The 71,777-nt window shown below is 34.0% G+C and overlaps 6 protein-coding genes across 13 annotated transcripts; 4 read left to right on the top strand and 2 right to left on the bottom strand.

Moving 5' to 3' along the window:
• The first annotated feature begins 11,905 nt into the window (after positions 1-11,905).
• LOC129901424 (protein BOBBER 1-like) lies at positions 11,906-16,041 on the top strand. The gene is made up of 6 exons (XM_055976594.1): positions 11,906-12,459; positions 13,666-13,838; positions 13,968-14,016; positions 14,257-14,423; positions 15,586-15,669; positions 15,757-16,041. Exons 1-6 carry the CDS (start codon positions 12,069-12,071, stop codon positions 15,793-15,795), a joined length of 903 nt encoding a protein of 300 aa, XP_055832569.1. The 5' UTR covers positions 11,906-12,068; the 3' UTR covers positions 15,796-16,041.
• Positions 16,042-33,543: 17,502 nt separating this feature from the next.
• On the top strand, positions 33,544-37,212 carry LOC129901597 (protein BOBBER 1-like). Its single transcript, XM_055976836.1, has 6 exons — positions 33,544-33,827; positions 34,964-35,136; positions 35,257-35,305; positions 35,529-35,695; positions 36,777-36,860; positions 36,947-37,212. Exons 1-6 carry the CDS (start codon positions 33,683-33,685, stop codon positions 36,983-36,985), a joined length of 657 nt encoding a protein of 218 aa, XP_055832811.1. The 5' UTR covers positions 33,544-33,682; the 3' UTR covers positions 36,986-37,212.
• Positions 37,213-40,432: 3,220 nt separating this feature from the next.
• LOC129901034 (protein phosphatase 2C 51-like) lies at positions 40,433-42,824 on the top strand. Its single transcript, XM_055976141.1, has 3 exons — positions 40,433-41,366; positions 41,758-41,863; positions 42,343-42,824. The coding sequence occupies exons 1-3, from the start codon at positions 40,509-40,511 to the stop codon at positions 42,762-42,764; spliced, it is 1,386 nt and encodes a 461-aa protein (XP_055832116.1). The 5' UTR covers positions 40,433-40,508; the 3' UTR covers positions 42,765-42,824.
• Positions 42,825-43,377: 553 nt separating this feature from the next.
• Positions 43,378-49,254, top strand: LOC129899335 (plastidial pyruvate kinase 4, chloroplastic). Of its 3 annotated transcripts, none has more exons than XM_055974272.1 (5): positions 43,378-43,546; positions 43,957-44,064; positions 44,297-44,724; positions 45,122-46,768; positions 48,887-49,254. In XM_055974272.1, the coding sequence occupies exons 2-5, from the start codon at positions 44,005-44,007 to the stop codon at positions 49,020-49,022; spliced, it is 2,271 nt and encodes a 756-aa protein (XP_055830247.1). In that variant the 5' UTR covers positions 43,378-43,546; positions 43,957-44,004; the 3' UTR covers positions 49,023-49,254. The 3 variants fall into 3 exon arrangements, with proteins under 3 accessions (XP_055830247.1, XP_055830248.1, XP_055830246.1); XM_055974273.1 differs by lacking the exon at positions 43,378-43,546 and adding an exon at positions 43,585-43,819; XM_055974271.1 differs by lacking the exon at positions 43,378-43,546 and having other exon boundaries at positions 43,863-44,064.
• Positions 49,255-49,909: 655 nt separating this feature from the next.
• On the bottom strand, positions 49,910-55,165 carry LOC129899336 (cyclic nucleotide-gated ion channel 1-like). Its single transcript, XM_055974274.1, has 8 exons — positions 55,045-55,165; positions 54,526-54,667; positions 53,583-54,135; positions 53,122-53,334; positions 52,525-52,808; positions 51,328-51,439; positions 50,827-51,063; positions 49,910-50,715 (listed from the first exon to the last, which is right to left on the bottom strand). Exons 2-8 carry the CDS (start codon positions 54,552-54,554, stop codon positions 50,017-50,019), a joined length of 2,127 nt encoding a protein of 708 aa, XP_055830249.1. The 5' UTR covers positions 54,555-54,667; positions 55,045-55,165; the 3' UTR covers positions 49,910-50,016.
• A 4,970-nt stretch (positions 55,166-60,135) lies between these two features.
• LOC129899229 (polypyrimidine tract-binding protein homolog 2-like) lies at positions 60,136-66,766 on the bottom strand. 6 transcript variants are annotated; one of them, XM_055974109.1, is made up of 11 exons: positions 66,553-66,766; positions 65,285-65,511; positions 64,979-65,188; positions 63,401-63,463; positions 63,236-63,309; positions 62,609-62,701; positions 62,289-62,346; positions 61,698-61,802; positions 61,518-61,599; positions 61,098-61,163; positions 60,136-60,891 (listed from the first exon to the last, which is right to left on the bottom strand). In XM_055974109.1, the coding sequence occupies exons 1-11, from the start codon at positions 66,683-66,685 to the stop codon at positions 60,884-60,886; spliced, it is 1,119 nt and encodes a 372-aa protein (XP_055830084.1). In that variant the 5' UTR covers positions 66,686-66,766; the 3' UTR covers positions 60,136-60,883. The 6 variants fall into 6 exon arrangements, with proteins under 6 accessions (XP_055830084.1, XP_055830081.1, XP_055830082.1 ...); XM_055974106.1 differs by having other exon boundaries at positions 61,051-61,163; positions 66,553-66,762; XM_055974107.1 differs by having other exon boundaries at positions 61,051-61,163; positions 61,548-61,599; positions 66,553-66,762.
• Between the last annotated feature and the right edge of the window lie 5,011 nt (positions 66,767-71,777).

The raw sequence follows: 71,777 nt of genomic DNA, 5'->3' as shown, positions 1-71,777 counted from the left end.
TCTACATAGTTTTTTTTACAGTAAAGGGTTGTATTTGATACATATATCAATTAATCGGAATAATAATTGAATATCAATAATTGATATATGGACGGTTGGTAATTATTTTTATTGTAATTTACTTGGTATTATTGATATAGTAATTTTGAATTTGATACATGAGAATAGCGGATACATAACCATTCGACGTATTAAGGGTTGATACTTTGAATGTTGTTGTATTAGTTTTCAACTGAATTGTGGTTGATACATAACATGTTGTATTGAAATTAAATGTAGATATATCAGAATTATTAAATCTTGATACATTATAATTTGATACATGAATATAGATGTATCAGGAGCTGTAAAGCTAGATAAATGATATTCTGATACATAAATATAGATGTATCAGAATTATTAAATCTTGGTACATTAGAATCTGATACATAAACAAGATATATCATAAGTTATAAAGCTTTATATATGAGATTCTAATACATAACTATAGATGTATCAGAATCATTAAATCTTGATACATTATAATCTGATACATAAAATAGATGTATCAGGAGCTATAAAGCTTGATATATGAGATTTTGATAAATACATATAGATGTATCAGAATTATTAAATCTTAATACATTATAATCTTATATATAAAATAGATGTATCAAAAGCTGTAAAACTTGATATATAAGATTCTGATACATAAATATAGATGTATCAGAATCATTAAATCTTGATACATTATAATCTGATACATAAATAATATGTCTCAGAAGCATTCAACTATGATACATCAGAATATGATACATAAATATGAGAAAAGCTTAAAAGTCTGGTAAGTTGTTGAATAGAGAAAAAAAATATTTACTATTGGGGTAAAAACATAATTGTACACTTTATTACTATAAAATGAAAAAAAAACTACTCAACGTCCATCGGTTCTCCATGACTAGGAGAGATAAAATTACTCTTGTGTTGATATAAGTTCTAAATATAATACTTACTTGTTGTCATTCGATTTTAATAGTCCTTTATCTATCCATTGGGAGTATTCTCATATAAGCTCGGTTGGGAGATGGTAGCATATGTCAAAATCTTTAAAAGGGTGTGTTTGATGCCTAACTGATGTCATTTTTTTCTTACCCTTTTCACTCGACCTAAATTTTGTTAGATACGGCGATTGTAAGATCTTAGAAGGTAGCTTACTTCTTGGAAGAAGTGTCTTCGCATCATCTGGCAATAGATTGGATTTTGATGGAAGAGTGATGGGTAGTTGTCTATCACGTAGTAGACATTCATCCTGAACTATCTGTTCATGACTAACAGCATTCAATGACATGGCAGGTAATGGAAGTCTGTATATAGAGTATCTATCATATCTAAAGTTTCGGGCGATATCGATGTTGAAGTATTGGATTCCTAATTTTGAATAATTATAAAAATATAATGACTTTAGTATACTAAAATCTATTTAATTTAATGAATCAGATATAATTGATTCATATTATCGATGCACTTGGTTTGATTTTTTCTTTATCAATCTACTCAACATGCTCTTCAACTTTATCAGTATTACCAACAGACTCTCTTGCATCTTTCGTGGCATTATTCTAAATGAAATGTATAACGTTAGTACTAAACTTATTAATGTTAAATTTATCACAATCATTTATCTTATACATTACTTTTAATGTATCAGAATCAACAAACACAAGAAAAGGATCTGCTCTATCTAGTTCCACTTGGTGTGCTGATACATCCTTTAATTGTGATAGAATAATGGATGTTTCTGGTTCCTACAAATGTAATAATAACTATTATTTAAGAAAATGACTGTTGAAATGATACATTACCTTTAATAACTTTGGTTCTAGTACATTACCTTTAATGTATCAGTTGACATATGTTGTTGAAAAGATTCTACAGCATCTGATATAATATTATGTTCTGATACATCATTCACCTGTTGTATCGTGTTGGATGGTTTAGCTTCCTGCAAACATAATAACATTTACTTATGATATCTGAGCATGGAATGTATCAATAACTATATATCATCACAGGTTTAGCAAATATAAGATATATGTAGTAAATACAATGTTGTGTTCTGATACATTACCTTTAATGTATCAGTAGAAACATGTTGTTCAAATTGTTCTGTTCATCTGATAAAATATTTTATTCTGATACATCATCCACCAGTTGTATCATGTTGGATGGTTTATCTTCCTGCAAACATAATAACATTTACTTATGATATATGACAATTATAAATAAAATTAAATATCTGATATATGAAAATGAGATCTATCCAATAGTTTAAAAGTATATCAAAATATAAATATCAATAATTACATGATGTATCTACCTTAATATCTTCTTGGACATGAGATTGATTATTTTAAAGGGGGTCAGATTTATTTGGATTATTGTGCTCCTCCAATACAATAGGTGCTTCATATTGTTCCACCATATGGAATGGTTAAAAAATCATCTTTTTTAATTTTAGATGATGTGCCAGTCATGTGGTGCACTATATTGTCGATGGATTTCAAAAGATCAATATGATTTGACTCAATTTTATTCTCTAATCGCTTGAACTTCCGATCAATCTTAATACAATAATATGAAAAATCAGAATGTATCAACTTATTAAATGTATATTGTGTGAGATACATCTTATAGTAATAACTGACGTATTTCTTTAGAGACTTCTTTATGGACTTCTTTAATGCTTTGAATTGCAAATGAACAATTTGTTCCGAATGACCGGAAGATTCACCGCCTATCATTGACTTTATCGCTGATTCTATATCAATAAAAATAGATTTTTCTGATGGATTTAGTGGTATGGCATCCTTATGCATGTTATCTGTTTCTACTTGAATTGGTTCTTCAGCACGGGTAGTCTTCATTCTTTTAGGAGGAGGTGGAGAAGATGTATCAACAATATGACTGGATCTTCCTAATAATTTTGTGGGTGGTTTTATTGAAAAGTCCTCAAATCCGGGGACTTCTTGAGGTTCTGTAAAATTGACCTTGGCAGCTGATGTAGCAGCTTCAGATTGATGTTCAGTGACAGGAATGACAATAGATTCCATTTCATATTGAGATGGCACAATGTTGGAGCATGGATACTGCAAAAAAGATTTGTTGCTAATCAGAAAACAAATCAATAAATACTATTGTATCAAGGTCAAGAATATATAATGTATCTTAGATGTTATGTATAATGAATCAGTGCATAAACGAATAATTTTCAGTACATATATCTCACTGAATATGGTAGACATGAAGGTCTCAAATTTTGGCTTGACGGCAACAACACGCCAATTAAGAAATCTGGAAATTTTATTACACATTCTTACTGCAATTTCAAAAGGCACCTGAGATGCACATTCGTAGATCCATGCATTCAGAGCGTATGGTATGCCGCCCAATCGATACATTTTTTTGGCATTTGAAAACTCCTACCTCATTCCTTTTATCAATTTGGAAAATACTATTTTCCTCCATGGGTATTGCTCATACCTATCATCCTCTACCATCTTAAAATCATCAACAGAAATAAGTGAATCACCTAGTTGAGAAAAAACAAAAGTGTGGATGAAGTAAAGAATGGTCATCTGAATAGCGTCTTCATTTGTTTCCTATCCTCCAACTAGAAAACGCTAAACGAAACGTGCTTTTTTGACTTTATTTTTTGCACCAGAAAAATATCTAGACAATAATCTACTTGTTGGTGCATCTGGGTACCTAAAATCATTGATATTACTGGCACATCGCAAACCAGTAATAATAGAAAATTTATTTATTGTGAATCAGAGTATATTATCCTACACGTGACGAATGTGCAATTTCTCTTTGCTTTTTTGCTCTACCTCAAAAAGTAAGAGGCATTTGATGATTTGCCCTTGAAAATTGCACTATGGCATATCTAGGTAGTGACCAAATATGGTTTGCCTAAAGAACTGTATAGCTTCATCACCTATTGATGATTTGAAATCATCAATAAAATTAGCCGTATATGTAGTGCTGAATCTCAAGGAGTGGGAAGGGATCTTCTTGATGATGTACTTCATTCCTTGTATTGACATAAAAACTAATTAAATACAACTTAATCTTGATACATAAATAGGATGTATCAGAAGCATTATAGCTTGATACATGAGAATCCGATACATAAACAAGATGTATCAGGAGCAGTAAAGCTTGACACATAAGAATTCGATATAAAAATATGATGTATCAAAATTATTTAAACTTGATACATAATAATCTGATACATAAACTAGATGTATCAGAAGCAGTAAATCTTCAGAAAAATGACATTTTAAAAAAACAATATAAACACAATGTATCAGAAGCATTAAAGCTTGATACATGAGAATCTGATACATAAACAAGATGTATCAAAAGCAGTAAATCCTGATACATGAGAATTTGATACAAAAACATAATGTATCAGAAGCATTAAAGGTTGATACATACAAACCTGATACATAAAATTATATGTATCAGAAGCAGTAAATCTTCAGAAAGAACGACATTTAAAAAAAATATCTTATATGAACTTATACCTTTCGGAGATTAAGGCGTGTTGTAACCCCTTTAATCTTCTTGTCGGCTTCTTTGGGTGCATGTTGAACTTGAGATTTTGACTTCAATTTCTCACTTAGTTTATCCATCACTGATGGATCATTACGATGTTTGGATCTAACCTCGTCCGATAAAACAAGAATTTTTTGATTTTTATTCAACTGAGTGAAACCAACACTAGAAGATGGAGCGGATTCCATGTGTATCAATGAATAATATGAGTAAAAAAATAAAAAAATTATAGAAGAAAACAGAAGAAATCGAAGAAGGTGAGAATGAAGTGAGATACCAGTTAAGAAAAAACTTGAATATACCTTACTTAGAAACTTGAAATTGAGTAATAGATGGACTGAAATTGGAAAAACAATTGCCAACGACGAGGCTGAAAAATAGACGTGAATTTAGGATAACTGATATAAGGTAAAAGTGATGTATCAGTGAAAGAGTGAGAGAGTTAAAAAAAGAGGGATTTTTGATATTTTTTCAACTGGTAGGGAGTATTAGTAAATATGGTAATATAACATGTATAAATGGGTAATTTTCCCTTAATAATATTGATTAAGAGGCATGCAAATTTAAAGTGGACAAACAAAAATAAATAAAGAGAATAAAAAATGGAAAAATTATCCTTTTACACATATTCTAATACCATATTTACTTGTATTCCCTATTATACCAAAAAAAATTCAAAATCACTCTTTTTCCTCTAACTCTCTCTCCCTCACTGATAAATCACTCTTCCTCCTTAAATCCTTGCCCTAATTCGCTCCTCTTCATCAGTTTTTGAGATTTTGAAGTTATGAGTACATCTGTTACTCAATTTCAAGGTTCTAACTAAGGTATATTTTAATTTTTTTCTTATATGGAATCTCACTTCATCCTCATTCAATCTGATTTCTCCTAAAATTTGTATGGTTTGATTTCTTTTATAAAACTTTGAAAAATCTTCTAAAATTGATATTATTTGCTTTCTTCTGTAAATCTTTCTGTTTTTGTAACTCATATCTTCAATGATACATATGGAATTCGTTCATTGTCTCAAATAGACGAATAAAAATCAAGGAATTCTTGTTTCACCTGGTTCTGATTCATCTTGGGAAGGTTATGATGATGTTAGATCCAAATATCGTAACGATCCAGCAACGGTGGATAAGCTACGTGAGAAATTGAAGTCGAAAGCTCCAGTTAAACATGCACCCAAAGAACTAGACAACAAGATTGAAGGGGTTACAACATGCCCTAATCTCCCAAAGGTATGAGTTCAATTAAGGTTTTTTTTTATGAAATTTTTATGAAGGTTTTTTTATTCTGATACATATGTTTATGTATCAGCTTATCATGTATCAAGCGCTAACTCTTCTGATACATAGTGTTTTTTTAAATGCCATTTTTTGGAGATTTACTACTTCTGATACATCATGTTTAAGTGTCAGTTTCTATTGTATCAAGTTTTAATAATTCTGATACATCTACATTTATGTATCAGATTATAATTTATAAAGCCTTACTGCTTTTGATACATCTTTTGTATGTATCAGAATCTCATGTATCAAATATTTTAATGCATATGATACATCGCATTTATGTATAAAGTTCAAGTTGTATTTAACCATTTTTCATGTCAATGCAGGGAATGAAATACGTCATCAAGAAGATTCCGTCCCACCCATTGAGATTCGGCACGACATATAGGGCAAATTTTCTTGATGATTTTGAATCATCAAGAGGTGAAGAAGGTATAAAGTTATTTAGGCAATCCATATTTGATCACTACTTAGATATACCAAACTGCAATTTTCAAGGACGATGATTCCATCACTTTTGTATTGTTCATAACTAACATCGGATTGCCAAACTCTAGAATGTCTCAGTAGTATCGGGATATTCATATCGATTAATTGATGAAACGCAAAGTTTGTTTTGAATTGATGCTCTGTTGTTTTTCTTGGAGTCGATGCTCTATTTTTTGGCTTAAAACTTCATGTACATAATTGTCGCATTCTTTAACCAATTAATCTCATTAATTAGATCAGTAATTAATTTAAAGAATCAATCATACCTTATCTCAATCTACTATCCACAAATAGCTGATGTGCATTAACTATTCTATAGCTAAAGTTAATGTATCAGATACATAACTTATGTATCAGCAAAACTAAAAAAATAATTGAAATCAACTTCGGTTTGAATTGATGCTCTGTTTTTTCCATTTGAGACGATGCTCTATTTTTTAGCTTGAATCTTCATGAACATAACAGTTGCTTTTTTTTAACAAATTAATCTCATTAATTAGATCAGTAATTCAATTAAACAACCAATCATACCTTACATTAAAATATTAACCATAAATAGCTGATATGCATTAAATATTCTACAACTAAAGTTGATGTATCAGATACATAACTTATGTATCAGCAAAACTGGAAAAAAAATGAAATCGATTTTGGTTTGAATTTATGCTCTGTTTTTGGGCTTGAATCTTCATGTACACAACCGTTATTTTTTTAAATTAAATTAATTCCATTAATTAGATCAGTAATTGATTTAAAGAACTAATCATACCTTATATTAAGATACTATCCATAAATAGATGATCTTCATTAATTATTCTATAGCTAAATTGATGTATCAGATACATAACTAATGTATCAGAAAAATTGAAAAAAAAGGGAAATCGGGTAATTTTGATACAATGAGGGATGTATAGTGATTAGACTTTTTCATTATGTGATTTAGGTAAAGTTTACATAAAAAAATATAGATGAAGCCCACAAAAAAAATTCATAGGCCCAGATAAATGTAGCAGGCATGTTGACGACCTTGTTTCTACTTAAGATCATTCACATTTATAAAACGGAAAAGGACTTAAAATGCTCTCGAATTATTGGAAATGATATAAAAATATCTTTCATTTATCTATTGGGCCTAAAATGCCCTTGACATCCACCTTTATGTCCAAAAATAACTTTTTTTTAATGAAAAGGGGCATGAGGGCATTTCTATGTCATTTCCAATAGTTCAAGGACATTTTAGGCCCTTTTCCGTAATTAAAATTTTCTTAAATAAATTTTGATTTGGTTTTTATTTATAAACTTTGAAATAGGCTACCTGCATGTGACGTTAATTCAATTGTATCATTATTCCTGATCACCCACTCAATCCAGGAAAACGACGACATTCTCACAATTGGGTTTTAGTATTAGCTCCTGTTGGTATCATAGACATCATTAGGATAAGTGCATGTCTACAAAAACATCGTAGCTAGCTAGCTAGATGCACTATATATACTTTGCTATCATTAGTCCATGTCTTAGAATAATCCATTCATAATCCATGTGCAATATACATGGGATGATAGAGACTTTAGGGACCAAACATAATGCCTCCATTACATTTCTTTGACCTATTAATGCTAATGACAAGAACTGTTTTTAGTTTTCTTTAATTTATTTTCTTAAATGAAATAATATCTATCACTATCAGAAAATAAGAAATTAGTGATGGATAAAGTTTTATAGATGAACAATAAAAATTCCATACTTATCTCATTTAGCTACAAACAAGCGACGGAATATTATAAGAAAATCCATTTAGGTAGAAGCTATTTAATTTAGCAACAGATTAACTAGAGATTATCGATAATTATGTAGCTAATTTCATGTTTTCTAATAGTGCCTACACTAGATCTTATGAGATAATCTTCATTATCGATCACATAAATTACATAAAAAGAAATAGAAAAATTATTAGGAAAAATACTTTTTAATAAATAATTACTGATTTTAGTGATACTTTTTATATATTACGATTTATAGCAATATTATGATATATCTACTATGTATTAAAAGTGAATTATGCATGCAATATAAATGTATTATAAGTGTTTTAAAATATATTATACTTGTTTGGTAAGAAATTGACACAATATATTATAAGTGTATTAAAGTATGTGATAAATAAATTATCCATGAATAAAACTTGTATTATATGAGTTTTATAAATTATTCTCGCTAATATGTATTAAAATTGTATTATAAGTGTTCAGTGAAAAAAAATATTGTTGTTATAAATGATAAATATTTTCTTAATGTAGTACATTTATGTAAATATCCCCCAAAAAATAAAGAAACCTTTCATCAAAAGGTGTCAAGTGGGTTGGGCCGAGTCAGACCGGCCCGTTAACATTAAGGCCAATCGGTCTACCAAACCAGGCTGGATCGGGCCATGTGGGCTGGATAGTTCCCGAGCTCAACAGTTAAATAAATGATTTTGACCCAGCCCACAACCCGCGAGCCTATGGTACGGGGCTAAATCGGGTTTTGGCCCAGTAGCTTAATGAGTTGGACTCCTTTCTTAAAAATAAAATAAAATTATCAACGTTTATTAATTCGACAGTTTGAGTCAATTATCAATATAGTGTATTATTATCTATTTAATTTTGAAATAATTATAACTATTTATAATAATAGGATACTTATATTATATTATTTATATACTTAAAATATATAATAAAATATTTACATTATATTTTATGTATATTTACAGCGTATACCAAATATACTCGCAATATACTATTTATTATAATAATATACTTACATTATATTATATTATATTATATATACACACACACTTACAATGTATATCAAATATACTTTACATAATCATATATTGAAATAAAAGTACTTTGAATTTTTATGTCTATACTTGTTTAAGTAATATTTGCTAACATTATGTTTCAAATATTGAATTATTATAGTGACTACAAATTTAATTTCCAATATATGATTATGTAAAGTAATTAAAATTATGTAATTGAATATATACAAAATTTATGGGGAAAAAATTAAGAAATGAGAAGACTCAATTTATTTGTATTAACATTAACAGAAATTGACTCATAATTTTCAAAATCAACAAATCCGTAATTTGGATCTACTTGTGCCAAAGGATCTCCAATTGATATTATTTTTCAAGTTCTTATTCTTATTCTATATCATGTGGTCTTCCTTTATTTCTTCGCTATGATCTAATTCAATCACTGGGGCAAACTAAAACTTTCATGACATTACTCCCCAATGAGTGTCGATTATTTCTGATCTGTTGCCTTCCTTGACTAAATGAGCTATGTGATGCAATAATTGATATTGTAGCATTTAGCACATCCCTAGACATGATTGATAGTACTGTAACTTGTTTTTGGTTGTTTTTCCACCAATCCATTGGGCTAACAGTAGCTTGATAGGACTGTGGATTTGTTTCAAATAATAATTAAGTTCGTCTCGATTTACACTCATTCGTGATGTAGATTGTATTCTAGTTTAAACAAATAAATTAGCAACACAATGGGCATGCATACCTTATGTCTGCCTTTTAGAAGGTGATGGTTCATCGGAAGGACGAGATAGAGCAATAATATAAGTAGAGATAGCATTATCAAGTAAAGTAACATAATGATTATGTAATGTTTGAATATGATCATTTCTATCACTCATTGTCTTAAACATGCTAAGCTCTTCTTCATTTTTAACTTCTAGAGAAATATATATAATGCGAACAAATTCAGACATAGTAGCAAATTCCATACATGGATTTAACATAGCACCAATCAAATAAATAGGAGGAATAGAAAAAAATATTTTTAAAAAATTTCAATCATTTCAGTTACAACCTCTTTATATTCTTCTTTAGCTTTATATTTCATAAGCAATAAAAAAGATCGGCTATATAAGTTAAAATATTACAAATAGTAGGATAATATGCATTGAAAAATTCAACAATAGCGGCATAAAATTTTTGTAAAAAAAATAACATCATTAATTTTAATCTAATCAGATTCTTACAACATGGCTTTAAAAAAATTATATCTATACTGGTTAAAACTTGTAGTTATAGACGCTTTATAAATATTGAAAGTCTTTAAAAAATTACAAATAGAATCCACCTAGTCTCAATTTCTTCGAATATTAATCTTGATCTAAGATTATTTTTCTCACATTTTCTTTTAAAATTTTCAAGTCTAGCCTTTGTATTATTTTTTAAAATAAAATCAACTGCATGCCTAACTTTTTATATTATGGGTTCAAAAAAATAAATATTATTTTTTACAATTAAATTATATATATGACAAGTATATCTAATATGAATAATATCTGCTATGAAGGGAGGAGCTCAGTTTTTAAAAAAATAATAACCACGATATTGTTAGATGCATTATCAAAAGAAATACATAAAATTTTGTGTTCAAGACCATAATATTTTACAATCATTGATATAGAATCAAAAATAAATTGTGCAATGTATCTACAATCTTCATTATATTGAAATGTTAAAATACGTTTTTGCATGACAAAATCACTATCTATCCAGTGACAAGTAATAGTTAAATAACCATTTCTATTCATAGCAAGATCAAGATCAAAAGTAAGAGAAACTCCACATGAAAGATTTGTTAATAACCAACGTAAATAGTATGTATCTTGAATATCTAATTTAAATTCTTTATAAAGGCAAATATTTGTCAAATATTAATTTTTGATAATTAACTTATATTTTAAAGATTTAATCTATTTGTGTAATTACACTTGTGTAACTAAATTATACACTTATTATACTTTGATAAACAAATAGATCATCAATATTACCATATTGTGTAACTCATATCATAATAAAAATAATTATATTAATTTCAATTATCAGATAACTTTTCCAACAGACCTTTAATTGTATCATGTTGAGTTTTAATTTGTAAATTATATATAATGAAAGGAGAAACTACCTTATTAGACATACATCTACACCATAAACACCAATTCTATTCATACTTTCAAATAATTACGTATCTTACCACTAATTAATAATTTTCTATCATATATTGAGTAAAATACACCTAAATACATATTTTTGCTATCTGATATACGAAAATAGGAAAAGAGGCAAGCGACATGGGGATGGAACGAACGAGACAATCATGTATCCTAGATACATGCGAATCACATTAAATACATGTATTTGGTGTGATTTACATGTATCTAAGATACTAGATACATAGGAGATTAGCGAGCAAGATGGGGGAGGTGAATGAGATTTGTCTATGTATTTTAGATACAAGCGAATCCATTTAAATACAGTGTCGTTAGAACAAATTACACCTAAATTTGACTCATGTATCTCGAGATACATGTACCTGTACGTATTTAGATACACCCAAATTTGATAAATTCGTAATATTTCAGATTAGAATATATCTAAGTAATTAGTTTTTAAACTAGTGAGATTTCTCTAAATTTCGGAGGTAATTTTTACATTTTATATTGTATTTTAAACTCAGAGATCTTCTGGAATATTCTATAGGCTTCCTGTTCTTACATTTGGCTCACCACTTTTCATTTCCCTCTACACATAATACAATTAACCTTATTTCTACCAAATTCAAAATCCACCCCCAAACCCCTGAAACTGTGAACTGATTCTTGAATCTATCAATGGCGATCATCTCCGATCATAATGAGAAAGATAACAAACCACCCTCATCGTCCTTTGTATCACCAAAGCCTTTTAACGCTGTTCTTGATCCTGCAAACCCTCTAGGGTTTCTAGAAGCAGTATTTGAGTTTCTAGGCGGAGAATCCGATATCTTCAAGAGTGATTCTTTGGTAACTGATGTCAATGCTGTGGTTCGTATGGTGAAAGACAAGCTGGAAAATGAGGAGAGGAAGAGGAAAGATCAAGTACAGGGCTTACCTGGAAAGCCTGACAAGAAGCTTAAGGAGGACGTTCCTGTTGTTGTATCAAAGAATGAGGTTAAGGAGACGAAGGTCGAGGAGGCCAAGAACGCTAGTGAGGTCATGGAGGAGGACAAGAAGGGGCCTCTAGGTATTTTTCTTTAAACAAAATGTCTCATCTATGGTTTACTTTTCTTTTCCTTTTGTTGGCATTACGGACTTCTCTGGTGTTTTCAAGGAGTCTTTAGTTAGAGGCATGTGTACATTCGTGCATGATTTGATTACTGGGATACTTGGAAAGAATTATTATTTATTTAGTCCTGAAGCGAAATGAGTTATGAATTGAGAGGAATGGATTCAATCTACTTTTGAAATGGGGCATAATAAATTGATTGATTGATATATGATGGCTATATACTGCTTGTCCACTGGCTCTATTCTGTTTTGTGTATGTACTGTAGTGTTATACTAAGAGGTTGGTTTGCAAGTACTTGTTCTCCAACTCCACTCCCTTGAACCATTTGGGTTTCAAGATTACCACTTAGGGAAAAGATATAAGAATTATTGATTTGAACCTTGATCTTGAATATCATCTAATATATTGTTTATGGTTTTTAGCCTCAATTATAGTTTGTTTGAGGTAGATTTGTAAAGCAACGACAGTTGATGGGTAAGTGGTTTCAGATGTTTGCTCTTATCAAGTATGTTTAGAGCCTAATGTTCTGAAACAAATAAGTGTACCCAATAGCCCATTATTTTGTTGAAGCTCCACTCTTGATCTTCTGAGTTATATTTGTACAACATTTTAAGTGACAGTTAATGGCTAAGTGGTTTCAGATGCTATCATTTATCAAGTATGTTTGGATTCTAATTTTCGGAAGAATATCTATTAGCCCATTATGGAAGCCCTACTCTTGCTCTCTGGGAATTTGGAAATTGATAGCAGAGGACTTATGTGTGTTTCATTTGCATTGTGCCAATCTGCCGAGGGAGGGTCAATGTTGTGGCTTCTTTTGCTGTCTCCTTTATTTGTCGACATGACTTGGTCTTGTTACCTTTTATGTCATCAAAAGGTGGACTATATTCAGTTTGAACTAGTATACCTTTTTCTATGCTGTACAGGTGTGTACGATTGTGGCATACTGTTTATATTTTTGACAGAAGTCCTTTATCTTCAATTCTCTGCTATAGCATTATTCGTTTTCTAATTTCTTGAAATTTCAAACTCCATATAACACTTTGGCTATTCTTTATTCTCATCATATGTCAACTTCATATGTTAATTGGTGTTACTGTACAACCTCGTTTGTTTTGCATCACCAATAGCTTATTGCTCTTTCTGCTGATATGTACACAGCTCCCAACATAGGCAATGGCCTTGATCTGGACAACTACTCTTGGGGTCAATCCCTACAGGAGGTTAATGCTAACATTCCTGTACCTCAGGGAACAAAATCACGGTTTATTGTTTGCGATATAAAAAAGAACCATCTTACAGTCGGACTAAAGGGTCAGCCTCCGATAATTGATGTAAGTGCGTTCTCCTGTTTCTTGTCATTCAAAGATATCTTTTGCTCTTATTCCGTTTCAAAATGTGTAAGATTTGTATAATTTCCTTCTGAGCCCAGATATTAACATTCATCCTCTTTGTGGTGGAAGGGAGAACTCTATCGACCTGTCAAAGTTGAGGATTGTTTCTGGAGCTTAGGTAAGTTGCTGATATGTTTTGATGCATGGTTTCTTGAAATTTTTTTCTATTTACATCTGTTATTATTAGTACCCTGCCTATTGATTTTCACTGTGATACATAGTTTCAAAGTATGGGCATGTACCTATTAATCCAATAGTTTGCTGGTTAATCTTACTATAATCTGTGCAAGAACAGCTAATGCAGCTTTACTTTGAGGAGCATAAGATCGATAACTAACTATTGCCAACATCTTTGCAGAGGATCAGAAATCCATCTCTGTACTCCTTACCAAGAAGGACCAGATGGACTGGTGGAAATGTGTGGTGAAAGGTGAACCTGAACTCGATACCCAGAAAGTTGAACCTGAAACTAGCAGGCTATCAGAATTGGACCCAGAGACTCGATCTACTGTTGAAAAGATGATGGTAGGGTTTTATTGTTAATTGAAATTGTTCTGCTATGGTAACACTTATAATGTCGGAATTCTGCTGTCACTTCATTTTTACTTATTTCTACCAAGTAAACCCTTATTTATGTTATTCATATGAAAGTGTCTAGCTTCACTGACATGGTAGGTACTGCATAATTTGTGCTTATCCTATATCTTATGAGTCATTTGCTATCCACACTGTATGAACAAAAATGTACTTCTGGTTTAGTTTGTAGAAGCTTAGCATAGAAATGTGTTTTCGAGAAAAAACTTCTGATTTGAAGTTTACGAAGCTATTTTTGAGTCAAAAATTCTTCTAGTATATATCGGTTCTCAATTATGAAATCAAAATGTACATTTGGATTTGAGGTTAGTTATGAAAGGTAAGAACTGAAGATGCTTTATAGAAAAACTTCGATACCTGGTTGATTGGTTGTACAATTTTTTTAGTAGAATCTTTCGTATGGCACAAGAAAGAAACTAAACTCTTAAGGGACACAATGCCGAGCGGCATCTATAGTTCCATAGAATTATTAGAATTTTGTTCTTCAGGTTTAGAGGTTCCATTTTTTGCCCCATCTCTCAATTGGATTATAGCATATTGTGGTGCCCTTAATGCTGTGGTATTTAAATAAATGAACCGTCTCATTGTTGCTATGACGGGTGATTGTTTGGCTAGGAGGTTTACTTCTCATATAGCTACTGTTGATGATGCTAAGTTGTGTCTACCGGCTTCATCTGCCCACTAGCCATCCTTAATTACTGGACTTCATGGTGTTGAACATGCTTACCTTGGGAGTGTTGTAGCTTTTATCTTCATTTGGTAGAAGGGACAAGTAGCTCAAGTGGCAAAGGGTGGAGGATTTGTGGCTTCGGTCACATGTTCAAGCCCCACACCATGCAAAGCGAAGCCTGGTGTTTAATTGGAGAAGGGTAGAGGGGCGGGCCCATTATCCACCAAGTTTAGAAGGCTATGGTTGGTCCAAAGGGCGGGCCACAGACAGATTTCTCGATTATCAAAAAAAAAGTCTAGTGATGCTTGATTTACTTGTTTACTGGTTCTTTTGTTGAAAATTCATATTCACAAGAACTGACTTTCTTCTTGTATTTATGGATATTGATACCTTCTAAACGTGTGATGGATAATACTTCTGCAGTTTGATCAGCGACAGAAAGCAATGGGTCGTCCATCAAGTGATGATATGCAAAAGCAGGAGATGCTAAAGAAATTTATGGCTCAGGTACTTCATGATAATGTGTTTTTTTCTCCTGCTCCCCTCCCTCGAAGAGTATTCATATTAACTGATTTTGTTCATGATCTTCTGCAGCATCCAGAGATGGACTTCTCTACGGCGAAGATGTCCTGATTCGCGGGGTGTTTTGATAAGCAATCATATTTCTAAATGGGAATGTAGAGCTTGACCAGATTTTGGCATCTCTTCTTTACTTCGGTTGGGATTTAAGATGTTTTTGTGCATATGGGAAATATATATTCTATAGTGACTTTTCTGTAGACTAAGGAAATTTATGTATGTACTGCAATTGGAGTAATTGATCTAAATAGTAAACGTAAGCTGAACATGTTTATGTTCTAATTTATGTTTCTTCTCCTCTTCTCTGTGCTTGTTGAACTTTTGTTCTCTACTGCGGTTCATGTTTACCTTACACTGCTATTGGAAAGTGGTGTCTTGTACCGCCGTTGATCTCTTTACCTGAATTTATGTTTTGATGTTTCTATAGGATGCGATTCTGAGTGGTTCTGTCCATATTTTAGCAATTTATCAGTGCACACTCAACAGAGCAGTGTGGCTATAGTTCACTGTTTTTTGGTTTGGCTCACTGTGTGGGTGGGGTGCCAAGAGTGTAGTAGACGAGCTAGATATAATTTATATACGAGCTGCTTTCTGCGATGATCTCCTTCATATTAGAGTCCGGCTATTCTTAATTTGCGCCACGTAGGATTCCATTAGGGGGAAACATTTCCTATCAAGGATACTTCCTATCAAGGATTTTTCCTTGGAGTAGTTTGATTTTGGCTTGTTTATATAATTTTTGCATTATTTAAAATGTTAAATGGCTAATAGGGAAATGGGGTTCGCCTACAGGGATGGTAGGTGTTAGACCCTCAGTTTGATAGTTCAAGTGGCTCGGGCATGGCTAGGGATTTACATGATGAACCTAGTCAAGGCCTAGTGCAATCAATCAAGATTAAGTTCAATTGACAAGACTTTGACAATGTCATGGCTAAGGCATACAAGGCAAGATGTGGTTAAGACATGACAAGGCCTGAGCAAAGCTAAGGCAAGGCAAGGCTATGATCATGACAAGGTCGTGGCTAAACAAGTATCGGCTAAGTATTGGACAAAGGAGGCAAAGGCTGAGGAGACTGGACCACAATGACAAGCTGCGCGAGGCAGGACTTGGGCACAGTGTAGGCATGTGGGCAGCGCGAGTCTGGGCAGCCAGAGACAAATTTTGGTGCCAGAATTGAAGGATGCTTGCGTGTGCCTCGCACATATGTGGGCAGTTCTAGCCGTTTGGCCTTTGTCAATATTGTAGATAAACTTGTTTAATTCGAATTTTGAATTGGCCTATTAGTTGGGGATGTCAACTGACTCTGCAGGCACATGACTAGCATGTGACTGGGTGCTGTGGCCTATTTAATGGCACATGCATACTAGTCACATGCGGAGAGTCATTTTGGATTGAATTTTTATAAGGTTGATTTTGTGTGCTTCTTTTTGGCATGAGTTTAATACAGAGTTGGGACTTGTTCCTATAAGTGCTTGTGTGTTTCTAAATTCGTAGGCATTGTCTAAGTGTGAAACGAGATTGAGGGAAAAAGAAAGAAAGGTTGAGTCTAAGTGTTAGACTTTCGAAGTAGGTTAGATCATCGTGAGTTGACCCCCTTACAACTGGTATGAAGCAGCAACCGGTCTGTTGAAAAGTTCATGCATAAGTTGTCATATCCTCAAAGCAAAAACAGTTACAATGACTTACAATACATTAGAGTTCCTGCATATGTTGCCTACATAAATGCTGCTGAAACGGTGGATGATTTATCAAATGCCTATGGAACTCTAATGTATTGACATGAAGATCGGGGACATGAGTGTGATTACGAGGTGGATACTGGTACTACTCATACTTTTGTTTCTTTGGAGATTATCAAAGAATATGGTTTAAAGGTAGCTGATTGTGCAACGAGGATGAAGGCCGTCATTTCTCCCGCACAATCAAGCTATGGCATGTCTCTTGACGTGCCTCTGACAATAGGGCACTGGTCTGGTGTGTATAATCTGACTGTTGTACCACTTGATGATTTCAACCTGTTGTTGGGGATCGACTTTATGAGGAAATTTAAAGTTGCTCTTATTCCTCATTTAGATGGTCTGATGTTTATGGGTGAGAAAGACCACCCTTTTGACAAGGAAAGTAAGAATAATACTGAAATTGCTGCACTATTGTTTATTATGGCTTTTGAGAAGGGCTTGAAGAAGCGTGAACCAGCTTATCTTGCTGCCTTGGTTGAAGTGAAGTCGGATGTACAAATTGAAGTTCCAGATGCTGTTGCTAAGTTACTGACTGAGTACAAGGATGTGATGCCTTCGGAACTGCCTAAAGAGTTGCCTCTAAGGAGGAAAATTGATCACAGGATTGATAAGGCATGATAAGGGCCGGGCAAAGCTAAGGCAAAGCAAGGCTATGATCGTGGCAAGGTCATGGCTAAACAAGTGTGGATTAAGTACGGGACAAAGGAGGCAAATACTGAGAAGACTGGACCACAATGGCAAGTTATGCGAGGCAGGACCTGGGCACAGTACAAGTACGTGGGCAGACGCAAGTTTGGGCGGCCAGAGACAGATTTTGACGTCAGAATTGAAGGCTGCCCGCGTGTGCCTCGCATATTCGTGGACAATTGGGCAGTTTCTAATCGTTTGGCCTTAGTCAACCTTGTAGATAAACTTGTTTAATTCGAATTTAGAATTGGCCTATCAGTTGGGGATGTCAAATGACTCTGCAGGCACATGACTAGCATGTGACTGGGTGTTGTGGCTTATTTAACGGCATAGGCAAATCAGTCACAGGCGGAGAGTCATTTTGGATCGAATTTTTGTAAGACTGATTTTTTATGCTTCTTTGTGGCACAAGTTTAATACAAAGTTGGAACTTTTTCCTGTACGTGTTTATGTTTTTCTAAATTCGTAGGCATTGTCTAAGTGTGAAACGAGATTAAGAAGAAAAAAGAAAGGTTAAGTCTAAGTGTTAGACTGCCAAAGTGGGTTAGATCATCGTGAGTTGATCCTCTTAGAGTAGATTCCCTTACAACCTAATGGGATTTTGGATCGTGACAATTTGAATTCAATAGTCCTGTTATAAATCAGATACACCATATATGTAGCTTCAAAAAAAGGCTCTAATACATGCAGAGTTGAATACTCAGATACAAGACATGTCAATTAATCAAGATCCACCACATATTTGTTGAAACTCAGATACACATATATGATATATCTAGATTAATTTGTCTGTTATAATTCAAATACACAATAAATATTATGCATAAACAAACTCAAATACAAGAATTGTTCAATTTGTTGTTGCTCGAAAAACAATGGAAAGAATTAATTATTTTAATTTTTTTTCAGGAGTTGTGATACCGAAGATAATCAAAAGTTGTTGAAAGAGTGATTTTCTTCTAAATTTATGCATTTCAGTTATGTTACTTAATTAACCAGATACTCAAACGTTGTTAAAGGAGATATTTCCTCCTTATAATTATGCATTTCAGTTACATAACTTAATTACCACACGTTGTATTCTGTATCTGACTTAAATGTATTCCGGATACATATATCTGAAAGCGCCGAATATATGTATCCGACGTCCAATTTTAGGGTGTACAAAAATCAAATCGACCGATAAACTGAATTGAAAAAATATTATTGAGTTATTTCTAGTAGGTTATTGGGTTAACGGATTTTTAATGATTTTATTAAAAAAAATTATTGGGTTAATGATTTGGTTTCGATTTTTAGTATTGATTTATTGGGTAAATCAATAACTCATTAAGACAATAGTAATTTACTACTTTACCCTTCATAAATATTAAATATTAATAATTAACCTAACTAGACACTATATGTCTATATCACTACTCTACACAATCTATCCATTTTACAGTACTACTTCACACCGCTTTAGTCTTTACTCTTTTTTCAAAAACTAAAGATTAGTTTGTAACTATAGCTTTTGCAAGTTTGTAAACAACTGTAATTTTTTAACATCAAAAATTATATATTATATTTTGGATGTAACATGTAATTGATGTAGCCTTCGTACTATATCTGCTCGTATTAATGCAATTTCTCATTATCTTTCTTGCTTCATTATATCAAAGCATTTATAGTTGATTTGCTTGTTTCACTGCATCGCTTCAAATTGTTAGAAAAGTGAGAAGCCATATATTTATTTTATGACTATTTTTTTATTGGGTAAACCGAAAATCGGATCGTTAATGACCAAAAATTAATAAATTAAAAATCGATAAAACATATCTTATTGGTTTAACGTATATAAAAAAATCAAAAACCGATAAACCGAACCGATAATACATAAAACCGAACCGAATCGACCGATACACACCCCTACCCAATTCTAGTAGAAATAGTAATATTGAAAACTAACGTGAACAAAAGTAATTTACTTCTGGAAAAATTACAAGAATATGCAATTTAAGATACATATTAACAACATATACATATACTTCCTTTCATTTAAAAAATTAAGTTTTTAATTACATACGTAACAATAAATTAATTTTTTTAGATTTTTATTTATATATTTTATTTTGTGCCCTTTTTTGTTCCTTATTTATTGATCATGTCTCGATTTTTAAGGAATTGATAATTATTATCCTTTTGGATTCCCAATTAAAAATACATTTTTATACATTTCTCTTTCTTTAATTTTATATATAATAATATCAGCCTATGAATGTATTCATCAATCAAATCTTTTATTTTGATAAATTTGTCTCTCTACCCACTACAATTAATGTTGCCGTATTTACCTCCATCTAATCATATATTTTACTTTTGTAAAGAACTCTCTCTCTCTCTCTAGGTTGATTCGATATTTTCAAAGTGAAAAAATTGATTACTACATTGTTGATTTCTCTCTTTTTACAAATTGCTTATGTTGTTTCTAAGTGAAATATATAATTTCTCCATTGTTAAGTTATTGAAGTTTTCACCATTCTCAGATTTTATTTTTTCACGAAGTTCATGAGAAAACATACTATGGAAACCATCCCACTAGATAAAGCCCTTAGCTTAATCATTCCATTAGATATGTTGACAGTCCTCCGATTGTATGTTCTAGACGAAGTTTTGAGTTACATGCATACCCCTCTTTTATTTTAAATTGTCAATATACATTTTGAATTTTTGTTGTTTAAGTTAGTATAAAATATTTATTACATTTATGTGTATAGTGTGCCTTTATTGGTTGTATCAAATTGTTAAGTTATTGATAAACATAATGATCTTGAATTTTGAGTTTGTACAAAAAAATAATCTTTTGATATACAGCCTGATTTGTTCTAATCAATTGTTTAAGTTATGAAAATTCATATTGATTTTTTGTTTGGTAAGTTGGTATAAAACTTTAGTTACTAATTTGGTATATATATTTGTGCTTTTTTGTTTCTGCTGTTGGTTGAGTTGTTGGTAGTCTTATTTTTCTTCTTCTTTTGGTATACAGCCTGATTTATTTAAAATTTGATTTTTCAAAAATAGTTGTTGGTACATTGATATTTTTTTATTTTCATAAAGTTAAGTTATACATTGTGTTATGTCGAAAAAAGAAGGTTTAAAATTAATTCAACTTTATAGAGAGAAAATCAATTTTAGAAAAAAGAGGAGTCGCCACTTACTTTTTTAAAGAAATTAAGAAAACTTAATTTAAAAGACCCTAACAGATTTAAGTTTTAAAAATTTAGAGAAAAAAGTACGAGGTTCTTATTTCCACTTTGAGAAGGTGTTAATCATTCAAAGTAGCCGCTAACGCGCGGTTATCCGACGATTTGAAAATTATTTGACTAACTTTTAAAAATATTAATTTAAAAGGAAACGAAGACTTTAAAATTATTTTTTGGAAAAAAATGATCAAACTTAAACATTGAAAATAATATACATGTATAAAAAAAAGTAAAGTTTACCAAATGGCTAAGTAAAGGTAGAAAATCATCTAAAGAGTAGATTAACATGAATTGATTTATCTTTAGGGAAATTTAATTAAGTTAAAATAAATTAAAATTAATATCTAAGCAAGCATAAATAACATAAGTGGATAAATTATTACAACCCGAATTAATATAAATAAATAACACATGAAAATATTCTCCGACACTTAGTTTCTGTACGCCTGGACTAAGCTATTGGGTCATCTGCATTTTGGGCCTTAAGCACAATTTCATTGTATATCGGAGTTGTATACACACTATATAATGGAATGTATATATATACTGTATACAACGTATACAACTTTATTTCTATATATCGAACTATATACATACAATATACCACCTGTTTCACTGGGTTGTTGTTGTTGTTGTTGAACTATATACATACAATATACCACCTGTTTGTTTCCTGTATCTGCTGTATACCACTGTATATCAGACTGTATATATACTGTATACCAGTGTATACAATATTGTTTTCCTGCATATCAGACTATATAGATATTGTATATTAGTGTACACAACACTATTTTCCACTTGTATTCCATGTATACAGCCTAATATCAATATATAAATTATGAATATTACCTTCTTTTCCATTTATCAACTTTCCAGCAATTCAAACAAGAAGATGGGAGACTCAAAACTCAACGATATGCAACGATGGGATCCAAAGATGGACTCGAATTTATATCACATGCACCAAAATAAAATTACATAAATATTTACTTATTTTAAACTAAATCAAGGAACATATCATGATATTTTAAGTTATCAAATGGATAAGCATCCTAGAAGTGACTAACAACATGCATATATGTGGACAAAGGATAGGAAAGAAGAAATATATTCAAGTAACTAAAGAATACGGATTTAATGTATATGCTATACTAGCTCAAATTTTAAAGAAAGAATTAAATCAATTAGGCCATAAAAGTTCTAATTGAATAATAACTTTAAACATATTTTTGTTATCTAAATCATTTTAAAAGAAGAAATTAAAAACATGAAAAATCTATATTGTCAAAGAAAACTATTTGGAAAAATAATGGACAAAACTAAGATCTTTCATGAAATAATTCTAACACATGATAGCTAATTAATTCTAACACATGCTAACTATAAAAAATTTCTATCATTAATCTAATTATTCTTAATATATGCTAACTAAAAAAAATAAGACTACGAATCAACTAAATATAAAACATGAAATAATTAAATAAAATAAAGCTGAAAAAAGACTTTACCTCTTTTTGGGCAGCAAGACTGAAGACGATGAGCGGAAGACAACTTCACCACCACCCAAAAGCTTGATGGAACTCCAATCTACAAAAAAAAATTAAAAATTTAGACTCGAACCTTCGTGGGTTCGATGTTATAAGAACACTGTTCTTAGCCTAAATTTCGACTTCAATCTCCTATTTTCCTTGAAGAAAAATATAGATTAAAAGCTAAAAAATTTCACAACTTTTAGGCTGGGGACGAGTCCAAAATTCTAGCTAAGTTAAGAAAATTTCTAACTTTGGGATGGCTAAAAAACCTCACACTTCTTCTCTCTTCTTAATAAGAATATGAGCCTTGTTATAAAAATTATTGTGACAAAATATTTTAGAGAAAGTAGAAGGAGATTAGAGAAACAAAAGATTAAATAACTTCACAATTCAAGAAGTAGAAAATATGAAGATGAGAGAGGAAACTTAAGTTGTTTTTCTTGTTCATTTTATTACAATGCCAAAACATGACATTTATAGGGATGAAAAGAACAATGTGAAAATGATGCCTACAAGGTGGGCAATCCATTTTCATAAGGTGGACAATCCACCTTCATGCAATCTATTTTCATAAGGTGGACAATCCACCTTCATAACACTCCCCCTTGGATGTCCACGTGTAAAAAAACTTTTACAAGAATAATATACATAGTTATTTTGAACATTCATAGATGTTGTGCTTCGTTAAAATCTTACTAGGAAAAATCCAGTGGAAAAAAACCTAATGAAGGAAAAAAAGTACACACATCTGGTAATACGCCTTGAGTGCTGCCTCATTAAAAAAACCTTATCAGAAAAACTCGATGGGATAAAACCTTGGCTAAGGAAAAAAGAATACAACGCGTATTTTGCTCCCCCTGATAAAAACATCACTTAACATCTCAAAGACGACGCATTCTAATTTTGTATCTCATTTTCTCAAAGGTTGAAGTCGGCAATGCCTTGGTAAACATATCTACTAAATTTTTACTTGAACGAACTTGTTGGACATCTATTTCACCCTTCTTTTGAAGATCATGAGTGAAAAAGAATTTTGGTGAGATATGTTTTGTTCTGTCTCCTTTGATGTATCCTCCCTTCAGTTGAGCTATACATGCAACATTGTTTTCATACAATATTGTTGGAGCATCTTTTATGAAAGAAATGCCACATGTTTCTTGAATGTGTTGAATTATTGATCTTAACCAAACACATTCTTGACTTGCTTCATGAATGACTATTATCTCTGCATGATTTGAGGAAGTGACAACCATAGTTTGCTTTGTTGAACGCCATGATATAGCTGTACCACCACATGTAAATAAATAACCTATCTGCGACCGACCTTTATAGGGATCAGATAAATATCCTGCATCTGCGTAACCGATCAATTGTGAAGTGGAATCATTTGAGTAAAACAATCCCATATCAATGGTACCTTGAAGGTATCTGAATATATGCTTAATTCCATTCCAGTATCTTCGTGTTGGGAAAGAACTAAATCTTGCTAACAAGTTTACTGAGAAAGTTATATCTGGTCTAGAATTATTGGCAAGATACATTAATGCACCAATTGCACTAAGGTATGATATTTCAGCACCAATAAGTTTTTCATCATTTTCATGAGGTCGAAACGGATCTGTATTAATATCAAGAGATCTCACAACCATTGTGGTACTCAATGGATGTGCTTTATCCATATAAAATCTCTTTAAAATATTTTCAGTATATGTTGACTGATGGACAAATATCCCATTTGTAAAATGTTCAATTTGTAGACCAATATAAAATTTTGTCTTTCCAAGGTCTTTCATTTCAAACTCTTTTTTCAGATATTTTACTGCCTTTGAAAGTTCTTCCAGAGTTTTAATAATATTCAAATCATCAACATTTACTGCTATTATGATAAATTCAGATCTAGACCTTCTCATAAAGACACAATGTCAAATTGGATCATTTTATATCCTTCTTTTAGCAAATATTCGCTAAGACGATTGTACCACATTCGCCCTGATTGTTTCAACTCGTACAAAGATTTCTGAAGCTTTATTGAGCAATTTTCTCGAGAATCCTTGTATGCTTCAGGAAGTTTGAACCCTTTGGAAATTTTCATAAAAATGTCGTGGTCCAATGAGCCATATAAACAGGTAGTGACCACGTCCTTTTCAAGAACTGCCAAATTCATTAGATATCTGAAGGTAATTGCATTCACCACAAGGGAATATGTTTCCATATAGTCAATGCCAAGTTTTTGCGAAAAATCTTGGGCTACAAGTCGTGCTTTATATCTTACGACTTCACCCTTTTCATTATGTTTACGCACAAAAACCCATTTGTGCCCTACTAACTTGACACCTTCAAGTGTTCAGACTATTGATCCAAAAACTTCACATTTTTCAAGTGAAGTTAACTCTGCTTGAATTGCATCATTCCATTTTGGCCAATCATTTCTCTGTCTGCATTCATCGACAGATTTTGGTTCAAGATCTTTATCTTGTTGCATTATTTCAATGGCAACATTATAAGCAAAAATATTATTGATCACAATATCATTTTGGTTTCATCATTTTCCTGTCGAGACATAACTTATTGAGATTTCTTCATTCTCATTATTTTCAGGTACTTGGACCTCCTTGGTGGTATCACCATTTGTTGTGTCTCTGGGCTCTTCTTGAGCACTTTCCTTCAAATTATAATCATCTTGATCATTTATTCCTTTCCTTTTTCGAGGATTTTTATCTTTGGAACCAATTAATTTTCCACGTTTTAAGCGTGGCCTAAACTCATTTGCCTGAACAAGTTATCCTACCGGGACATCAATTCGAACTTGAGCATTAGCAGCTGGGATATGCGATTTAGTAACCCATGGAAGGTTAGTAAATGTATCCGGCAGTTGATTTGTAATATTCTGCAAATAAATCATCTTTTGAACTTCTTGCTCACATTGATTTGTTTGAGGATCTAAATGAGATAGTGATAATGAATTCCAATCTATCTCATTTTTTAACTGCTTACGTTCTCCCCTAATGTTGGGTATACTGATTCATCAAAATGATAATCAGCGAATCTTGCCGTAAATAAATCTCCAGTCATAGATTCCAAATATTTTATAATAGAAGGAGATTCATACCCAACATATGTTCTCAACCTTCTTTGGGGACCCATTTTTGTGCAATGCGGTGGAGCAATTGAGACATATATCGCACACCCAACTATTCTAAGATGGGATATATTTGGCTCCCTTCCAAAAACCAACTGTAATGGGGAAAATTCATAAAAATTTGTTGGCCTTATGCGCACAAGTGTTGCTGCATGTAAAATAGCATGCCCCCATACTGAAATAGGAAGTTTTGTCCTCATTAGCAATGGTCTAGCTATCAATTGGAGGCGTTTAATCAATGATTCTGCTAGACCATTTTGAGTATGGACATGAGCGACCAGATGCTCAACTTTTATTTCAATCGACATACAATAATCATTACATGATTGAGATGTAAATTCACCAGCATTATCAAGACGAATTATCTTTATTGCATAATCTGGAAATTGTGCTCTTAACCTTATAATTTGAGCTAACAATCTCGCAAAAGCCATGTTGCGAGTTGATAATAAGCACACATATGACCATCTTGTAGATGCATCTATCAAGACTATATAATATTTAAATGGTCCACATGAAGGGTGAATTGACCCACATATATCACCCTGTATACGTTCTAGAAACACAGGGGATTCAATCCCAACCTTAATTGCTGATGGTTTAATAATCAGTTTTTCTTGAGAACAAGCAACGCAAGAGAATTCTTTAGATTGAAGAATTTTCTGATTCTTCAATGTGTGTCTATCTGAATTCTCAATAATTCTGCGCATCATATTATAATCGGAATGGCCCAACCGGTCATGCCAAATAATAAAATCATTAGAATCAGTAAACATTTTGTTTACTATGGCATGTGATTCACCAGTACCAATATTTATATGGTACAATCTAGAAAAAAGTGCAGGTAATTTTTTGTGCAGTATTTTCTTCTCCATAATTATTGTAGTAATATAAAAGTATTCAACCTTTCCTTCATTCGCAGTCTCAATATGATAGTCATTTTGGCGAATAATCTTGAAACTTAACAAGTTTCTTTGAGACTTACTACAATATAATGCATTATTAATTATCAATATCATTCCTCTAGGTAGTAATAAGGTCGCTTTTCCAAAGCCTTCTATTAATTTTGTACTATCGAATATTGTACTAACATAGGCCTTTTTCATAATCAAATGACATAAATATTTCTTTTCTTTTAATATCGTATGAGTTGTGACACTATCCAAAAGGCACATATCTCCATTATTCATCTTGAATCCAATTGAAGACTGAGAAATTTATTTATCTTCATAAAATAAAAATACATTATAAGAAATAAAATAAGTAACAATATTGCTAGAAAAACATAAGTCCCTTTTTTTTTCTTTTAAATACATAAACATAAAAACACGATAATTCAAAGTACATAAAAATGATAACATATTGAAAAACATGAAATTAAACATCAATTAAGATCCTTAAAAAAATCTTCAACCTCCAAATGAGTAATATCATTGAGGTCATTAAAATCATCATCCCTCAAAGTCAAATTTGCTTCAATATTATCATTATGCAAAGGTCTTGCCTCAATATTATTTTCGAACGCCAAGTGTGACTCTATCCGAGCATTAGAAGAAGATGCACCACCTCTATTTGCCTTTCTTTTGAAAGAATTTTGATAAAGTCTTACAAAATACTTAGGCGTTCGACATTCATTTTTCCAGTGGCCTTTCATGCCACAACGATGACAGTTACTTCTTCAAGGGCCATTTTCAAGACTGATATTGTTCTCCCTTTTATGTTGACGACTACCACGATGATTATTATATCATCTTCTGCCATTGCCACGCCCACACACATTATTGTGGCCTTAATTTTTATTTTGTCTTCTTTCAGACTGGCCATGTGCTTCTACCATATTTGCTTCCGATAACAGAGCAGTTCCAGTGGGATGATCTTCATGAATTTTCATTAAAAGAGAATTATGTTGCTCAGCCACCAGAAGGCATGAGATCAATTCAGAGTATTTTTGAAAACCTTTTTCACGGTATTGCTGCTGTAATATTACATTAGAGGCATGAAAAGTAGTTAATGTCTTTTCTAACATGTCCTCATTTATAGTTTCCCCACATAATTTTAATTGGGAAGTTATTCTAAATACAACAGAATTATATTCAATTACAGTTTTAAAGTTTTGAAACCGTAAGTGTATCCACTCATAATGAGCCCTTGACAATACCTTGCCCTGAGGTGGTCATACCTCCATTTTAAGTCTTTCCACAATTCAAGTGGATCTTTCAATGTCAAGTATTCTATTTTCAGACTTTCATCTAGATGATGACGAAGGAAAATCATAGCTTTTGCTTTATCCTGACTTGATGCTGTATTTCCTTCAATTATAGCATCACCAAAACCCTTAGAGGTAAGGTGGATTTCAGCATCAAGTACCCATGACAAATAATTTTTATCAGAAATATCAAGTGCCACAAACTCCAATTTTGACAAGTTTGACATGGTGAAAATTAATTTTTTAAAATAATAAAGACAATTGAAAATTAAATTTCTTCAGTAGATATACATGATATAGAAGTTAATTTTTTGAAAATTAGAGCTTCGTGCTGATAACGTGTTATAAAAATTATTGTGGCAAAATATTTTAGAGAAAGTAGAAGGAGAATAGAGAAGCAAAAGATTAAATAACTTCACAATTCAAGAAGTAGAAAATATGAAGATAAGAGAGGAAACTTAAGTTGTTTTTCTTGTTCATTCTATTACAACGCCAAAACATGGCATTTATAGGGATGAAAAGAACAATGTGAAAATGATGCCTACAAGGTGGGCAATACATTTTCATACGGTGGACAATCCACCTTCATAACAAGCCTTTATATAGGCTCCAAAAACTTTAAATTTTCATATAATCTTCGTTGTGGGAAATTGGTTTTTTTTTATAAAGAAAAACTAAAATTTTCACAAATGCAAACTATAATTAAACTAAGCTAACTAACATTATATTTAGTTAAAAATAAAATTTTTTGAGAGGATTTTCGAATAACTATATAAATAGTAATCAAAGATATAGTTTATAGAAATATGTATATTATACTAAAATTTATAAAAAAATAAAAATAGTTAAGAATAACATGAAAATATCTTTATTTTATAAAAGCTAATCATTTCAAAAAATGTTTGAAATTCAAAGAAACTCGATAGCTAATTTGCGTTGTGGAGGGTCAAAATTGGGTGTCAACACATTGGTTTGACTATATTATGACTTAAACAATTTATTTTTGTGGTTTAATTATGGTACATACCATTTGATCTTTCTGTGGGTTTTAAAAGATAGTCTATTTTTGATTTGATTATATTATGATTTATAGCAATTGATATTTTTTGGTTTGATTATGGTATATGGTAGTTGTTGTTTTTTGTGGTTTAATTATGGTATATAGCAATTGATATTTTACATCGCATGTTTTGGAAGAGGTAGTTTTACCACTAAATGCAAGAAGAAAACCAGGAAGACCATCAATAAGAAGGGATTTAATATGGTGAAATTCAAGAGAGGCAAAGTTACCTATAGTAAATATGTACATCAAGACTTGCACCAAATTTTTACCTGAGGATTAAACTTGTTGAAGTTTAAATTTTCTTATTTAGTTTATTTTTTTCATAGTTGAACATGATATGGTATGTTGACTTGAAGTATTATTTGTGAATGATGATAAATGAGTGTTTTTATAATTTAATAATATTGCCTTAACATTTGAATTGATTTTTTTATACCAATTAATTCTAATGTTGAAATTTTAACTTAATTTAGGTGAAAGTTGATTTAATTTTTACTAAAGCGGATTTTTTTTATTTAATGTAAATATATATTTTTGGTGAAATGTTGATGAAATATTGAAATTTGCATGCAGGTGTGTTTAAACTAAGATATATACGGTATAATGGTTGGTATAAAATTGATAAATATTAATAGATAAAATGGTTGGTATAAAATTGATAAATATTAATAGATAAAACGGTTAGTATAAAGTTGGTATGTGTCTTTGTATGTTATATGGTTGGTGAAAATAAGGTGCAGTTGTCTATGAAATCTAATGGTATAAATTAGGTATTAATTCTATGTAATTTAAAGCTAATTTAGGTGAAAATTGATTTCAGTGTCTACTCAAGCTAGGTTTTAATAATAAATATAAATAATTTTTTTGGGTGAAATTTTGATATATATGTATATTTAACATAACATATATATCTTATTAATAATAATTGGTAAATATTATATATATATATATATATATATATATATATATAAATTTTAATGTAGAAATTATAACTTAAATTTGATAAAGTATTTTAATTTTTTACCAAGAAATAATTAACAGAGGTTAATGGTTTTGAAAAAGGTAAAAAGTAATACAAATTTTATGAAACCCCAAAAAATCAACACATGAAATAAAAAAATATAAAAAGAGTAATATCATAAATAAACTATCTCGAAATCTATGCATTTGAATCAAAAAAGAAAAAAAATGCCATAAACAAACTATCTCAAAAATTGAGCATTAACCAAAAAAAAGGGCAAAAAATAGGAAAAGAGTAATATCTAAATAAACTACCTCGAAATCTATGCATTCGAATAAAAACAAGAAAAATAAAAATGCCATAAATAAACTACTCCTAAAATTGTGCATGAACAAAAAAAGAGGGGCAAAAATTAAAATGGAAAATATTAATTTTGGTTATTGTTATAATTAAAAGAAACTAAATCAAGAAATATAATAATAAAATACTCCAAAATTATCACGAATCGAACCATATACCATAATTAATATTTGTTGCATCCCATATTCCGTCGTAATTAATTAAAATTGAAACATTGTTCATAGCTTGGTTTTGTCTTCTATATTAATTAGAATTATGATTGATATCCTCGAGGCGCTTTTCCTTTCATTGAATTGATTTTCAGTAAAGAGAAAATAAAGAGTTTGATTTTGGTTAGAACACCATCTTTTATTTTATGGGAGAGAAAGAATTAACAAATGCTTGAGATAATTGTGAAAAGTAAATAACTAAAGAGAAAAAATTTAAGGGATTAGGATACCATTAACTACCAAATCATGGGCTATATCTTTTTTTCTGTATTTTTTTTATTTTATTCCTTGTTTGTAAAAAAACTATTGTCATGTTGGTGATAACTAAAACTATTGTTATCTAGTGATAATTTAGGTGCTTATTTTGTCTAGTGGTATATAATGGTAAGATTTCACAGGGTATGTTGTTGTTGTACTTCTAAACTAATGAGTTTTGTGTTGTTTACCCCAAGTATTGGCCTTATAGACTATTGGATTGTTGTTGTACTTCTAAACTAGTGAGTTTTGTGTTGTTTACCCTGAGTATTGGCCTTATAGACTATTGAGTTGTCTAATTTCTTTCTATGAAATGACACCCGGAATGCCCTTATTGAGATCTTCACAGAATGACCCAATGGTAGGGAATGCATTAGCAGTAGTGTTAGTCCAATGTGTAGATTCTGTAAAGAGAATTTGACACCTTATATAACTCTTAAAGATATCAAATTAGCCAACAATTAGTATTGGCACCTATAGCGCAAATAATTTGACAACAAATAACTCCTATAGTTTTTTATTTTTTTTAAAATCAAAATCGGACCGAGGTCCATTTTTTCAAAACAAAAGGAGAATGACAATCAGTCTCGGGCCAAATCAGCCCAAACAAAACAAAATATAATAGGAAAGAAGCTAAACAACTCAAAATAAATGGAAAAACTTACGTAGATATACTATATTAAGAAAATATTTTATAATATATGTATCTAATTTTATTAGAAATACGTACACCTACTTAGATACATTTTTTGATCACTATCTTTCCTCCTCTCCCTTCATCTCTCTCTCCTCTATCAGCGCCTCTTTGATGGTCATCTCCTCACAACTATGAAACTACCGTCTCTGATAAAAACTTCACCAAACCAATGGAAAATCCTTCATTTCTCATTGCTCTTCTCCTCACCAGCGAAAAATCGGCGAGTCACCAAAAATTCAATAATACTCCGTCTTTAGTAGGTATCAAGGAAACGCCAATGAAAAACGATACCATCCTAGTCAAGTCTAAAATGATCAGAAAGTATTTTTGGTGATGAACATGGGAGGGAAAAGATTAGGAGAGAGAGAGTAGGTTGATTGGAGTGAAGGAGTAAATTAGAGAGATAATTAAATGGTTAGGGCTCTTAATGTATCTCACTTCAAATTTAGTACATAATTAATAAATAGTGAAATCATAGATATTCCGACATTGATATATGTGGCAGAGTGTTGGTCGATAAAAAACTTCTATGTCCAGAAGATGCATGTTGCGGAGATAAGGATGCTGAGGTCGATGTGTGGTCATACTAGGAGTGATAGAAATAAGGATATCCCGAATAAAGGGGATGTCCTTTGTGGTGGACAAGATGAGAAAAATAAGACTAAGATAGTTTGAACACATAAAAAGGAGATGCGTAGATGTACAAGAGCGGAGGTGCGAGGGGGTGGTTATAGAGTATACGAGAAAAGTCATAGGTAAATCGAAAAAATATTGGAGAGAGGTGATAAGACATAATATGACACAACTTCAAGTTATTGAGAACATGACCTTAGATAGGAGGGTGTGAATGATATATATTAGGGTAGAAGATTCGTAGGTAGTGTAGTGTTGTCTTGATTAGGGTGATTAAGTATTTGCCTGGTAGTAGTTATATTATTGTAGTTTTTTAAAAAAAAAAAATATTTATCATTGTGTATTATTATTTTCTATAATCTGCCCTATTATGTTGTGTATTGTTTTTCGATTATCATATTATTTTATTATTATTTTATGCTCCTTTTTGATAGACTTTGCATTGTTTTCTTGTTACTTACTATATTGTCTTCACTATCTCCTTCTTTATGCCTGAATTTGGGGCATTTAAATTAAGATTTTTTTAAAAATAATATCTCTATCTTCATGACATAATAAAAAAGGTTGGGTATATTCTACATTTCCAAACCTTAAAAAGACTGCGAGTATTGCTTTGTAAACTCATCGCCACGGCCCACGACCCACGAGATCTTGTGGAATATTCTACAGCCTGTTCTTACATTTGGCTCCCCACTTTTCATTTTCCACTCACACACATATATAATTAACCTCACTCCCCTTATTATTAACACTGACTCCACTGATATTATTAATATGCTGTCTAATGGTCATTTGCTCTATGCCAACCTAATCTTCGAGTGCAGGTACTTAATTCAACAGTTAAACTCCAAGGATGATGCACGTGTATAGGAAGCAGAATAGGGTAGCTGATGCGTTGGCAAAGAAAAATTTTCTTATGAAAGTTTTTGATGTTTCAACCATTTTTGAAGTTCTTTCGATGTGTGTTCAAGAAGCACTGCAGGCAAACATTGCAGGAACTATTTTTGTTAAAATAATTAAAATTGGAAACATTTTATCCCTTATCGGGTTGTGGCCCAATCTATTACCACTTTGCGTCCCTTGGCTACAAGGGAAAACGTCAACTAACTTTTAATATAACTACTTCCTTCAGACCAAATAAAAATAAAATTCTACATAATTCAAAAATCCACCCCCAAAACCCTGAAACTCTCAACTGATTCTTGAATTCATCAATGGCGATCATTTCCGACTACAATGAGCAAGATAACAAACCACTCTCATCGTCACCTGTATCAGCAAAGCCTTTTAACGAGACGAAGGTAGAGGAGGTCAGGAACGCTAGTGAGGCCATGGAAGAGGACAAGAAGGGGCCTCTAGGTATGTTTTTTTCTTTAACAAAATGTCTCATCTGTGCTTTTTCCTTTTCTTCTAGGGTGTTTTCGAGGAGTATTTAGTTAGAAGCGTGTAGCGTTCCTGTAGGAATTCTGTGATGCTTGGAAAACCTTAAGAAAAACAATTATAATTATTCAGTACTGAAGCGAAATGAGCTGTGAATTGAGAGGAATGGACACGATGGTTACATACTGATTGTCCTATTCTGTTTCGTTTATGTACTGTTGTATTATAATAACTTGTGCTCCAATTCCACTCCCTTGAACCCTTGGGTTTCAAGATTACCACTCAGGGAAAAGATATAATAATTACTGATTTGAACCTTGATCTTGAATATCATCTGATAAGTTGTTTATGGTTTTTAGCCATAAGTAAAGTTTGTTTGAGTTAGATTTGTAAAGCAATGATAGTTGATGGCTAAATGGTTTCAGATGTTTGCACTTATCAAGTATGTTTAGAGCCTAATGTTCTGAAAACAAATAAGTGCATCAGATAGCCCATTATTTTGTTGAAGCTCCACTCTTGACATTTCAAGTGACAGTTAATGCCTAAGTGGTTTTCAGATGTTATCATTTATCAAGTATGTTTTAACTCTAATTTTCTGATAAAAAGAACATACAATAGTTTGATCAAAGAAAAAAAAAGAATATCCATTAGCCCATTATGGAAGCCCTACTCTTGCTCTCTGGGAATTTGGAATTTGATAACAGAGGACTTATGTGGGTTTCATTTGCATTGTGCCAATCTGCTGAGGGAGGGTCGATGTTGTGGCTTTCTGTTGCTGTCTCCTTTATTTGTCGCCAGGACCTGGTCTTCTTACCTTTTATGTCATCAAAAGGTAGACTGTATTCAGTTTGAACTTGTATTCCTTTATCTAAGCTGTGTAGGTGTGTACGCTTGTGTCATACTGTCTATATTTTTCCCAGAAGGTCCTTTAACTCCAATTCTCTGCCATAGCATTATTCTGTCTATTTTCTTGAAATTCCAAACTCCATATATCGCCTTGACTATTCTTTGTTCTCATCATATGCCAACTTCATATGTTAATTGGTGTTACTGAACAACCTTGTTTGTTTTGCATCACCAATAGCTTATTGCTCTTTCTGCTGATATGTTCACAGCTCCCAACATAGGCAATGGCCTTGATCTGGACAACTACTCTTGGGGTCAATCCATGCAGGAGGTTAATGTTAACATTTCTGTACCACTGGGAACAAAATCACGGTTTATTGTTTGCGATATAAAAAAGAGCCATCTTACAGTCGGACTAAAGGGTCAGCCTCCGATAATTGATGTTAGTGTGTTCTCCTGTTTCTAGTCATTCAAAGATATCTTTTGCTGCTATTTTGTTTCAAAATGTGCATGATTTCCTTCTGATCCCAGATGTTAACATTCATCCTCTTTGTGGTGGCAGGGAGAACTCTATCGACCTGTCAAAGTTGAGGATTGTTTCTGGAGCTTAGGTAAGTTGCTTGTATGTTTGATGCATGGTTGCTTGGAATTTTTTTCTATTCACATCTGTTGTTTTTAGTACCCTGCCAGTTGATTTTCACTGTGATACATAGTTTCAAAGTATGGGCATGTACCTATTAATCCAATAGTTAGCTAGTTAATCTTACTATAACTGTGCAAGAACAGCTAATGCAGCTTTACTTTGAGGAGCATAAATTGCTGACATCTTTGCAGAGGATCAGAAATCCATCTCTGTACTCCTTACCAAGAAAGACCAGATCGACTGGTGGAAATGTGTGGTGAAAGGTGAACCTGAACTTGATACCGAGAAAGTTGAACCTGAAACTAGCAGGCTATCAGAATTGGACCCAGAGACTCGATCTAATGTGGAAAAGATTATGGTAGGGTTTTATTGTTAATTGAAATTGTTCTGCTATGGTAACACTTTTTATGTCGGAATTCTGGTGTCACTTCATTTTTACTTATTTCTGCCAAGTAAACCCTCATTTATGTTATTCATGTGGAAGTTTCTAGCTTCACTGACATGGTAGGTGCTGCATATTTTGTGTTTATCTTATATCTTTTGAGTTATTTGTTATCCACACTAGTACAAATTTACTATTACTCTATTCTCTACTAGTATCCCAAAAATTCCTTTTGCATTTGAGAAAATGGGTCCCCTTTTGACACCTTTACTTTTTTGACATGCTTGGTAAATGCCCAAAAAAGTACTTCTGGTTTAGTTTGTAGAATCTTAGCATAGAAATGTGTTTTCGAGAAAAAACTTCAGATTCGGAGTTTACGAAGCTACTTTTGAGCCTAAAATTCTTCTAGCATATTTCGGTTCTCAATTATGAAGTCAAAATGTGCTTTTGGATTTGAGGTTAGTTATGAAAGGTAAGTACTGAAGGCGCTTTATAGAAAAACTTAGATACTTGGTTGATTGGTTATACAATTTTTTAGTAGAATCTTTTGTATGGCACAAGAAAGAACTTAATTCATAAGGGCCACAATGCAAACCGGCATCTATAGTTCCACAGAATTAGTAGAATTTTGTTCTTCAGGTCTTAGAGGTTCCATTTTTTGCCCTATCTCTCAATTGGATTATAGCATATTCTGGGAGCTCTTAATGCTGTGGTGTTTAAATAAATGAACCGTCTCATTGTTGCTATGACGGGTGATTGTTTGGCTAGGAGGTTTACTTCTCATATAGCTACTGTTGATGATGCTAAGTTGTGTCTACCAGCTTCATCTGCCCACTAGCCATCCTTAATTACTGGACTTCATGGTGTTGAACATGCTTACCTTGGGAGCGGTGTTGCTTTTATCTTCATTTTGTAGAAGGGACAAGTCTAGTGCCTGCTTGATTTACTTGTGTACTGGTTCTTCTTTTGGTGAATTCATATTCACAAGAACTGACTTTCCTGTTGTATTTATGGATATTGATACCTTCTAAATATGTGATGGATAATACTTGAGCAGTTTGATCAGCGACAGAAAGCAATGGGTCGTCCAACAATTGATGATATGCAAAAGGAGGAGATGCTAAAGACATTTATGGCTCAGGTACTTCATGATAATGTGCTCTTTTCTCCTGTCCCCTCCCTCGAAGAGTATTCATATTGACCGATTTTGCTCATGATCTTCTGCAGTATCCAGGGATGGACTTCTCTAGGGCGAAGACATCCTGATTCACGGGGTTTTTTGATAAGCGAACAGATTTCTGAATGGAGAAAAAAGCTAGACCATATTTTGGCATCTCTTCTTTACTTTGGCTGGGATTCAAGATGTTTTTGTGCATATGGGAAACTTATATTCTATAGTGACTTTGTGTAGACTAAGGAAGATACTTATGTACTGCTATTGGAGTGATTGATCTAAACAGCTAGTAATTTGAACATGTTCATATTCTAATCCATGCTGCTGCTCCTCTTCTCTGTGCTTGTTGAACTTTTCTTCTCTGTTGTGGTTCACATTGAGTTTCCCATACACTGCTATTGGAATGTGGTGTCTTGTACTGCCGTTGATCTCTTTACCTGAATTTCTGTTTGATGTTTCTATAAGATACGATTCTGAGTGGTTCTGTCCATATTTTAGTAATTTATAAGTCCACACTCAACAGAGCTTTGTTTTTTGGTTTGGCTCGTGTCGCCTCATGTGGTGAACACACTGTGGGTGGGGTGCCAGAGTGGAATAGACCAGAGCTAGTGAACGTTTGGCCCCAACAAGTTTTTGGGAAAAACTTAAAAAATATTTGAGAACTTGTGTTTGTCCATACAATCTAGCAAATATATTTGGCAAAATTCCAAAGTTTACAAGTTCTAAAAAAAAATTAGAACTTGGGAACTTGAGAAGTTTTAAAATTTTAAAAATAACCCCAAATTTATATAAACATCAATTATTTATTAATTTCAACTAAATATTTATCTACCAACTTACTCCATTAATATGATCAACCAATATTATTAGTCCTTCTTAAATAAAACTTGAGAAGATTTATAAAAGAATAGTTTGTTATTACCTCCTCCGAAAAAAATAGTTTGAGTGACAAGATTGAGAAAAAATAATAATTTATTTTTAATTTGATTAATGTATTGCTCTTGCCTATATTGTTATTTTGTTGCTGTTGATTGTTATCAATTATGTTATAAGGTTTTTTTAACGGAACATATTCATTATAAAATGATAACACAAACTTATATGTATTTTTAATAATTTTTAGAACTTACAGGTACAAAATAATATTTTTTAAAATTTTATCAAAATCTGAGAAAATTTATGGCTAAATACATGATGAAATTTCCTCAAAATTTCTCCAAAAAATAATTTACCAATAATATTTGAGAACTTAGAGTCAAACAACACCCTAGTATTAACTTATTAATACGTATTCTCTTCCATTTGGTATCTCGTCGAACCTTTCCAGTCACTTATTAAGCATGGAGTGCAATGTCTGACAATGGACAGAAACAGACACCTTTTATGTCATTCCTTGGGGGATGGAAGTGATCTCGGGAATTCAGTTCGCATAGACCCGCATTTGTAATGAGAAGTTCATTAAATATATAAAAAGTATTTGTTGGAAATCCAATAACAAGATAGCCATTAAGTCTACCGGTGGAAATGGAACTTGTTTAAACTACTTTTTTTTTCTCTCCTTGATGATGAGGGGTTTGATTTCTCTAAAACACTTCTAATAAAGTTTTTAAAAAGCAATTAAAATACATAAATTTCAGATTCTAAATGAGAGGTTTTTTCCTATTGTGCAAAACACATAGAAGTGATTTTTTTGGTCAAAATCATTCTTAAACTATACTTTAAGTTTAGATTACATTCTTAAAATATTATTCTTAGCATAAAACATCCTTCAAGTATTTAAAATTTAACAAATTCCATCCTTCTGCTAAAAAATTTCAGAAAACTAATAGATTCTACAAAAATCAAGTCACCCATTATATTTATTATTCTAAAATACGCCAAAAATATTATCGTGAACATTTTGGGCAATTGAGTTTAGCATTACGCAAAATCTTTTAATTCACAGTTTTTTTCATTTATTTTTCATGTTATTTAATACTAAAAAATTATTAGTTGAAATATGTTTCTTTTCAACTGAATTTGCTTAAGCAGTGTCCACTTCTAATAATGGAGAATGAAATTCAAATGCAAGACATAAATAGAATTTTGATCACTTTAATATCATATTACACCAAAAAATTAGTAATCTAATTACAATTTGACTTTAAAAAAGGTGAAGATAATTAAGCTCTAGCTTCTTTCCGTTGGTAAAAGGGAAGAAGAGCATGCAGAAAACCTTTTTGTTCACATGAATTGCACATATATTTATAGGATCCCTTAGTTTTTTGACAATATCTAACTGAAGGATGAAAATTGTTAACTTTCAAATACTCAAAGGATGTTTTCTGTCAAAATATATATTTAAAAATGTAATTTAAGTTTGGGATATAGTTTAAAAATATTTTTGGCCAAAAACTCATAGAAGTTTAAAATCATACATATGTTCATGAGATTTACTTGGCAATCTTAAGATACAATGTTTTAGGCTCTCGTTTGACCACTTATTTTCAAAATAAATTGAAAATATTGTTCATGAAATTTGGTTAGTTTTTGAAAATTTATCTTTAAAAAAAATTCAAATTCAAATTCAAATTTTATGTTTACTCACAAAACTTTAAAATCAAGTTAAGTACATATTTAAATACAATTTTTAATTTCAAAAATTATTTACAAATTTTCAAGTTCTAACTAAATCTATGACAAAAGCTTGCTAAATACAATGGCCCTCGAGATGTTCTTGTACTTTAATAATATCTTAGATAAACATATTACTTATTAAAAGAATAAAATAAAGTAGAGTAAGATTTACGGAAGATAAAACATTTTTTAATTGAAAATAAGACACGTAAAAACAAGGTCCAATTTTAAGAAAATCAGTTGCTAACAAACACGTGTCCAATAAAATGCCATCCTCTGATTCTGATTTTGATTGAGACAAGTCCACTACCATACCCCACCCAAAAGAGAAAACATACTCTCCACTCAATTTAACGACACGTATACAATAGTCCTTCTATCCTCCCCAAAAATTGTATCAATTAACCCAACATCATTCTGCCACCTGTTATCTCTTACTCCATCGCAACCGTCCACGTATATGAAATTAATTCGTTTAAGCTGTGTCCCTCGTCACCCCCACCCACATTCCCCTCTTTTTTTCTACTTTCACATTTCTTTCCAATTTTGGACCACCGTTTCGATCATTTACTTATTACTTATTTCATAATATATCTTATTATATTATATTATTTTAATAAATATAATATTTAATTAAATTGTATTTCTCTTCGTTACATAATTTATTATATAATGATTAATGATAAATTAATAAGATTATTAAATAATACTAAGTAAAGATAAGACAAGAAGAAAAATATTTAAAGTAACAATACACAATAGTATCAAATCAATCGTTTGAAACCTTTTATTGTTATCAAATTTAAACTATACGTTAAAATTTAAATAATAATAAAAAATAAATACGATATTTAAATTAATAATAAAAAACAAATACGGTATTTAAATTAAGGATACAATTCAATAAGGTAACAATCATACAAACAAGGTGTTATATATATTCCCCCACCAATCACCTACTGTCTGCAATGTGTTTGTCATCTTCTCAGCCTTCAAACAATGACTGATGATAAATTTTATGGCGCATCGTCGGAAAATGGTTTCCGGCAAACCACATTGTCGGAATCAGGTGCAATGCAAGATCATAATCTCAGTGTGAAACAGAAAAAGTTTTCTCGAGTTAATGCTAGTCAGCAGTTGAAGCGATTGTGCCGGACATTCATGCCTGACATCTCTAGTACTGATGCCAGTATTGCCGTAACTAACTACAAGTGCTACAAAAAGAAACGGCATGAGAATATTGGCGTAACTAATGATGATGATCAAAGACGAAATGAAGAAGATTACAGGGATAAAAAAGAGGTTGTAGTGTCTCTGTTATTCACCATGAGTAGTACAACTTCTGATCATCATCATCATTCAGGAAACGGTGTCGTTTCGACCAGAACTTGGAGTAATGTCGATGAAGTGAGCAAGGAAACAGAGGAGTTACGATCTGTTACGAGCTATTCACATGGATCTATCTCTTTGATCGGTGGAAGAAGAGAAATGGAGGATGCTCTTTCAGTGAAGCTGGATTTTTTGACGAATTATGATTTTTTCGGTGTTTATGATGGACATGGAGGGTCACGTGTAGCTCATGCCTGCCGTGACTTGTTTCACAATTTCCTGATGGAAGTAATTCTTGAAGAAGATGGGAAATTAGAGGAAGTAAATTGGGGGAAAGTGATGACGACGAGTTTCTGTAAAATGGATGAAGAGGTGAACAAGATTAACGGGGCGGAAGTGGCGACAATCGGATCAACGGCAGTGGTGGCGGTTGTGGGGAAGGAAGAAGTAATCGTTGCAAATTGTGGGGATTCAAGAGCTGTGCTTTCACGAGGTGGAGTTGCATTGGCCTTGTCTAATGATCATAAGGTATTAGTACAAAAAATTGGAATCTTGTTTTTCTTTCTTTTTTCACTATTGATGGATAATTATAGAGTGACAACTAATGAAATTTCTAGCAGGAGTGATTTGTTTAGTTGTACAATGCAGAAAGGTAACTAGCAAGTGAACTATTGACTGATCATGTGAGATTGCCAATAATGACAAATTGTGAGGTTTTTTTCCCCTGAAATTAAGACAAAGCAAAGAATAGAATGAAGAAGAAACAGAAAGGGACAACTAGTTAGCCATTTCATCAAACGTCAACTAGTTAGCCACTTCTAATTTGATTATTATTCTTCCTATGGGTGCACTTATATGAAATGAATGGAGTAATTCTTTATTTGGTTGTTAATTTTGTAATTGACTTTCCTGTACACAGCCGGACAGACCTGATGAACTGGAGAGAATTGAGAAGTCCGGCGGGAAGGTCATCAATTGGAATGGGCATAGAGTCTTGGGAGTACTGGCCACTTCAAGATCTATAGGTATGTTTGTAAACTCCAATCATCGACTCAATGAAGTAGCCCATGCGTATGGGATACAAACGATCAAGAGTTCTTGCTTAAAAACAAAAGTATGTACTAAATTAAGAGTGGAATCTATCTTGACTTTCAATTGAGGGATGAACCCTGGATCCGTACTTTCCGGTACTATGCCTACTCCCTTGTCCTCTTTCAAGTGGGTTGAACTCTTTCTAAGGCAAAGGGACAAGTGTGTGCCACAAGTGATCTGTCTTCGAAAATGCAGAATGGTGTTATAGAATCCGCTGTGTAAGGAATAGGTGTCATTTTTCTTCTCAACTTTTGTCAAATGATGCAAAAATGTTTATTTTTTTGAATCTAAATGATCATATGTATTCAGATTTCTGTCTAGGATACATCAAAATGGAGACATAAGCTAATATATGGAATTTCATTCTTGAATATTCAATTTGACAAAGAATCACCAATGCATTTTAATGCAGGGGATAACTACCTAAAACCATATGTAATACCAGAGCCAGAAGTCACGGTGAGCAAAAGAAGTGATGCAGATGAGTTCTTAATACTTGCCAGTGACGGTCTGTGGGATGTTATTCCTAATGATGTTGCTTGTGATATTACAAGAAGATGCTTGAGTGGTCAGATTAGAAGGTGCAAAAATGGAAGTGAGCCTCCTCAAAATAAGGTCATGAAAGAAAATGTTGCAGCAAAGGCAGTAGCCTTACTTGCTGAACTAGCGATTGCACGGGGCAGTACAGATAACATAAGCATCATTATAGTTGAGTTGAAGAAATATTTAGGCACCAGAGATGAAAATAATATTCATACTTCACTAGTTTGGCTGTTCATTTTTCTTTTCCTTTTTAGTTTCTTGCTTTGTGTCCATTATGGATTGCTTGTATAATATTGTACCTGGACTTGGAAGTCCTAAAGTCTATCTATTTCATCTCATCCTTACCCTGAATTCTCTTTATATGTTCTGTCTTTTAATTCCTTGTCTGTGAGCTCCCCTCCTTAAAGTCAAGTTACTTTCGCTCCTTAACAAAAAAAAAAAAGAAGCTTGAACTCCTTCGAAACTTTCGTCTCTGATTGTGTCCTTTTCAGGTCCAAAGGACGGAGATTAGAAAAGTAATGATATTTCTAAGAAAATTATTTTGGTCCTACAATGAACACAATCTTAACACGTCTTCCATAAGATTGAGTCCATGTCTCAATTGTGGAAGACTAAATCATGAAAATAAACCTTAGTGAACCCTCAAACTATCTATTTAAAGATAGGTTACGTTTAATTTGATAAAATTATGTGGATTTCTTATTTGTATTTAAAAAGTACACTACAACTTCAACTAATTTCTCTTATGCTCCTCCCGTTTCATTTTTCACTTAGTTCTTATACTAAAAATAATTTTTCTTTTTTATTTTTCTATTTTAATAAAATAAGATAAATTTAATCATTTTCTTCGAATACTATACTTATTAATAATAGTCAAATTTAATTTTTTAAAAGATAATTAACAAAGAGATATTTGTGGCACATGTTGATGCCGTATAGAGATAGGAGTGGGCCAAAGAATCTTCATCCCATACAGTGAATCTGGCACGTGCCCTCCACACTCCCTATTTACCCTTTTCTCTCGTTACTTTCCCATCCATTTTTTTCAATAATAGTAGGCAATTCTTTCCCAGGTAATTTCTCTCCACCTTTCTGCAATTCTTTAATCTTTGTATACCCTTTTCTCCTTTTATGAGTTTTATACTAAGATTTCACTTGAATCACAAGAGAATAAAGTGTTTTCAAATAGATGGAAACAGTAGTGATTTATCAGAATTCTCTACTTTGATGGTTATGTATTTTTACCTAAGTCGAGAAAGATGGACTCAAGATTATGCTATCATGGCTATTGAACCTAGAGCAAATTAGGGGAGGAGAGTTTCTATTTGTGTTTACTTGTACAATTTGTATGTGTAAAAATAGATGGTTTCAAATCATTAAAGCTTAGATATTGTGTTATTTGCTGGTTCCTCTATAACAAAAACAATTGTTAAACATGCCTGCGAGACTTCGCGTCTAAATTGCTCTGCTTCTACTTTTTCAGATTTTCAATTGTCCTCTGCCTGTGAATTTTATCAACATCTCTCTCTAGATGTTGGGTGGTGTATCTTCTGTTGCCATATTCACCAATCAATCTGCACTGTCAAATACTGTAAGTAATCCTCTTCTGACAAGGATACTCGTATAGCACAATGTTTAGTTCAAAATTAATATCAGAAATGAACTTGTGTTGGAGTTTGGGTACCTTCTGCTAATCACTGCTAGCTAAAGGTTATCACTCTCCTTTGGTATCTTTGAGGCTATGCTTTTCACACTCCCTAATTATTCGTTGCTCTATCCTAGTTTCATTCTTCTGTAACATCGCGGGACATTCCTTTCTGCAGGGATTTCAAGTTGCTTCTTTCATGGTTGTTAGATCTTCCAACCTGTCCAGGAAGTACTCAATTCCACAACCATATTTCAAAATTCACGGCTTTAGGGAACATATTGTCCAATACGTAGCCAGTAATAATAGAAACCTTGCCAGAAAGAGCATTGTCTTTGCTATTCCAAATGAAAGGGATGATGCTGAAAAAGAAGGCTCAGATTACTATATTGATTATCCGATCATCGTTGATCAGAAAGAAGATGAGAGTTCTTGTGCACCAGAGATGGAAACAACTTTTTCCTTGTTGCAATGTGGTGAAAGTATTCCTAGAAGTAATGAGATCAATGGTAAAGAAGATGGCCTACTTGCTAAGCTGATGGCGGCTCATTTGCATGTGCTGGCAATGGAACAATGGAACGCTTCCAAACTTAAAATGTCCCACAAGTATGTTTTCTTTTCTTTTAGTATTTTCCTTTTCTGTGAAGGTGATAAAAGATATTTCCATTTATACTGCAAGATAATAAAGTCCTGTTTATCCTCACTTTTTCTTCTCTCTCAAACTTCCAAAGGAGAAATACCAGCAGATGGAGTTATCATAAGACATGAAATCGGAAATGTAAATTGAAACGTGTAGAAAGGATGTGTTTGAAAGAACTAATGGGAGTGTTATTGTTATAAATGAGAACATTGCCAGCATGGAAAATTTAGCCAGTATAATACAGACAATCAATCTTGTCTTTTCCTTTTTATCATTGAGGTTGTTTGGTTTCTTTAGATACTGCTATTTTCTCCCTGCTCGATCATCTTTCCTGCAACTAACTTGTGATTCCATGAATGACAGAAATTACTTGGTCAGTGCGACAAACCTAATTCATTATTTGGCATTGAAAAGCCTTGACATAGAGCAGCTGAAAGATGAACTTTCTTCCATTTTTTTCCTGAATTTAGACACAATAAATCAACATGTTCTAGCAAGTCTTTCTGCAGGCATCCGGCTGTTAGATAATGTAAAATATGATTCTTCAAGTCATACCATCTCTTATAGTAAAGGAATCTCTTCAACAAAAAGTCTGGACAAACAAATGAAGGGGGAATTTTCTATTAATACACTAAGGAGGAGGGCATCCCATACAGCGGACCTGTTATTGGGCAGATTGCCAGAGAAGAGAAACACTCATATCATGGTAACAGTAGGCCAAGAAGCTATAGAAAGTGAAACACTAATGAAAGATCTTCTAAATGCTGGAACTTCCATTGTTCGTATCAATTGTGCTCATGGAAGCCCTGAAATTTGGAGTGAGATTATCAGAAGGGTGAAAAAAAGCTCTCAAATTCTTGAAAAGCCTTGTCGAATTCTCATGGACTTAGCTGGGCCCAAGCTTCGAACTGGAAAACTGCAGGCTGGTCCATGTGTGTTGAAAATATCTCCCAAGAAGAATGCTTATGGGAAAGTGATATATCCTGCCCTAGTTTGGCTTTCAAGCACAGGAGCTGGTTCTCCACCTGCCCATGTATCCCCTGATGCTGTTCTAGACGTGGATGGTGAAGAACTTCTTAGTAAGCTCAAGGTTGATGATGTTGTGACATTATTTGATGCTCGTGGAAAACAAAGGGCCCTTAAGATCTTAAGCAGGTATCCTATTTTCTCAGGCGTCGGATTTATGGCCGAGTGCAGTAAGACTGTTTATGTCAAGTCAGGTGCAAAATTGTTTATAAAGGACAAGAAAAGGAAATTATCAGCTGGACATGTAGTAAATATTCCTCCTCTCAAGCAATTTATCAAATTAAGGGTTGATGACTTGCTGACTATATCACGAGATAATCAAAATGAAGAAAACAACTTGACTTCTTCCACTGGTGCACACAGGATAACCTGCTCATCGGAATATGTTTTTGATTCAGTGAATCCTGGGGAACCAATTGCTTTTGATGATGGGAAGATATGGGGTATTATTAAAGCAACTAGCACTTCGGAAATTCTTGTGTCAATCACCCATGCAGGTCCCAGGGGTAGTAAACTTGGGTCAGAGAAGTCCATAAATATTCCGCGGAGTAATATTCGGTATGAAGGCCTCACTTCAAAGGACCTTATAGATCTTGACTTTGTGGCCAACCATGCAGACATGGTGGGGGTATCATTTGTCCGGGATGTCCGTGACATTCTACTGTTGCGCCAAGAACTTGAGAAGCGGAAAAGAGGGGACTTGGGGATTTCTTTAAAGATTGAGACAAAAGAAGGATTTGAGAAATTGCCACTCCTACTACTGGAGGCAATGAAAATGCCAAATCCTATAGGCATTATGATTGCCAGAGGAGATCTTGCTGTAGAGTGTGGATGGGAAAACATGGCATATATACAGAAGGAGATAATCTCTGTCTGCACAGCTGCTCATGTTCCTGTCATTTGGGCAACACAGGTCCTAGAGTCGTTCGTCAAGTATGGAGTGCCCACTAGAGCTGAGCTTACTGATGTGGCAGAAGGAATGAGGTCAGTATTCTCGTTGCCAGTATGTGTGTGTGTGTCTATATCTGTGGGCTGGGTGGGTGGGTGCATTTTGATTCCTATCTTTCCTTTTGAAGTTTGAGGAGTTGAGTTGGGAGTGGAGGAGCTTATAGTCTGGCTACTTCTTTATTTTCGTGATATTTGGTTGCACTTCCCCGAGTAAGGACAAGGTAAAACACTATTAGTGAGGTATATAAAATTCTTTAATTTGCTTGAACCCAATGCTAAATATACTTAAATTTGAGTTTAAAATGTGTTGCAACTTCTCACATTAAAACGTGACATAAGTTATCGAGTCAAACACTTGAGTGGTCTTGTTCTGGATCAGTTATTTCTCAAAAAACTGAAACTCTCTCAGTACATATGCATAAGTTTGACTAGTTTTGAGGTGTGGAAACTTGAGAATGCATGGATATATCATTATACTTGTCAATAATGGATGGAGTGTACATGGGAGGAAGATAAAAAGCGTCTTCTGCTGGAAATATACATGAGGCTGAGATCATGTATAATATTAAATGCTGTAAGAAAATTAAGTAGCAAGAGAAATAGATGATAACAGAGTTAATTAGCAATTGGTGATACAAATAATCAGCAAAGGACCTGAATGTTTTGAAATGAACTCTGATCAGGTTTTATTGATTCCTAATTAATAAACATCTCTATGTGTGTTTGGGTGGGTGGGGGCTGGAGTTTGGTAACAAGGTACCCCTTCTTCATTTGAGGAACCATGAATAATTTTGACCATTAAAAGTCAAAGAGTGAGTATTAATTGGATGATGGAAATAATCATGGAGATATTATATCTAACATAATAAGAGTAACTCTTGTATTTCTGTTGAACTTGGTATTCATTTGCTTAAACTGGTACTTGGAAGGACTACCCCTTCTAATTTGTGGCGTGAGATATGGGACTGGTGTTGGAGTAGGATTTACTAGCTCATATACAATCAAGAAAGATATCTTTCCTTTATATCAGTCAAAGAGTGGCATTTTTTAAAGGAAAAAATAGTTCATTAAAGCTAGTACCAAGAAGGTACTGCATAAGAGTACAAAAAGAGCTTTACAATGATTGCATTACATCATGGAGTCCAAAATGTTTCCTGCACCACAAAAACAGACGGCAGATACAATTAGATTCCACTATGCTTTCTTCATCATTTTCTTCTTCTTTTACTTGGATTTGATGCACTTGAGCTGAGTGTCTTTCGAAAACAGCCTCTCTACCTCTACGAGGTAGTGGTAAGGTTTGCGTACACTCTACCCTCCCCTGAACCCACTTAGTGGTATTTCACTAGGTATGTTGTTGTTTATTGTTGTATGTTGTTTCTTATCTTCAAAACATCTCTTATTTCTTTCCAGCCAAATATTCCACATGATACACAATGGGACAGTCCTCCATATCTGCTTCAACTTGTTCTGATTCTGTCTACCTGCCAACTTGACATGAAGCTCTTAACATCCTTTGGCATCACCCACTGCACACCAAAAACATACAGAAATTATGTCCAAACCTGGCAGGTTGAATCACAATACAGCAGTAGATGATTAGTGGTGTTTCCTGCTTTCTCACTTAAAAAGCATCTGCTACAAAGTGAAATACCCCTCCTTTGTATGGTGTCTTCTGTTAGACAAGCACTCTTGGCAGTCGCCCACCTAAAAACGAGAAACCTTTGGAGGGGCTTTATTTTCCAAATCATTTTCCATGGCCAATCAACTTCCCAATTTCCAGCTTGCTTCTGTAACCTCTTGTAACAACTTCTCTCAGAGAGTACACTTTTATTAGCTAACCAAATCATCATATTCTGCTGTTATCATCCAGTTTTATGGGCTTCAATAAATTAACTCACTGATTTCATCCACCTCCCGGTCATTAAATTATCTTTTAAAAAGGTAAATTTCATCCAGTGTTAGCAAAGAAATAAAGCCCTTGCCTAACCACTTATCCTCAAACTATTCTTACCCGCTTAAGCATTCCAAACAATCTCAAATACATGCTCTTTTTAACTCGTATTACTGTAGTAGAAACTCGACCTTTTCCCTCTTTTACCGTAGAATGGTCTTCAACAGCATGATTATGTTTAATCTGTTTTCTTATTGCAGGTTAAGTTGTATCATGTTGAATAAGGGTAAATGCATTGTGGAAGCTGTCTCTTTTTTACACAGAATATTGAGAAATCACTCCACAAAGTCAAATGCAGAATTTAAGCCTCTCGCTTTATCCAGCTACGACTCTTAGTTGGTTCGACTGTATGAGCATCTGCTGATATGTTCTCTCTTCTCGTGTACATCTTCTGCTTCACCATGACCATTTTTTCTGCTATGTACATGCATCACTATTCAGCGAAACCAAACAATTAGTATTCCACAATTGTATTATTTTAACGGTAAAAGAACAATATGATACCATGGTTCAAATTTTAGCATAGAATAAGATTTGATGGGCATCAGCCTTAATTTTGATGGGCAAACCATATAAGTTACTTGATATCTTGTGAAATAGTCTAGGTTCATGAAAGCTCGCAGAATATTGCCATTGTCCAGGAGAAATAACCAGTTATTTATGAAGAGACAAATCCATGGTTATACCCAATAAAGAATTTATAAATATCGTGCGCTCTGATGATCTGGGGCTTAAGTTAATGGCTTATTCCAAGTCATAGCATTGGTAAGCCAGTTGAAGACGAGGACAGGAAGCATTAGGCGGACGTCAAGTGTAACTCCACACCCAGCCCAGTCACAATGGATGATATTGCTTGTTAGCTCTTTCTATCTTGTTGAAAGACTTACGGGGTGGATGGCATTTTAAACCAATTGGTTCACAATACCAAGCCGTCACCATTAGCCTTTATCTACACTCAAAAGGAGGAGGATTGCGGTAAGTTGCATGTGTGAGTTTACTCACGTTGCACGTCCTACATTCTGATAAAGGAGGAGGATTGCGGTAAGTTGATGTTAACAATCAACGTGAAATCAATCAATTGTGAGGAAATCATACAACAGTGAATACAGGGACCAGAATAAAATAGGTCCAAATGGAGCTTGAGGTTTTATGTGTTTTTTGGTTAAAAGGGTAGAAGCATCATTTTTTTTGTACAAATACCATTGCTTTTGTTGCAACAAGCCTTTAGGCTTGAAGAAATCGCCTATAAGTGTCATTATTATACACAACAAACATGGTAAAAAATGCAACTCAATGATTGATCACACAACATTACATTTACTAGTGGCAGTTATTTATCTTCAGCAGTAAAATCTGGCTCTGTTGGTTTCTGAAGCAGAATGGGTGATATCCTGTCTGGCACCCTTGCTTTGTTTGCAGTATTGCGCCGCAGAGCGCGAAGTGCATTAGCAGCAAATCTTGATGCATAGATGGTAGCACCAAAACTTGGTGAACTGGAACCTTCCTTCGCTAATGCATCTTGCAACCTGCTTTCTTCTACACGAAGAGACTCCTCTACCTTCTTCCTGCAATAATTGCGCCATGCTGCTTGTATGAAGCAAGCTGCCCAAGTTCTCCAATGACCTGAGTAAAACCTGAAAGTATGGCGGAGCTGCTTACTGTGAAGTCTTCGAAACTGAGAGGCCACAAACTTTAAATCATCAGCCACTAAAGCAAATGCTTCAACTTCTGAGAGTGCTTGAGCAGTTCGGGTTGAGATAGGTAAGTTAGTTGATGAATGAGGGTCAAGAGCCCAAGTAAGTAACTCCTCTCCACAGAAATCACCAGCTTTTAGATACTCGGAGTTAAAAAAACCTGTCCTCCCTCCATTAGTGGTTACAGATAGTAGTTTCCCCCTCATTACAAACAGCATCGCACCAACTGGATCACCTTCGCGAACAATGAAGCTGTCCTCGGTGTAGAGCACTGGCTTGAGTCGGTCACATAATGCATCCAAGAGTTGTTCATCCATTTTTTCAAACATTGGCACCTTAAAATGTTCATGCATAATCAAAATCAGGAACTGATAAAGATATCTTTTACTATATTACTCGCGGAAATCACAATGAAACAGTCAAAGAGCAACAGTGACAAAACTCACTCTCATGAGTAAAGCTAAACAAAGATGACTCTTTATATCTCTTCTGAGGTCTTTGGGAAGGTTGTGAATCAGATTCTCTTCCTCAACACCCCTTGTTTCCTGCCACTTGTATTGCTCATAGCGTCTAATTCTCTCTTTGAGGTTCTCAGGGAGTAACCGATGTGACATCCACTGTTCTGCATCTCGCCTTTTCACCCTCATCTCCTCTAGTCTCATTGTTGAGGACTGCAGACATGTCTATCACAAACAAGTACAGCTGATTACTCACATAAGACGTACCAAAAATTTTACAGCAAATAAATTGATAGTTCAAGTAGCCTAAATTAAAGAGGTTGCAACATCACAAAGGAGGTGTCACACACCAGAATGAGAACTCTGCAATACAAGTTCTATTTTCTTAATAGAATCTTTGATAGATTTTATTTTCACGGCTTGTATACTGTCAAATGCCATTAAGAATTTCCAGAACAGTGAACATAAAAATGAAAGCCACAATGCTACCTGCATATTTCCAATGAGAAAGGCAAATAGCACCAGGCCGGAGATGGAAATGAAAACTGCAAAGCAAATTTCCCATACGTAGGTACTTGTTTGGAGGTTTTGACCAAGGGAACTGCAACACAAGGATCAAAATTGGGTTAGAAAAACCCCAGACAGAAAACTCAAATGAAACTGAACTTTTTAAGGCACGACTCAGAATTCTCACAGGAGTTCACAGACAGATTTATTTTTTTCTTTTTCTTTTTGAAAAGGTGGATGACAAGGTCAGCTTGTGCATGCCTCGACTATGTACAAGGTACTTGCTATCTCTCACTAAAACAGATTCCATGTTTGGCCGTATGAGAAGAAATCACCTAGTATTTTTTTTCTGTTGGAATCTGACTCTTCAGGCTCTTATTTATTTAATGTTGTAAACACTTCTATAAAATTATCTGTTGATTTGGCCTGATTCCTTCATTTTAACCCAATTTCTTTTAGAGGAAATAATAGACCAATTTTCTAAGCTTGAAAATTAGATTCAAGTAGAAAAACCGAACCAAAAATCCAATCGAACCTATTTCCAAAATAACTGGACTGAACTAACCAATGCCAACCAATACACACTACAAGCTGATCTACCCAAATTAACAACTTTTAAGGCTATCCCTTGTATCAAGAGCTTAAGAGTTTTTTGCACATAACCATCTTTGTGCATGTCCTAAATGCTATGGACATATAAGTAGAAACATTCCGTCCCCTTGTTTACCAAAACATCCATCTCTCACTTTGTCTCCCCCTCATCCCAAAACTCCTTCTCCCTTACCAGTGATTCCTCTCCTATTTACCCATGTTATTTTCCATGATCAAAATGAGTTCTCTTGAATGGTATTTGTTGTAAAGAAATAGATAAAAGTATCCCCTTTTTGAGGCTCAAACATTTAACGAGATGGTCATAAATTTCGACATTATAAAATCAATAAAAACCAAACCAGTGCTCCAGCATCGCAGAGTCTAATATGCTCAAGCTACGCATACACTATGTAAGCCACAAACTATTCTAAAAATGAGTTTCTTTCTACTCCTGCTTGAGCTTTCAATAGATGGTTAATGAACACTACATATACATGCAAATGTGGTTGAACAGAATGACACTTGGTATAAAGATCTAACAAGCATTCTTTTGAATATGCAAAAAACAAGCAGAGAGTGCAAGCATACCTTAAATTTTGTAAACCCCACCAGAAACAATAAAAGAACTTCTGTGGAAAATTCATTGATCCCACAACATCTGATTGGAGAGCGTCAAGGAACATCCCAAAATCAAAGAGCGTTGTGTTTGGTGTCTCTATAGGGCAGGAAGTATTCAGCAACGTTTTAAATCTCGTATGATCATCATCACAATATAATGAGGCATGACGACAGGCAGAGGAATTTCCACAAGCTTGTTTCCAGCAAGTAGTTTCACGTTCTATAGAAAACAGATACCAAAAGGCTCCAAGTACCTAAAGAGCAGGAAGGCACTCAATTCTCAGTCAAATGAGTCGACCATAGTATAGAATAGAGAATGATGTAACTATTTCAGCATACTAGTGATATCTGCTGGTATAGCATACGCTTGTATGCCAGGAAAAACTTAAGATGGCTGAAAATCTATAAATTTTATTTCTAAAAGTACCCATTGGTACAGACTTGACAATTTTAAATGACGCCTTTCAGATAGAATCGGCCATAAGTAACTTCGGGTAGCACAAAATTGAACAACAGAGTATATAGAATATCCATCAGAATTGTAACTCAAGTTTGTTGCAAACTTACATGGCTCGCAAGCATATAGAGGAAGAGATTGAAAGCAGCTCCAGCCCATGCTGTTTCAGTGAATATGCCAGATGTTCTTGTGACTTCCGTATATAAAGGATAAACTCGAAGGACCCTTGGAATATATTGGAAAAAGACAACAGACTTCAGCAAATTCTTGGTATTCAAAGATCTTGCACCCCGCAACTTAGGGATTATAATTAAAATTACAACCTGAAAATACATAGAAGGATAAGAGTAAACAACTGAACATACACTTTTATTTACATAGGAAGTAGGTAAAAGACAACATGCAATGCAAGAATGATCCATATCATTAAATAATATCCATGAAAGACAACACGTCATCTACCAACAATGTGTTCTTCTAGAGAATATATCTACCAACTATGTGTTATTGCAACGGAATAAGACTTTATTCATTCAAACCAAAGTAACGTTTTGAGGGAAGTCAGTTGAACCTGTGGTAGTGGAAGAACTGCAAGAATATCGATCAAGAAGTACGTGGACAAGTATCTCTTTGCAATCTCCCAAGCATCTTCAACTAAAACACCTCTTCCAAATACACGTGAAGAAGGAGCAATGAAACCAGTTCGAAATTGAAGGGCAATATGAAGAAAGTAAAATATATCAGTAAAAGAACGCAAAACACTAGCTGTAACCTCCAATGTTCTGTTTAACCCCAGACATTTGTTGTCATTATCAATCAATGGAATGTAAAGGAACAAAGGATCCAAGGAGATCGCAATTACACAGGATAATACAAATATTTTGTTCCACTTTTGAAGAAAAGGTCCTTGAGGATCAAGTATGTTCTTGTTGGATCCCAAGTTTTCTTCCACAAAACCACTTAAACTAGATTTTACGGCTTGTATTATGCTTTTGGCCCTCCATTTACCAGGTTCCAAGCCTTTATATAATTCGTTAGCAGCTATTACAACTTTACTTCGGTGCACTCCATCCTTAGCATGAAAATTTCCTTCAGAGGTTTTCTCTGATTTCCAATCCTGAAATCTGCAAGGCAGCCAATTTAAGTATTAGAAAAACAAGTCGGTATTATGTCAACAAATTGGTGCACGCAGTTATACTACACCAACACCTATACTCAGAATAAATTGAAAAGTCCATATTCAGATTTACTTGGTTAATCATTTTCATAAATATCAAAGTTACCCAATAAAGTACCCAAACATGAATGTGCTTGAACTTTCCTTTTAATTTTCACTTCTCTTCCAATTTCAAATAGCAAAGGCCATCCAAGCTTTCAATTCTTTCCCTTCAGGTCCAGAATTAGTTTACTTTCCACTCGTGATTCTCTCTTTAATCTGTTAGTTTGTTTTATTTACTCCTTTTAAACAGAAACTACTTAAAGGTGTAACCTGGATTGAGGGAAAAAATGGTGACCTGGAAAACTCCTCTTGTCGGTGATTCATAACTTGAGCCAATGCATCAATGCAGAAGATTAACTTCCAAAATCATTCTAGGGGCAACAAGTTTCTCGATGAAAACTGTCTTGAGTAGCTCAGACAAGAGCTAATACCATTCCCTGAAAAATTTAGTATTGCTTGTCAGATATTTGATATCTAAATCCTCTCCAAGTATAACTACAGGTACACCAAACAACCACAATAAAATTCCTTTTAAGACAGCTTGACATAAATATAGAAAAAAAACAATTTCAACCTAAAAATAAATTTGGGGTCAAAGGCAATAAATGCTCTTATTGGAAACATGGACAAAAATTTGTCAACCAGCAAATTTCTACATCAGGGTACTTATTATCGGTCAAAAAACAACAAAAAAAGGGTCCAAAATGCAATATCACTATGGGACAATCCGAAATCAATTCTGGTGGAGTAAAAACATACACACACACACACACACACACACACAAACAATTTGTATATGGTTTGCAAAACTCACTAATATTTGCGATCCGTGAAGAGAGTTGTTGGAAGCAAAAAAAACAAAAGTATCCACTCTTTAACAAGAAAGTTGAGAGATTTAAGGTTGATTGAGATTGTTTTCAACTTGTGATTTGATCATTTACTACTTGTCCCAGATGAGGATCCACACACACACAGTCTTTGTGGGTCCTACTAGTTAGTTTTAACCACTCCTTCAAATCACACAGCACGGCGGATTTCTTCTCTCTTTCTGTCACTTGCTAGTATTAAACTCCACATTTACATCAAATTTGAAATGAAAAATGTGCATTCGTTAATTACTTGTCATTATATAAGGATAATAGTTTACAAAGTCAAAAGAGTTTGGCCAGAGAGCATTGCTGTTTGACTGACACAGTAAGTTTGATTTACTCAGCCAAACCAGAATGTCACTCATGTCTGTTGGTGATTATTTATTACTCCGTCCGGTCAATAATAGTTGTTCACGTCCCTTAAAGAAACAATAAATAATAAGGACAGTATTATTATATTATCCTTTGAATGTATTAAATTTTAATGATTTGGAAAATATATATATATATATTTTTTTTTTATTTTTTTTTATGGGAACAGACCCTACACGAGGCTCCCACCTCTCGTGCACAGTCAGGGGTTAAGCAACACCCCCAAGCCTTAACATAAATAATCAAAATAAAAAATACAAGGAGGGGGACATAAACCTTACCTCCGATCCTATGGTGGTTCATAAGTCGACTAACCAATTAAGGTCGGCTAACTCATCCCCGATACAAAAAAGAGACTAACTATAACTAGAAAGCAGTAAACCTGTGAGAGGACTCCTCCCGGTACAATTCAACTATGAAAGCATAAATGAGGGCGACTCTCCCCTTCCATGAGAAAAAAGAAAAGTAACATAGTCCTATTCCAACTATGCTACGTACCAGACATAGCTATATTGAAGAAGAACAAGTATACGAAACTTCTATCTCGCATGGGATGGGAAATTCTTTTCATCTTTGCTCTTTTTAGTCTTGTCGTACCAAGTAAATCCCGGTGAAATATGCCTTTGTATCAGTAACATGATTACCAGCTATGGGGGCTGGAAGGATAGGAAGTATATGGAGTTATAGTAGCCAACAACCTTTGATTTGTTGTGGAAGAAAGTGTAGCTGCATTCGAACACCTGCATGGCGGTCCAAATGTATGATTGCTGCAGACCTACACCTGCACAGATGGACAAAACCAGAAACCTACACAAGCAACCAAGTCTGGAGGTTGCTGTACATGGGTGTGTTGGTTTTGGCATCTGTTGTTGCTGATGCTGTTGAACTTCATCTTTCAATTCCGCACTTTCAGCTTCAGCTCTGTGATTGAGTTGTTGTTTGGTGTGTGGCTGAGTAGTTGTTTGGTGCTGTGTTCCCACAGTATGTATCTGGAGTTGATGGAGGTGTAACCTTTTACAGCTGCTCATGATATTGTTGTTGGTCCTTGGATGTTGTCTATGAGGGTGTTGGAGTTCCTTCTGGGCTGTATCTCCAAAAACCTGCATAAACAAAGAAGAAAACAAACAAGCAAGCTCACAATTATAAGAACAATTCCAAGAGTTCTGTTGTACAAACTCCTTGTTGCTGCCATTGTAGTTAGTCTGCTTGTTGGTCCTTGCTTTGAAGTGGTTCATTCTTGTACCTGCACAGCCAAACAAGACCAACAATACATACAACCAAAGAGGTGTGCAAGCTGCTGTAGCATTAGCTTGTATTTGTTCCTTGGCTGCTGCAAGTTGGTGGAGCTGTTGCAGATGTTGATGGAATGCATCTGGTATGCATGGAGAGATGATCCATGCTTTAGTATCCAATTGTTTACAATTATGAGGATCTGCACCTGCACAGACAAACAAAAACAAAAACACCAAACCCAAAGCTGCCAATCTGCAGGTGGCTGCAGGTTCCCTAGGTTGCTTGTTGGTCTTTGTTTTGAGGTGGTTAGGCCTCTTGGAGTACCTGCACAGAAAAACAAAAACAACAAACTTGTATATGTTTCTTGTCTGTTGCAGGTTGATAGAGTTGTTGCTGGAATGTGTTAGTAGTTGAGAATGTGTTTGGCAAGCTGAGTGTGTTGCTCCAAAGCAGCCCCAAGATACTGCAGTCTTTTTAGCATGGGGAGTCTGCCAGCTGCATTGGTGAAGTTGAGAATGATTGATCATGGAGATCAATGCATTCTCCAGGAGGGGGCTGTAGTTGGGGTACCTGCATAGACAAACACAACCAACAATCCTTACCACCAAAGAGAGCTGCAGGCTGCTGCACCCATGTTCCTTGTGTGTTGCAAGTTGGTTGAATTGTTGCTGTGGTGTGTTGAAGTTAAAGAATGTGGTTGGGGGGCTGCTCCATAGAGGCCCCAGGACATTGCATCCCTCATAGCAGTTCCAAAGAGGGCCAGTTTTTGATGTCCCTAGGCAAAAACAAACAGCCAAATACAAACAACCAAACAACCACAAAATCCAGAAGGAAGTTGCTGCTCTGCACAGTCCTTGTGTAGGCCTCTTAGTGAAGGTATTTGTTTTGGTGGTTGTATCTGTGGTGTGATCTATGTATGTGTTGGGAACACATGTTGATGAGTCCATCCTGACATCTGCATCTACACAACAAACAAGAACCAGCAAGAAAGGAGCTGCTGCAAGTGTTGAGTTATTAGAGAAGGCATAGATGGAGTGGATTTGTTCCTTGTCTGCTGCAGGTTGGTGCTGGGGTGTGTTGATAATAGAGAATATGTTTGGCAAGCTGAGTGTGCTACTCCATATAAGCCCCAGGTTACTGCAGTCCTCATAGTAGTGCCAAAGAGATTCTAAGCAAAGAAAGTCAACCAAAGACAAGCAACAAAGCAAACAGGTGTTGAACTGCTGCAGGTGTTGCAGGTGTTGGGCTGCTGCAGGTGTTGAGTTGATGCAGGTGTTGTCCTCTATGTATTTGATGTTAAAGCATGTTGGTGTAAGTCTCCAACAACCTGCATATACACAGCAAATAACCAGACACAAGCAAAGACTTATACAGGTTAGTAGAGAGGAATGGATCTCAAATAGGCTTTTGGAGCCTGTTAGCATTTTCCATGTCGCTCGACTAACGTCTCCACTAATCCTTTTGAGCTGAAACTTCATGAGGTTTGCATATATATTCATTACTTTAGCCATGCAAAGTTTGAAGGCTTGTTTCCCAAGTTGGAGCTTCCATTTAGCAAAATTCTTCCTTTTTAAGGTTAAGACAGCTGATTGTTTCAAGCTCGCTCGCCTAACGTCTAAAATTATCCGTTTGGGCTGAAATTTCTTGGGCCTTATCAAAAACATATATGCTACCATCCTGCAAAGTTTGGGAGACTTTGGGCAAGTCCACAAGTTACTCCCTACCCTGCACCTGCTGCCCTGCTGAGGCTTAGAGGTTGCAGGGTGTTTGGAAGATGTTGTTGTGCTCTTGTCTATGTATTTGTTGTTGAAGAATGCTAATATATTACTCCAGACACCTGCAATAGTACAACAAACAAGCCCAAACAAAACATAATATACACAGACTAGCAATAAAGAGGGGACCTCAGTAAGAGCTTTGGAAAGTGTTATCATTTTCCAAGCCGCTCGACTAACGTCTCCAATTATCCATTTGAGCTGAAACTCTATGGAGTTAGCATGTATATCCTCTCCTTTAGTCCTGCAAAGTTTGAAGACTTGTTTCCCAAGTTGGATGGCCCAAATTACTAAAGACCCTCTCTTTAGGCTTAAGGCAGCTGAATGTTTCCATGTCGCTCGCCTAACGCCTCCAATTATCCGTTTGGGCTGAAACTTGTTGGAACTTGTCACAATAATATATTCTAACATCCTGCAAAGTTTGGGGGGCATTTGGAAAATATATTCGTTATTGAAAAGTAGTATCTAATAGCAACAGTATAATGGACACAAATGGATAAATAATTCATTAATTTTCCAAATTAGATAAGTATTGTTGGACATCTATTTTTCGCATAGTGGACAAATAAAGATGGAGAGAGAGAGAGAGTATTAATTATATCATTTTTTAGGTATTATTATTACTCTCTACTTCCATCTTTACTTGTCACTATACTATTTTGAGATGTCCAACAATATTTGTCAAGTTTATAAAACCAATAAATAATTTACTATGATGTGTCTATTTTACTCTTATTATTAAATACTATTTATTTTTTAATATTTAGATAATTTATATTTAATAAGGGTGATTTGATAAAATTATTCTTATCATTTACGGTTGTTAATTTGTGTGTTAAGTCAATAATGGAGAGAGTTGTCCAGATCTTAAATGAAGTTGTGGGTGTAAAGGTGACAGTTGAGTAAAATTGTGTAATCATCCTATTTGTAGCATAGTCAAGGTAGTTAGTTGGGTAAACTTTTTATATGTCTGATGCACCTCATCCTCATGATTCCTTAGTTTGATAATATCAACTTTTATGCACTATTCTCCATTTATTTTCTCAGCTCACAAGGACTTTGAGGCAGAATTGATAGTAGTACTAATTAACTGTGATTAAAGACAATTTTCCTGCAGATGACCCTTTCTTTAGGGACACTTGTTAATTTATGTCAAAATAATTAATGCTTGTTTATGCTAATAAAATTGAAATGATAAAAGGATTCCATAATATCACATGAATGAGTCGATTCATGAAGCTTCATTTAAAGAAAAGATACACACACACGGGAAATAAAGAACCCTATCGAACTTCCAGAAAGGAATTACATCAGCTGCTAAAGGAGTTGTTATGAGAAATTTCAAATAATGCATTCAACTTCATATTTATAAAAGATTCGAGATGCAATGTTCATATATACTCCCCTACAAGTTAAAATAATGCAATTTTCAAATAATATGATAGATTCAAATAATATCGAATTTTACAATGATATATTACACAACATGAAACCGTAACAATAAAATGAAACATTAGAGCTGGCTACAACAAAAATTAGTCTATTTACCTCTTAAATATTTCCCCTATTTTTCTTGTTGCAACTTCCACGAGCAGTTGTGTTTCTCTAGCGAAATATAATATACTTGACCGTCTTATATACACCAGAAAAAAAATGTTCTTAGACGGGTCATGAATTTCACCACAACTCAAAGGAAAGTAAACATAACAGTTCTTTTCAATCAGTCAAGCCTGCAGTATAAATATCTCAAAACCCGCCACGATAAAATGCTATGACAACATAATATAACTGATATATCGCACCAATCAAGAGGCAAGGAAGTATGATTGGTCCTATAGGTCAATGAAGTCTCTTCATAACCAGTACATGCCTCTTCTAGTAGCTTAGAAATCTTCAAATGACACCCAAAAGAAAAGGGAATAAGAAATGAGACACAGAACGCAGAACTAAGATATGCAGTCTGAACCAAAATATTAGTAAACATTTTGGCTTAGATCTTGCTGCAACAAAATGTAATCCTGGTTGGGGTTCTCACTAGTGCTATTGTGGACGATAAGGAGGCATTCCACCGCAATGTGGTAGGCCGTTCTGTCCATGCATTGGCATCATCCCAGGACCCATTTGAGGAGGTCCACTTGCTGGCATAGAGTAATGGTGATTGTGCATCTGCATCGGCATTTGTGGAGGCGCGGCACCAACAGGTGAGTTCCAGCCTGCTGAATGCTGAGGTGCACCAAGTCCATGAGGAGCTGGGGCATATTGTGTAGGCCCATTGTATGGATGAACACCTGGACCTCCTACTGAAGGTGGTTGCTGCCCCATGACCAAGGGTTGAGAGTTTATCATAGGAGGTTGAGAGTTCATCATAGGGACATTCGGGATTGTATAATCTCTGCTGCGATCATTATTCACCTGATATTAAGACCAGAAAGCAGACCATTTAGTGGACTACTCTTTCCAAATAGGGGAAAAACATCAAGTGAGGAGATGGCTGACGCTAAACTTTGTAGTGGCTCCTATAAACTACTCCTGGGATCTCTAGCAAATAAATCTTTCTATGACCCTTTTTACCTTTATACTGAGATCAGTGTGGCGAGAGTAGGAGATATGAAGCTTACAAAATCCTCCTTCATAGATGGAATGTCCTTCTAAAGCTTCCTTTGCAACAACTGCTGTCTGCACATCTGCAAACACATCACATTTATTGCTTGCTTCAATGTACAAGCACTCCTAGTACTGAGTAACTGGATCAGTTCCAGTAATGCAAAACCAGTACCAAGGGGGAGCCAATTATTTAGAGGGTAAAAATCCACAGTGTAGGTCAGATACAAGTACAATAACCACTAAAGCTGCTTCAATCAATATATCTATCCTAAAACAAAGGACAAAACCTCATTGCTGAATTATATATACAAATAAAGCTGAGAACCATCGTTGGCCTATTTGCTAGAAATACTTTCGAATCAATAAAACAAGCAACTAATGACTTCTCAGTGGAAAACACACTTCTGGGAAAAAAATGGAAATTTTCATCTCACCAGGATATTGTATCAGAGCCTGAACCTCACCATTCTTATCAAACATTGCAATCTTTAGCACAGCGCCGAAAGCTGAAAATACCTGAACCCCACACATGAAAACAGATAAAGCAATGAATAACTCGGGATTAAGGTCACAACAGAATGTACAGAAACTATCTTGTAACTGAAGCAAGGTACCGTGTGTAGGACATCCAAGGTTACAGCATATTGCATGTTCTCAATGGAAGCTAGAAGAACATTACTCTCAGGCTCCAGCTTCTTCCCATCTAAACCCACACTGATCTGAAACGTGAATGGAACATCAAAGGGAGGAAAAAACTCAGCATTTCATTACAATATCAGCCAATCAACTACGAATGTACCCTAAGCACAGAAATATTAAATGTGTAACAATCATACAAAAGAAAAGCATACAAACTGCTATACTCTTACCAGTTAAATCATAATCTCCATGAAGATGCATTATCTTAACGTAGCCCCCAAAATGCAAAATACGACATGAAAGGCATTATCTCTTTTATACCACTTGTATTTTTTTTAGGAATAGAGAGTATATCTTTCTTGATAGATAGAGGTAGGCAAATTTGATAGATGAAGATAAGTTGTCTCAAAACTGATTCCTTCTTACATAAAAAAGCTTTTTGACTTGTCAAAGAGGAAAATCCAGAATATACAAATGAGGAAGTTGGAAGATAAAATCAGAATCCTAACACATCTAGTTCCATGCAACTAATGACCACACTCAAAGAGTTGCGTCTAATTGATTACCTGACCATTTGCATCAATGGCTGAGGAAGCAACAGGAAGGAGAGGATTGGTGTAGTCCCTAAATCAAAACCATATGTAAAATGATAATTAAAGAGACGAGAAAAGTAGTCATTAGACCTAAAGGAATAGGAAATGAAATGAGCATGAGTGATGAAGGATATAAAGATGTAATACGTACAACCAATTTTCCGATAGTAGAATAAGTTATCATCATAAATGTCTGTTTAGCAGAAAGAGGGGGGAAGGGGGGAGGATGCTCTCTGTGTGTGTGTGTGTGTGTGAGAGAGAGAGAGAGAGAGAGAGGGAGAGATCAGTTCTACCTGCTACGATGACTCTGAAACTTCACACTCAGATCAGTATGTGCAGAATATGTTATTTTGAGGGAGCAAGGTCCCAGTTCTGGAATCAAATACCTAATGCAGAAGAGAATGACAATATAGGTCAATGGCTACTCTGTCACACACTAAGTAGGACTAATATGTACCAAGATTGAACAACTGATGTATAAAGACATAGCAGTATTTTTTGCTTTACAATATCATAATAGTGTTTGAGCATATGCGCATCGAAATAGCTAGCTAATAGCAAGTCTAAGAAAAAGTCTCTTCTGGACAGCACCTATTAACCGGGATCAGCAAATATTTCTTAAGCTAGAAGATGCAAGATCATTGGCTGTAATTTATGAATACGTTCAGTAGCAACATGTAAAGTGTACATATTAGCAGTAAACAGGCCACATCGCTAGAATTACAATGAACCTAAGGAGCATTAAATGCAAATATATATGAGATATGGAATGCTCAAGGAACATGCGTGTACCCCTTTGGTAGATTCTTAAAAAAGTTCTTCAAAGATGTTGAGCCCCCAATGTATGTGCACCACATCTACAGTAAATGATCCACAACAGTTGGGCTACTCCCCAATCTGAAATATAAATCCACAATCACCTGGGAATGCTTCTTCCATCAAGGGCATCCTTTGCAGAAGTGGCAGTTTCTGCATCAGAAAATTGCACTAGAGCCTGAAAAGGTTCCGAGGGAGAGTAATGGACTTATCAGCTGAATCAATCATCTAGTGACATAAACCAAATCCAACTTCAGTAACATACTGACCTGGAATCCAGCAGTTTTCTCAAATGTAGTAATCTTATGGACAAATCCAAAAGCTGAGAACACCTGAAAAAATAGGATTATAAGTTGAAAAAACCAATTGAAGGAAAAATCAAAATACCAATTTGAAAACTTCTTAGATGTTATTATGCAATTTCAATCATCGTCGTCTTGAATAAAGAAATTCCAGTCTTCAAGATAAGAGGAAAACCAGCCAGTTTCAAATGAGTATCGACTATATATATACCCAAAAGGTGGGGTAAGGTCTGCGTATAACCTACCCTTCTCAAACCCCACTTGTGGAATTACACTAGGCATGTTGTTGCTAGTGTGTGTGTGTATATATATGGATCAACTTGCATGCACTTCAACTATCCCATCGGAAACTTGCTACCTATCACCAACACAAGTATTGGGTAACTCTGTCCACTAAGAAATCACCTAGTATTTTTTACCTCCACTCGAATGATTATCAAATACATTATCTTCTCTCTAACAAATATACATTGAAGAATCTTCTATCCAGGATGAGGCCTACCAGTTGACCTAAACAAAATCTTACATACAAAAAGTATTGTTTGAAAAAGGTAGAAAAGAATATCATTCCTCTCATCTACTCCATCTGATGCAACCTTAAGCTACAAGAACACCGGATATTATATGATCAAATAAATGTATTTCCATCAGCCATTCACATATTCAGAACATTCATCAATCTTAAACTAGAAACAAAGTTGATTTAGTATCTTTTTTTATAGCCGTGGTGTCCGGGCCAGGTTGCACACACCTCAACTAATTCCACATGGTACTTTCTACATCCAACCAGCACAAATCTGGATATAGTATGCAGTTAAGATAGCCTATGGTTTGACTTAGAGAGAATAAATGCAACCTAGTTAACTGAAGATCATCATTGGTGGGGTTTTCAGCAACAGTAAGTGACGAGACATACTTAAAGTATCTAATAAGCTATTAGAATAGATTTAGGAAAACATCAACACAAACAAGTAACACAGAAAGAGGGTTTAGGCAACTAATTGACTTATTGGCCAAGGACAGAGCATTGAGGTTCTCTAAGACTTAAGTGTAGCACCACACTAAAAAATGAGTTATTTCAAATAAGAGAGAAAATGACACTACAACAGAAGACTGAAATGCTGCATCCATTAACAAATGTCATATGCTCAAATAACAAATTTGCCACAGACAATAAGATGAGCAGCATATGCACATGCCAATGAGAGGATGTCAATATTCACAAGAAATATAAAAATGAAAAAGAAACATCTGACACTCCAAGGGAAGTCAAGACAGTTAAATTAAGAGAAATGGGTGAGAAAGAGCCAGTGTTAAGCAAAGGAGAAAGGAAACAAACACACATGCGCTCTTTCTCCCGATGCAATAAGCTGCCATTGCAGATATATCCTTGACTTTGGCCTGCTGATCCATTCATATTCATGTCAAAGAGCACTCAACAAAGCAAGACATACTATAACCTAATACTACAACTACACAAAAGCCTTTCTACGAAGGTGGTCCCTCCACCAAACAAATATGTGGGGAAGTAATATAATTACTTACCAAGTGTAAAACATCAATACTGACAAGGCGTGCGTCATTTCCCTCAATAGTTACCAACAATACATTTCCAGCTACATCAGCAGTAGTTTTGTTGTTTACTATCTCTTGCCTGTTGGAATACTGTAGGTAGACGGTTTTCCCTCGTACCTGAGCTGGTTCCGAGGAAGATGCGTAGTACGATATCATTGCAATAGCTTGATTCAATTCTGCCTACGATAATTAATTACAGAGAATAAGAACATCACGAATAAGTGTAGTTTCACTAGAAACAAACAAAGATTTGAAGATGAAGAAATTTTCACTTACAAACTCTATAAATGCTTGATTTCTATTTGCTCCAACATTACACTTGGTATTGACAACTTTACCAAATGGCTTCCCCAATTCAATCAGTTCCTCTTCTGTGCACTCCCATGGTAAATTTCTTAAATGAAGAACCTTAGAGGGAGGCTGTGTGTATCTGAACTGAGGCTGGCTAGATACAGATGACATTCCGAACCACAAAATCAACACAGATACAGCCCAGCAAGTAACTTTCCTTCAAAAGTAAGACCATATTCACACATAAACAAGATATTTACAATATGCAATTTCAAACCTCATCACTCAAAATCTGTACCTAGCTAAAAGATATAAGTACATCAATCAAAAGATAAAGCATGTTTATGAACCCATTGTGATTCTACAGCGAACAAGCCAAATTTAGAGTAAGTTCAAGTACTTCCATATCCATATCTCTTTTCATGAATGCTATTATACTCTGCTTTTCCCAGAAGGTACAATGCCGCCAGAAATTACTAATCCCGCATGTTATTTTCTAACTGTATACAGAGGGAAAGCAGCTAAAAATAATAAGGAATGAAACATACAGTTCTTATCCTCTTCCTTTGTGTAAGAAAGTAATCTTTCAATGTTTTTTTAATTATTATTTTATGAAGTAAGATGATTTCATTAAAAGCATCAAGAAGATGCAGATTGTACAAAAGAGGGAGCTAAGAGGACAAAAGTCAGCTATAAACTAAACAGGCTAAAACTAAAGAGCTGACGAAGTCCTAAAGATTTACAGGGCAGTTGGTAGGGGTAAATTTAGCTAACCAAAAAAAGGTATCTAGCTTTAAGGATAGAAATAGGAGTTCCATCAAAACATCATACTAGGCAGTTCCTCCCCACCCCCATCCTTCAAACCCCAAAAAGAAAAGAAGTGATAAAAAGAAAAGTAGTAAAGGAATACCTCGATGAGAAAAGAATGAATTAGGATTGAACTTGCAAACAACAAAAGCAATACAGATGTAAGCAGCATTTCAACAATACAAAAATAAGATAGTCACCAAAAAGTAACCAACTTTATCATCAACCTTAAACAAAGTTGGGTTGTTCGATGCTCGTAAATGTCTTCGTAAAAGGATATGTCAATCACACAAATTAGAGCGATAAGAACTAAATACCTTACAACCCCTAAAGCTACAACCCAGCAAACAGATAGAACAAAGAAGGAAAAAACGTTGCTGGATAACAGATAAAGAAGATAGATTTAGGGCAAACAAACAAACCAACAAAAAAAGGGAGAGCCGTACCAAGGCGAAGACAGAAAAGCACAGGATTTTGTTCGACGAAAGAACAAGTAAGAAGCCTTAATAGCAGAAGAAGAGCGAGCAATAGATCTTGATAGCGCTGGGAATCTTGTACCTTCAAGGAATCAAAACACATAGGATGACGTACAAACAAAGCCAAGGGGCGAGGCCGGAAAACACATAAATATGTAGGGTGTTTAGCTGTAAAACAAAAGGAAAAAAGATTGGAGCAACATATTTAAGATACATTCTTGTGTTGTAAAAGTAAATAAAAAATATTTATTATCTATATCAAAAATTGTAATATGTAAAAACTAACGGTTATAGTCTAAAAGTTAGCAATTTGACTTGATAACTTGGTTTCAAAAAAAGACAAAATTTAAAATTGAATAAACAACATAAAATACTGCATACAACTTGTTAGTTTTGTCATCTTCCAATTAATTGATTCAAATCCAATTTGCCAAATGCACATTTAAGCTAAAAAAGAAAAAAATATATCAAGGAATAAGTCTTAATAGATATTAACAAAACAATCAAAGCTACAATTGAAGCATTGAAATAAAAAAACTGACAATAATAAATTCAATGGAAAACTTATTTAAAAAGAAAAAAAGATTGTATATTGACCAAGTAAATCATCTATTTTATACAATTGTTGAAACATTCATATCATAAAGAGTTAGGTTGAAAGATTATACAGAAATGGAGTTTCTTGTACTAAGAATTTTCACTGAAGCCTTTACTTCCGTTGAATCCTCTGTTGTCTTTCTTCATTCGACCCGTTTCTATTTTTGTTGTCTGTTGGCCTTTGCTACTTGATCCAGACGGGTTTAGCCCATATTCATTCGTCGGATTACTATACTGATCACTGCTTCAGAAAAGTCATCACGTGCCGATTACAAAGTTAAGGAGGAAAGTTACAGGAAATAGAGCAGGAGGAAGGAGGAAGAAAAATGACCATAGCCATTTGTTTTTATCAAGAAACTAACGGAAGGATAAATATTATAATTTTTGACATAGATAAGGGATGTTTTTTGTTCACTTTTATAACACAGAGATGTACCTTAAGTTTGTCTCATAGTTTAAGGGATGTTTTTAGCTAAAAACTCAACATATGTACTACCATAAAATGCCACAACTTAAAAAAAAAAGCAACATAACTCATCGACCCCTCTTAAAGTTGTCTGCATAATTCACTCAACACACCAACTAAGATTAGTATCTGTTGAATACTTTAAACTATTCAAAACTTGCTCCTATTAGACATTTTTTGATAATTAGAAAAAAATATAATGGGTGTGTGATACACTCGTGGTGACATGACAAAACGACTAATTAAAAAATCACACGTGGCACAGACCCACAAAATTATAGAAAAAATAAATTTATGTTTAAAATTATTTCAAATACATTTTTTATCTATTTTTTTTTTAAAAAAATGTCAACATTATTCTGCCCGGCCCCACCCTTACCCAACCCCCTTTCTTCTTCCCAAAACACATTCTCTTCCAAACCACAAAATTCAATTTCTTTTCAAATTACTTGGAGATTCAATTTCTTTTTTAAAAAAATATTTTTCATACTTAATACGTCACAGAGAAAGATATAGAGAAAGATTGGTACAAGAGTGAAGAAGAAAGGGAGTTTGTCGGTGGTTTACTTATTTCTAGATCGATGACAAAGTAATTGATAGCTCACAAATTTATTCTATCAAGTTTTGGATATCATTTTTGATAAATTTAGTGGATTTATATTTTGATTTGAGTAGTAATGTTGTTCGAAAGTGATCGAAAATGGTGATAGAAGGACATGGTCTAACTTTTTTTTCCTCCAATACATAAATTTTTTAAAATCTTTTTTCTTCTTTCTTCATACATATTCAATTAGTTGATTCATATTTGAAAGAAATAAAATTAAAATTTAAAAAAAGAACAGTGCTGGAGTTAAAAATGGAGAAACCTTTGAAAACTAAAATAAGAGAAGAAGACTACTAGTGGGGTGGGGTGGTGGGTGCGGGTGCTTTCTTCTTCTTTTTTTATGAAAAAAAGTGTCAATGAAAAAAAGAAAAAATTCTCTAAGTTAATTATAGCCAAGTGTCAATAAAAAAAGAAAAAGTGTTTTTTAATTAAAAAAACATTATTTTGAATGTTTTCATACACTCAAGGAAAGTGCACAATACATTTTTTGCCAAATCAGTATTTTGTGCTTAATAGGTAAACATTTTGAATAATTTAGGTGTTCAATAGGAACTAGTCCTAGTTGGAGTGTCTAACTGAAATATGCGGACAATTTCAAGGGACGGTCGATGACTTAAGCCTCCCAAAAATAGCACCCTTTGAACACGAGTAATTTGAAATTCTTTTAAGATTTTATTTGGATATATAATTTAAATTTTTAAAATTATATTTTTTTAATAAACATGAAAACTTCATACAATAACAATAATATATTCAGTGAAATTCTACTAAATGAGATTTGGGAAAAGTAGATCGTTACACAAATCTTACCATTACCTTGTAGAGGTAGAGAGGTTGTTTTCGAAAGACTATCAGCTCCAGTGTGTCAAACCCAAGAAATAGAAGAAAAAACGATAAAAGCATAGCAGTGAAATAAGAAAAATGGTGTATAGTCAACAAAAGAAGCAATCACATCAACAAAATAGTATGGTAATCGAAACTCAATAAACAATAAAAGACGATAGACACTAAAAGCAAGAACTATAAGTGTACGACTAGTACTACGACAGGTACTAATAAGCCTAAACCCTCACAGGTAAGTCAACACTCTACTCCTACTAATATTCTACCCTAGTATGCGATTTTCACTCCTTCTCATCTATAGTCACGTCCTCTATAAAATGAAGTTGTGTCATATCTTGTCTAATCGCTTCTCCCCAATATATTTCATACTTTCCCAAAGTCTTGGGAACCACGAAGTCCGTGGCTATTATCTCTCACTTCTATTCAGGAATGGATATTCTTTGTAGTAAACCTGCAGGTCTTTGGTGCTCATATTTCATCTGTTGGCAATTCTGACACTTGGCTACATATTCAGCTATGTCTTTCTTCATACCCGGCCACCAATATAGACGCTTCAAGTCTTGATACATCTTAGTTACTCTAGGGTGAATAGAGTATCACGAACCATGAGATTCACACAGAATTTTCTGAATTAAGCCATCCACCTGGGGAACACAAATCCTTCCCCTAAAGTGGAGCACGCCACGTGCATCAAGTGTTGAATCTTGGGCCTTTCCTATCAACACATTTCTTCTAATTTCATTTAAATTAACATTCTCAAATAGCTTGTCCTTGATCTCTTCTATAAAAGTGGGTCTTAGATCAACACCGGTCATTTCCCCACCCTTCTCTAAGATGCCTAGCATCACGACCCTGGTCTCCAAAGCCTGAATTTCTCCCACGGGGTGCTCGAGATTCGTTCGGAATTTGATAAAAATAAATCAGATATGCTATCGCACTAAATTCAACATTTCGGACTCAATAAAGCATTCAAAATTATCATACGAGGTTATTTTAATAAAAGTGGGTCCTACACTCAAGTGTCATTTTAAGTCAAATTCCATAATAAGCCTCAGAATTAGACCAAAAACTTCAAAAAAAAAACGAAGGGTCATTCTAGACCAAACTCGACATTCTAAAACTAACCACACTATCAAATTTTTTATCCAAGTGCGTTTTCCAAGAATGTTGACCAAAATCAATGATAGGCTAACTTTCAAAGACAAAAGCGTCAAATGGCCCAAACTCGTATTGATTGTCTCGATAGGTATGCCAATAATGCTACTAACCTAATTTGGTCATTCCGGAGCTGATGGAAATATTAGAATTCAAATTCGAGGTCTTCTTGACCCGAAATTCGAAAAGTCGCAACTAAACCAACTTAGGCCTTTAAAATACAACAATGGGCTCGGACCTCTAAAACTTCAGCCAACACTTCTTCTAGACTAAAAACCATCCCCCGAATCTAACAGAGTCATCAGAATTTCATTCTGAGTATCAAAACTTTGAAAGTTGACCAAAGTCAAACCTTGGCCTAAAATTCTTTAAATTCCCATCTCAAGACCTCAAATCTTCGTTACAACTCCAAAACTAATTTCGTAAACTCCCCTAGACTAATTTCCATATTTTTCAATTGTTGGAATTGACGAAATTCTATTTCGAGACCCATAGCTCTAGTTGGTACCGAAAATTATTTTTTCATCTCTTAACTCTATAAAACTCAAAAATTTGAACAATTTATAAACCATTAAGATTTTGACACTTTCAACTACACAAATCGATCAAATAATACTTGAGGGCACTAAAAATAGGGGTAAAATGATAATTTCACACAAATTTTAAAAAATGACCCTCTAGGTCATTACAGTAGGAGGAGACTCAAAGAACTTCCTAGTTGTGATGAGATTGCATCAAGGATCAGCCCTTAGTCCATTTTTATTTGCCTTGGTGATGGATGGATTGACGCGACAAGTTCAAGGTGAGGTTCCATGGTGTATTCTTTTCGCGGATGGCATAGTCCTGATCGATGAGACCCGTAGCGGAGTTAACGCTAGGTTGGAGGATTGAAGACATACCTTGGAGTCTAAAGGGTTTAAGCTGAGTAAGACCAAGATAGAGTACTTAGAGTGTAAGTTTAGTGAGACATCTTAGGAGGTTGGCGCGGAAGTTAGGATTGGTGACTAGGCCATCCAAAAGAAAAATAGTTTTAAGTACCTTGGGTCTATTATGCAAGGCAGCGGGGAGATTGACAAGGATGTCACACATTGTATTGGGGCAGGGTGAATGAAATGGAGGCTCTCTTCCGGTGTACTATGTGACAAGAAGGTGCCACCAAAACTTAATGGCAAATTCTACAAAGTGGTGGTTAGACCGGCTATGTTATATGGGGCGAATTGTTGGCCAGTTAAGGTCTCTCACATTCAGAAGAAGAAAGTAGCCGAGATGAGAATGTTGAGATGGATGTGTGGGCATACCAGGAGTGACATGATTAGAAATAAGGCTATTTGGGACAAGGTAGGAGTGGCATCGGTGGAAGACAAGATACGAAAAATATGACTATAATGGTTTGGGCATGTGAAGAGGAGAGACACAGATGCCCTAGTGCGGAGGTGTGAGAGGTTGGCCATGGATGGTTTTAGAAGAGGTAGGGGTAGGCTTAAGAAATATTGGAGAGAGGTGATTAGATAGGACATGGTGCAGTTACAG

This window comes from Solanum dulcamara, chromosome 8 (assembly GCF_947179165.1).
Source record: "Solanum dulcamara chromosome 8, daSolDulc1.2, whole genome shotgun sequence".
Taxonomy (NCBI): Eukaryota; Viridiplantae; Streptophyta; class Magnoliopsida; order Solanales; family Solanaceae; genus Solanum; species Solanum dulcamara.
Note: the sequence above shows the minus strand (reverse complement) of the source record. Positions and strands in the feature narration are given on the sequence as shown.

Coding starts and splice junctions, on each gene's coding strand:
- LOC129899229 (XM_055974106.1), bottom strand. CDS start 66,685: ATGTGTTTTGATTCCTTGAAGGTACAAGATTCCCAGCGCTATCAAGAT. Junction 65,189..65,284: donor ATCAAGCATTTATAGAGTTT/GTAAGTGAAAAT, acceptor TAATTATCGTAG/GCAGAATTGAATCAAGCTAT. Junction 63,310..63,400: donor AGAAAACTGCTGGATTCCAG/GTCAGTATGTTA, acceptor GAACCTTTTCAG/GCTCTAGTGCAATTTTCTGA.
- LOC129901597 (XM_055976836.1), top strand. CDS start 33,683: ATGGCGATCATTTCCGACTACAATGAGCAAGATAACAAACCACTCTCA. Junction 33,828..34,963: donor GGACAAGAAGGGGCCTCTAG/GTATGTTTTTTT, acceptor ATATGTTCACAG/CTCCCAACATAGGCAATGGC. Junction 36,861..36,946: donor TAAAGACATTTATGGCTCAG/GTACTTCATGAT, acceptor GATCTTCTGCAG/TATCCAGGGATGGACTTCTC.
- LOC129901034 (XM_055976141.1), top strand. CDS start 40,509: ATGACTGATGATAAATTTTATGGCGCATCGTCGGAAAATGGTTTCCGG. Junction 41,367..41,757: donor CCTTGTCTAATGATCATAAG/GTATTAGTACAA, acceptor TCCTGTACACAG/CCGGACAGACCTGATGAACT. Junction 41,864..42,342: donor GGCCACTTCAAGATCTATAG/GTATGTTTGTAA, acceptor ATTTTAATGCAG/GGGATAACTACCTAAAACCA.
- LOC129901424 (XM_055976594.1), top strand. CDS start 12,069: ATGGCGATCATCTCCGATCATAATGAGAAAGATAACAAACCACCCTCA. Junction 12,460..13,665: donor GGACAAGAAGGGGCCTCTAG/GTATTTTTCTTT, acceptor ATATGTACACAG/CTCCCAACATAGGCAATGGC. Junction 14,424..15,585: donor CTACTGTTGAAAAGATGATG/GTAGGGTTTTAT, acceptor ATACTTCTGCAG/TTTGATCAGCGACAGAAAGC.
- LOC129899335 (XM_055974272.1), top strand. CDS start 44,005: ATGTTGGGTGGTGTATCTTCTGTTGCCATATTCACCAATCAATCTGCA. Junction 44,065..44,296: donor AATCTGCACTGTCAAATACT/GTAAGTAATCCT, acceptor TCCTTTCTGCAG/GGATTTCAAGTTGCTTCTTT. Junction 46,769..48,886: donor GATGTGGCAGAAGGAATGAG/GTCAGTATTCTC, acceptor TTCTTATTGCAG/GTTAAGTTGTATCATGTTGA.
- LOC129899336 (XM_055974274.1), bottom strand. CDS start 54,554: ATGAATCACCGACAAGAGGAGTTTTCCAG. Junction 52,809..53,121: donor TCTATATGCTTGCGAGCCAT/GTAAGTTTGCAA, acceptor CCTGCTCTTTAG/GTACTTGGAGCCTTTTGGTA. Junction 51,064..51,327: donor TTCTCATTGGAAATATGCAG/GTAGCATTGTGG, acceptor TGTTTGTGATAG/ACATGTCTGCAGTCCTCAAC.